This window comes from Fimicolochytrium jonesii (genome assembly GCF_025526975.1).
Source record: "Fimicolochytrium jonesii strain JEL569 chromosome Unknown EV422scaffold_30, whole genome shotgun sequence".
Lineage (NCBI taxonomy): Eukaryota > Fungi > Chytridiomycota > Chytridiomycetes > Spizellomycetales > Powellomycetaceae > Fimicolochytrium > Fimicolochytrium jonesii.
In genome coordinates this window covers 331,984-399,099 of record NW_026515697.1, presented here as the reverse complement: position 1 = coordinate 399,099, position 67,116 = coordinate 331,984, and the positions used below count along the sequence as shown (strand labels likewise).

The 67,116-nt window shown below is 51.9% G+C and overlaps 5 protein-coding genes across 5 annotated transcripts; 3 read left to right on the top strand and 2 right to left on the bottom strand.

The window, feature by feature from the left end:
• Nucleotides 1–20,818: 20,818 nt before the first annotated feature.
• EV422DRAFT_580969 (uncharacterized protein) lies at nucleotides 20,819–22,502 on the top strand (the record flags this gene model as incomplete). Its single annotated transcript, XM_053073358.1, has 7 exons — nucleotides 20,819–20,945; nucleotides 21,028–21,234; nucleotides 21,307–21,405; nucleotides 21,483–21,932; nucleotides 22,028–22,123; nucleotides 22,211–22,412; nucleotides 22,474–22,502. Exons 1-7 carry the CDS (start codon nucleotides 20,877–20,879, stop codon nucleotides 22,500–22,502), a joined length of 1,152 nt encoding a protein of 383 aa, XP_052922185.1. The 5' UTR covers nucleotides 20,819–20,876.
• Nucleotides 22,503–25,827: 3,325 nt separating this feature from the next.
• EV422DRAFT_571076 (uncharacterized protein) lies at nucleotides 25,828–26,751 on the bottom strand (the record flags this gene model as incomplete). The annotated part of the gene is made up of 2 exons (XM_053072951.1): nucleotides 25,828–26,195; nucleotides 26,259–26,751. 2 exons carry the CDS (start codon nucleotides 26,749–26,751, stop codon nucleotides 25,828–25,830), a joined length of 861 nt encoding a protein of 286 aa, XP_052922184.1.
• A 546-nt stretch (nucleotides 26,752–27,297) lies between these two features.
• EV422DRAFT_500355 (uncharacterized protein) lies at nucleotides 27,298–27,742 on the bottom strand (the record flags this gene model as incomplete). Its single annotated transcript, XM_053068132.1, has 2 exons — nucleotides 27,298–27,511; nucleotides 27,537–27,742. Coding segments are annotated over 2 exons (420 nt in total), but the record flags the coding sequence as incomplete, so codon positions are not given.
• Nucleotides 27,743–28,308: 566 nt separating this feature from the next.
• EV422DRAFT_260242 (uncharacterized protein) lies at nucleotides 28,309–29,016 on the top strand. Its single transcript, XM_053065786.1, has one exon. The coding sequence runs from the start codon at nucleotides 28,451–28,453 to the stop codon at nucleotides 28,811–28,813; it is 363 nt and encodes a 120-aa protein (XP_052922182.1). The 5' UTR covers nucleotides 28,309–28,450; the 3' UTR covers nucleotides 28,814–29,016.
• A 473-nt stretch (nucleotides 29,017–29,489) lies between these two features.
• On the top strand, nucleotides 29,490–30,587 carry EV422DRAFT_260211 (HAD-like domain-containing protein). The gene is made up of 3 exons (XM_053065785.1): nucleotides 29,490–29,695; nucleotides 29,770–29,937; nucleotides 29,997–30,587. The coding sequence occupies exons 1-3, from the start codon at nucleotides 29,653–29,655 to the stop codon at nucleotides 30,377–30,379; spliced, it is 594 nt and encodes a 197-aa protein (XP_052922181.1). The 5' UTR covers nucleotides 29,490–29,652; the 3' UTR covers nucleotides 30,380–30,587.
• Nucleotides 30,588–67,116: the final 36,529 nt, after the last annotated feature.

Here is a 67,116-nt window from a genome sequence, read left to right as displayed (position 1 = left end):
ACCCTAGACCCTAACCTAACCCTAACCCTAACCCTAACCCTAACCTAACCCTAACCCTAACCCTAACCCTAACCCTAACCCAACCCTAACCCTAACCTAACCCTAACCCTAACCCTAACCCTAACCCTAACCCTAACCCTAACCTAACCCTAACCCTAACCTAACCCTAACCCTAACCCTAACCCTAAACCCTACTACAGTCTCATCAATGGCATCATGGACGCTGCCACCAGAGTTCTATTCAGAGGAGATCGCAATAGACAGACTACTGTGACAGACTGTCAGCGCTTCCGAGATGTTCTCAACTCTTTTGGTTTCAATCCCGGATGGTTCAAAGGCATTGCACCCGTCATTGATCCTGCTCGTGCTTGGTGGGGTCATGGGGATGGGGAAGTGCCTGATGCTGCTCCCATTGGCAATATCCGTGAACTCTTCCATCAGCATCGTGATCAGCTTCAATGTCCCAACTGTGGAGGCTCAGCTTTCATAGCATTGGCGGTCAGCATCGTTTCCGTCTCCGCTGCGCCAGGTACCCTGAGTGCTGTACGACTTTTGGACAGAACCAAGTCCGTGACATGCTTGCGGAAGTCCTTTAGTACTGTTGAATGTCGTTGAGAACTTTACACCAAAACCCTTTTCTGAATGTGCGCTTTTCCAATGTACTCTAAATCAATAAATGCAATACTACTTTCCACCATTTTAAATGTTCCATGACAGAGACAGTTTGGCTGAATTTAATAAGTGATCTGGGAAATCTCTAACCCCAACCCTCTCACTCTGCGTACCCTGCAAGCAAGCCCAGGTCACGTGCTCTAACCTGCATGGACAAACTGTAGAACACTGCTTTAACCGGAAAATGTTCAACAGTTTTGGTAAATAACAGACCGCAAGGGTCCTACAAACAGTCTACGATGCACAGCGGAATTCACAAAATGTTTACTGGAGAACACGGCCAAACCCCTTTGCCTGCACATGCGTACTCGTGTCTTTTGTTAGGAGGTCTTGGGGATCACGACTTGAGAATTGAAAAGGGGCCCTGTTCTTCAGCCAAAAGCAAGGTTACACAAGATTTGCTACCACATCAGCTATGCAAACCATAGGCTACAATCAACTTTCATTAAGTGCCCTACACTGGATAGTCAGCCAGATGTTGAGATATCACCACATTTTCCAACTTTTTACCCCCCGTCGCGTGAAAATTTCGTTTTTCTAAGTTTCTGAAGCCGTTTCCGCACGGATTGCCAATCCGAGAGTACTTCAATTAGAGAATATGATATGGGGCCAACTTTTCAATTAGGACGCCAACTCCGGATCGGCACTAGAAAAATCCCAATTTGCACAAGTCCTATAACGTATATATAACATATATGTCCCCTTTATATCAACCCCCCCCCCCCGTACCCGCACCACCGCCCATATGACCCATCACTTGCCCTTGCACACCTAGTCCTCCCCGACTTGCCTAGGTGCGCAATACCCCCCGCCACTACCTCCCTCAGAGTCAAAAATTCGAACTGTAGAACACACCCAAAAGCCAGAAAACTCGAAAATTTCTAAGTCCCTAGGGTTCCAGGCAACCCAATAATAAAACCCAACCCAGGGGGTCTTGTAACCCTAACCCTAACCCTAACCCTAACCCTAACCCTAACCCTAACCCTAACCCTAACCCTAACCCTAACCCTAACCCTAACCCTCATCCCCTGCCTCATCTCGTCCCCTCAGCACCGGGATATCCATGCTCCTGATCATCAATCCTATGTCGAAGGTATTCGACCGGCCCCCTGAACTCTCGTAGACCGCATCCTTCGCTGCCATGGTCTCCCAGTAAGCCTTCATCCCGTACTGCACTATCCTAACCATTCCCCCTTCAACGCATTCCGACAAGGTCCCAATCAGGGTATCCAACGCCACATGCTGTCTGCCCTGAATCGTGCTATTAGGGCTGTCACTCCCCCGCACAATTATTCCATGGTCCCTATATAATCCCTCAATGATCCCCTCTCTAACACCCCGACTCGGCGGGATGCTCAGTATGAACGGTTGGCTCACAACCGTAATCCATTCCTTATAGAATGGGTCATCCTTGAACGGCGGACGAGCGCCCGCCATTTGGACAATGGTGGACCTATCGAACAGCTGGTTAAGATCAGTTAAACTGATCGTAACCGCCATCCAGTCCACATCGTATTGATATGGGTGCATGGTGATATTTATTTTGCCCCCGGAAAAATCCCTCTGTTGTTGTGTCGAACGCAAGGTTTGAACCATGCACCCTCGGTTGTGAATTGAGTATCTTATGCAACTGCGCTATTTGCCATCGATGAAATGCATTGAAAACGTATTCGCCAGATAGGGCGCAGGCTAACCCTAACCAGTATGCGTGCATAGTAGAGTTGTATAGAGTGCGCTATGGGTGTCCGGGGACTATGGGAATTCATCTGTAGGGGGTTCCTAGGTAAAGGACATGTGTATGGACTGGCTTTAATGCATTCCAGGTGGTGTTGGATTTTGAGAAAAGCGTCAATCCTATTTTGTTTTTTGCATTTTCTGCAGCCGTTTACAGCTTAATTGCACATCTGAGATGACTTTAACTATGAGAACATATATCTGGCTACAACTTTCGTTACGCCCACATCGTGTTTCGGGTGGCGCGGGAAAAAGAAAAAAAAAAGTATCCCCAGCAAAACCGGGGTTGGAACTTGGGGCACTAGTTCAGATAACATTAGCACTTGCCACTATGCCAATGTCTGTCGGTAGAATGTTACCTGTGTTTGGTCAGGTCAACCAGACGGCGCAAAATGCAAAATTTTCGAAAATTCTCTAAGTCCCACCCATTGGAGCTTGCGGGTGCCATAGCTCTGTCAATAGTGATTGAATCTCCCTGGTTTCCCTTCCGTACCTATACTATCTTTTGAATCCGCACCATTGCCTTGGATGGCCAAGGTGGAACGGATGATGTAGTGCATGCGAATGGACACGCACCGCCGGTTTTTCGCATGTTTTGCTTGTAGATCGGCCAAAAACACTTTTTACCTGCACTTCTCAGCTTTTTGATTGTTTCCTGACACTGTCAAGCAATGCTAGACGTATTTAAAGACATTTTGAAGGAGGAAAAAAAGAAAAGAAGGCCTGGCCCCCTCTGAGAATCAAACCTGCGCCATGAGTCACCAAAATCTTTGAAAATTCTCTAAGTCCCACCCCTGGGGACTTACGTGTGCCATAGCTCCTTCAATAGTCATTGAATCTCCCTGGTTCCACTTCCGTAACTATATTATCTTTCAAATCCGCACAACTTTCCTCAGGTGTCCAAGGTGGTGCGGATGACATAGTGCATGCAAACGGACATGCACTGCATGCTTTTTGCATGATTTGCTGGTTGACAAACACCCTGTCATATCCATGTATTGCAATGCAAAAAGGCATTTGCCATCCTCCACCATCAGGAGGAGCAGTGGAAGAAAAGAAAGTATTTGGGCCTCAAAAGGATTTGAACATGTAGCAAATTGAGAGCAAACCAAAATGAGCCATTCGCCACCAACTGGAGAACACCCCCATATTGCCTGGAAACAAAAAGTGCCAGGAGTTGATGAATACTAGAGTAGATGAAGGTTCCTAGATGTTTTTGGGGATGTTTTCTGAGACATATTCCACTTCAAGCAAATTCCATCCACTCAGAGCTTCAGAAAATGCGTTTTGGTCACATTTTCATAGTAAAAAATCTGAAAAACGGATTTTCCGGGAGCATTGAGTGGAAAACATGCCCCACAATTTTATGTACAGTACAGTAAGACGCCCCTGAACATTGCTAGCACCTATTTTTGACACTTTCCGGACCACCAAAAATAACCCATAACCCGGAACAGTCCTGTAACCCTAACCCTAACCCTAACCCTAACCCTAACCCTAACCCTAACCCTAAGGCATTTGCATTCCTCCACCATCAGGAGGAGCAGTGGAAGAAAAGAAAGTATTTGGGCCTCAAAAGGATTTGAACATGTAGCAAATTGAGAGCAAACCAAAATGAGTCATTCGCCACCAACTGGAGAACACCCCCATATTGCCTGGAAACAAAAAGTGCCAGGAGTTGATGAATACTAGAGTAGATGAAGGTTCCTAGATGTTTTTGGGGATGTTTTCTGAGACATATTCCACTTTAAGCGAAATCCATCCACTCAGAGTTTCAGAAAATGCATTTTGGCAATATTTTCATAGTCAAAAATCGGAAAAACAGATTTTCCCGGGGCATTGAGTGGAAAACATGCCCCAAAACTTGAAGCACATTACAGTAAGATGCCCCTGAACATTGCTAGCAACTTTATATGACACTTTTTGGATGGCCAAAAATAACCCATAACCGGGAACAGTCCTGTAACCCTAAACCCTAACCCTAACCCTAACCCTAACCCTAACCCTAACCCTAACCCTAACCCTAACCCTAACCCTAACCCTAACCCTAACCCTAACCCTAACCCTAACCCTAACCCTAACCCTAACCCTAACCCTAACCCTAACCCTAACCCTAACCCTAACCCTAACCCTAACCCTAACCCTAACCCTAACCCTAACTAACCCTAACCCTAACCCTAACCCTAACCCTAACCCTAACCCTAACCCTAACCCTAACCCTAACCCTAACCCTAACCCTAACCCTAACCCTAACCCTAACCCTAACCCTAACCCTAACCCTAACCCTAACCCTAACCCTAACCCTAACCCTAACCCTAACCCTAACCCTAACCCTAACCCTCATCCCCTGCCTCATCTCGTCCCCTCAGCACCGGGATATCCATGCTCCTGATCATCAATCCTATGTCGAAGGTATTCGACCGGCCCCCTGAACTCTCGTAGACCGCATCCTTCGCTGCCATGGTCTCCCAGTAAGCCTTCATCCCGTACTGCACTATCCTAACCATTCCCCCTTCAACGCATTCCGACAAGGTCCCAATCAGGGTATCCAACGCCACATGCTGTCTGCCCTGAATCGTGCTATTAGGGCTGTCACTCCCCCGCACAATTATTCCATGGTCCCTATATAATCCCTCAATGATCCCCTCTCTAACACCCCGACTCGGCGGGATGCTCAGTATGAACGGTTGGCTCACAACCGTAATCCATTCCTTATAGAATGGGTCATCCTTGAACGGCGGACGAGCGCCCGCCATTTGGACAATGGTGGACCTATCGAACAGCTGGTTAAGATCAGTTAAACTGATCGTAACCGCCATCCAGTCCACATCGTATTGATATGGGTGCATGGTGATATTTATTTTGCCCCCGGAAAAATCCCTCTGTTGTTGTGTCGAACGCAAGGTTTGAACCATGCACCCTCGGTTGTGAATTGAGTATCTTATGCAACTGCGCTATTTGCCATCGATGAAATGCATTGAAAACGTATTCGCCAGATAGGGCGCAGGCTAACCCTAACCAGTATGCGTGCATAGTAGAGTTGTATAGAGTGCGCTATGGGTGTCCGGGGACTATGGGAATTCATCTGTAGGGGGTTCCTAGGTAAAGGACATGTGTATGGACTGGCTTTAATGCATTCCAGGTGGTGTTGGATTTTGAGAAAAGCGTCAATCCTATTTTGTTTTTTGCATTTTCTGCAGCCGTTTACAGCTTAATTGCACATCTGAGATGACTTTAACTATGAGAACATATATCTGGCTACAACTTTCGTTACGCCCACATCGTGTTTCGGGTGGCGCGGGAAAAAGAAAAAAAAAAGTATCCCCAGCAAAACCGGGGTTGGAACTTGGGGCACTAGTTCAGATAACATTAGCACTTGCCACTATGCCAATGTCTGTCGGTAGAATGTTACCTGTGTTTGGTCAGGTCAACCAGACGGCGCAAAATGCAAAATTTTCGAAAATTCTCTAAGTCCCACCCATTGGAGCTTGCGGGTGCCATAGCTCTGTCAATAGTGATTGAATCTCCCTGGTTTCCCTTCCGTACCTATACTATCTTTTGAATCCGCACCATTGCCTTGGATGGCCAAGGTGGAACGGATGATGTAGTGCATGCGAATGGACACGCACCGCCGGTTTTTCGCATGTTTTGCTTGTAGATCGGCCAAAAACACTTTTTACCTGCACTTCTCAGCTTTTTGATTGTTTCCTGACACTGTCAAGCAATGCTAGACGTATTTAAAGACATTTTGAAGGAGGAAAAAAAGAAAAGAAGGCCTGGCCCCCTCTGAGAATCAAACCTGCGCCATGAGTCACCAAAATCTTTGAAAATTCTCTAAGTCCCACCCCTGGGGACTTACGTGTGCCATAGCTCCTTCAATAGTCATTGAATCTCCCTGGTTCCACTTCCGTAACTATATTATCTTTCAAATCCGCACAACTTTCCTCAGGTGTCCAAGGTGGTGCGGATGACATAGTGCATGCAAACGGACATGCACTGCATGCTTTTTGCATGATTTGCTGGTTGACAAACACCCTGTCATATCCATGTATTGCAATGCAAAAAGGCATTTGCCATCCTCCACCATCAGGAGGAGCAGTGGAAGAAAAGAAAGTATTTGGGCCTCAAAAGGATTTGAACATGTAGCAAATTGAGAGCAAACCAAAATGAGCCATTCGCCACCAACTGGAGAACACCCCCATATTGCCTGGAAACAAAAAGTGCCAGGAGTTGATGAATACTAGAGTAGATGAAGGTTCCTAGATGTTTTTGGGGATGTTTTCTGAGACATATTCCACTTCAAGCAAATTCCATCCACTCAGAGCTTCAGAAAATGCGTTTTGGTCACATTTTCATAGTAAAAAATCTGAAAAACGGATTTTCCGGGAGCATTGAGTGGAAAACATGCCCCACAATTTTATGTACAGTACAGTAAGACGCCCCTGAACATTGCTAGCACCTATTTTTGACACTTTCCGGACCACCAAAAATAACCCATAACCCGGAACAGTCCTGTAACCCTAACCCTAACCCTAACCCTAACCCTAACCCTAACCCTAACCCTAAGGCATTTGCATTCCTCCACCATCAGGAGGAGCAGTGGAAGAAAAGAAAGTATTTGGGCCTCAAAAGGATTTGAACATGTAGCAAATTGAGAGCAAACCAAAATGAGTCATTCGCCACCAACTGGAGAACACCCCCATATTGCCTGGAAACAAAAAGTGCCAGGAGTTGATGAATACTAGAGTAGATGAAGGTTCCTAGATGTTTTTGGGGATGTTTTCTGAGACATATTCCACTTTAAGCGAAATCCATCCACTCAGAGTTTCAGAAAATGCATTTTGGCAATATTTTCATAGTCAAAAATCGGAAAAACAGATTTTCCCGGGGCATTGAGTGGAAAACATGCCCCAAAACTTGAAGCACATTACAGTAAGATGCCCCTGAACATTGCTAGCAACTTTATATGACACTTTTTGGATGGCCAAAAATAACCCATAACCGGGAACAGTCCTGTAACCCTAACCCTAACCCTAACCCTAACCCTAACCCTAACCCTAACCCTAAGGCATTTGCATTCCTCCACCATCAGGAGGAGCAGTGGAAGAAAAGAAAGTATTTGGGCCTCAAAAGGATTTGAACATGTAGCAAATTGAGAGCAAACCAAAATGAGTCATTCGCCACCAACTGGAGAACACCCCCATATTGCCTGGAAACAAAAAGTGCCAGGAGTTGATGAATACTAGAGTAGATGAAGGTTCCTAGATGTTTTTGGGGATGTTTTCTGAGACATATTCCACTTTAAGCGAAATCCATCCACTCAGAGTTTCAGAAAATGCATTTTGGCAATATTTTCATAGTCAAAAATCGGAAAAACAGATTTTCCCGGGGCATTGAGTGGAAAACATGCCCCAAAACTTGAAGCACATTACAGTAAGATGCCCCTGAACATTGCTAGCAACTTTATATGACACTTTTTGGATGGCCAAAAATAACCCATAACCGGGAACAGTCCTGTAACCCTAACCCTAACCCTAACCCTAACCCTAACCCTAACCCTAACCCTAACCCTAACCCTAACCCTAACCCTAACCCTAACCCTAACCCTAACCCTAACCCTAACCCTAACCCTAACCCTAACCCTAACCCTAACCCTAACCCTAACCCTAACCCTAACCCTAACCCTAACCCTAACCCTAACCCTAACCCTAACCCTCATCCCCTGCCTCATCTCGTCCCCTCAGCACCGGGATATCCATGCTCCTGATCATCAATCCTATGTCGAAGGTATTCGACCGGCCCCCTGAACTCTCGTAGACCGCATCCTTCGCTGCCATGGTCTCCCAGTAAGCCTTCATCCCGTACTGCACTATCCTAACCATTCCCCCTTCAACGCATTCCGACAAGGTCCCAATCAGGGTATCCAACGCCACATGCTGTCTGCCCTGAATCGTGCTATTAGGGCTGTCACTCCCCCGCACAATTATTCCATGGTCCCTATATAATCCCTCAATGATCCCCTCTCTAACACCCCGACTCGGCGGGATGCTCAGTATGAACGGTTGGCTCACAACCGTAATCCATTCCTTATAGAATGGGTCATCCTTGAACGGCGGACGAGCGCCCGCCATTTGGACAATGGTGGACCTATCGAACAGCTGGTTAAGATCAGTTAAACTGATCGTAACCGCCATCCAGTCCACATCGTATTGATATGGGTGCATGGTGATATTTATTTTGCCCCCGGAAAAATCCCTCTGTTGTTGTGTCGAACGCAAGGTTTGAACCATGCACCCTCGGTTGTGAATTGAGTATCTTATGCAACTGCGCTATTTGCCATCGATGAAATGCATTGAAAACGTATTCGCCAGATAGGGCGCAGGCTAACCCTAACCAGTATGCGTGCATAGTAGAGTTGTATAGAGTGCGCTATGGGTGTCCGGGGACTATGGGAATTCATCTGTAGGGGGTTCCTAGGTAAAGGACATGTGTATGGACTGGCTTTAATGCATTCCAGGTGGTGTTGGATTTTGAGAAAAGCGTCAATCCTATTTTGTTTTTTGCATTTTCTGCAGCCGTTTACAGCTTAATTGCACATCTGAGATGACTTTAACTATGAGAACATATATCTGGCTACAACTTTCGTTACGCCCACATCGTGTTTCGGGTGGCGCGGGAAAAAGAAAAAAAAAAGTATCCCCAGCAAAACCGGGGTTGGAACTTGGGGCACTAGTTCAGATAACATTAGCACTTGCCACTATGCCAATGTCTGTCGGTAGAATGTTACCTGTGTTTGGTCAGGTCAACCAGACGGCGCAAAATGCAAAATTTTCGAAAATTCTCTAAGTCCCACCCATTGGAGCTTGCGGGTGCCATAGCTCTGTCAATAGTGATTGAATCTCCCTGGTTTCCCTTCCGTACCTATACTATCTTTTGAATCCGCACCATTGCCTTGGATGGCCAAGGTGGAACGGATGATGTAGTGCATGCGAATGGACACGCACCGCCGGTTTTTCGCATGTTTTGCTTGTAGATCGGCCAAAAACACTTTTTACCTGCACTTCTCAGCTTTTTGATTGTTTCCTGACACTGTCAAGCAATGCTAGACGTATTTAAAGACATTTTGAAGGAGGAAAAAAAGAAAAGAAGGCCTGGCCCCCTCTGAGAATCAAACCTGCGCCATGAGTCACCAAAATCTTTGAAAATTCTCTAAGTCCCACCCCTGGGGACTTACGTGTGCCATAGCTCCTTCAATAGTCATTGAATCTCCCTGGTTCCACTTCCGTAACTATATTATCTTTCAAATCCGCACAACTTTCCTCAGGTGTCCAAGGTGGTGCGGATGACATAGTGCATGCAAACGGACATGCACTGCATGCTTTTTGCATGATTTGCTGGTTGACAAACACCCTGTCATATCCATGTATTGCAATGCAAAAAGGCATTTGCCATCCTCCACCATCAGGAGGAGCAGTGGAAGAAAAGAAAGTATTTGGGCCTCAAAAGGATTTGAACATGTAGCAAATTGAGAGCAAACCAAAATGAGCCATTCGCCACCAACTGGAGAACACCCCCATATTGCCTGGAAACAAAAAGTGCCAGGAGTTGATGAATACTAGAGTAGATGAAGGTTCCTAGATGTTTTTGGGGATGTTTTCTGAGACATATTCCACTTCAAGCAAATTCCATCCACTCAGAGCTTCAGAAAATGCGTTTTGGTCACATTTTCATAGTAAAAAATCTGAAAAACGGATTTTCCGGGAGCATTGAGTGGAAAACATGCCCCACAATTTTATGTACAGTACAGTAAGACGCCCCTGAACATTGCTAGCACCTATTTTTGACACTTTCCGGACCACCAAAAATAACCCATAACCCGGAACAGTCCTGTAACCCTAACCCTAACCCTAACCCTAACCCTAACCCTAACCCTAACCCTCATCCCCTGCCTCATCTCGTCCCCTCAGCACCGGGATATCCATGCTCCTGATCATCAATCCTATGTCGAAGGTATTCGACCGGCCCCCTGAACTCTCGTAGACCGCATCCTTCGCTGCCATGGTCTCCCAGTAAGCCTTCATCCCGTACTGCACTATCCTAACCATTCCCCCTTCAACGCATTCCGACAAGGTCCCAATCAGGGTATCCAACGCCACATGCTGTCTGCCCTGAATCGTGCTATTAGGGCTGTCACTCCCCCGCACAATTATTCCATGGTCCCTATATAATCCCTCAATGATCCCCTCTCTAACACCCCGACTCGGCGGGATGCTCAGTATGAACGGTTGGCTCACAACCGTAATCCATTCCTTATAGAATGGGTCATCCTTGAACGGCGGACGAGCGCCCGCCATTTGGACAATGGTGGACCTATCGAACAGCTGGTTAAGATCAGTTAAACTGATCGTAACCGCCATCCAGTCCACATCGTATTGATATGGGTGCATGGTGATATTTATTTTGCCCCCGGAAAAATCCCTCTGTTGTTGTGTCGAACGCAAGGTTTGAACCATGCACCCTCGGTTGTGAATTGAGTATCTTATGCAACTGCGCTATTTGCCATCGATGAAATGCATTGAAAACGTATTCGCCAGATAGGGCGCAGGCTAACCCTAACCAGTATGCGTGCATAGTAGAGTTGTATAGAGTGCGCTATGGGTGTCCGGGGACTATGGGAATTCATCTGTAGGGGGTTCCTAGGTAAAGGACATGTGTATGGACTGGCTTTAATGCATTCCAGGTGGTGTTGGATTTTGAGAAAAGCGTCAATCCTATTTTGTTTTTTGCATTTTCTGCAGCCGTTTACAGCTTAATTGCACATCTGAGATGACTTTAACTATGAGAACATATATCTGGCTACAACTTTCGTTACGCCCACATCGTGTTTCGGGTGGCGCGGGAAAAAGAAAAAAAAAAGTATCCCCAGCAAAACCGGGGTTGGAACTTGGGGCACTAGTTCAGATAACATTAGCACTTGCCACTATGCCAATGTCTGTCGGTAGAATGTTACCTGTGTTTGGTCAGGTCAACCAGACGGCGCAAAATGCAAAATTTTCGAAAATTCTCTAAGTCCCACCCATTGGAGCTTGCGGGTGCCATAGCTCTGTCAATAGTGATTGAATCTCCCTGGTTTCCCTTCCGTACCTATACTATCTTTTGAATCCGCACCATTGCCTTGGATGGCCAAGGTGGAACGGATGATGTAGTGCATGCGAATGGACACGCACCGCCGGTTTTTCGCATGTTTTGCTTGTAGATCGGCCAAAAACACTTTTTACCTGCACTTCTCAGCTTTTTGATTGTTTCCTGACACTGTCAAGCAATGCTAGACGTATTTAAAGACATTTTGAAGGAGGAAAAAAAGAAAAGAAGGCCTGGCCCCCTCTGAGAATCAAACCTGCGCCATGAGTCACCAAAATCTTTGAAAATTCTCTAAGTCCCACCCCTGGGGACTTACGTGTGCCATAGCTCCTTCAATAGTCATTGAATCTCCCTGGTTCCACTTCCGTAACTATATTATCTTTCAAATCCGCACAACTTTCCTCAGGTGTCCAAGGTGGTGCGGATGACATAGTGCATGCAAACGGACATGCACTGCATGCTTTTTGCATGATTTGCTGGTTGACAAACACCCTGTCATATCCATGTATTGCAATGCAAAAAGGCATTTGCCATCCTCCACCATCAGGAGGAGCAGTGGAAGAAAAGAAAGTATTTGGGCCTCAAAAGGATTTGAACATGTAGCAAATTGAGAGCAAACCAAAATGAGCCATTCGCCACCAACTGGAGAACACCCCCATATTGCCTGGAAACAAAAAGTGCCAGGAGTTGATGAATACTAGAGTAGATGAAGGTTCCTAGATGTTTTTGGGGATGTTTTCTGAGACATATTCCACTTCAAGCAAATTCCATCCACTCAGAGCTTCAGAAAATGCGTTTTGGTCACATTTTCATAGTAAAAAATCTGAAAAACGGATTTTCCGGGAGCATTGAGTGGAAAACATGCCCCACAATTTTATGTACAGTACAGTAAGACGCCCCTGAACATTGCTAGCACCTATTTTTGACACTTTCCGGACCACCAAAAATAACCCATAACCCGGAACAGTCCTGTAACCCTAACCCTAACCCTAACCCTAACCCTAACCCTAACCCTAACCCTAAGGCATTTGCATTCCTCCACCATCAGGAGGAGCAGTGGAAGAAAAGAAAGTATTTGGGCCTCAAAAGGATTTGAACATGTAGCAAATTGAGAGCAAACCAAAATGAGTCATTCGCCACCAACTGGAGAACACCCCCATATTGCCTGGAAACAAAAAGTGCCAGGAGTTGATGAATACTAGAGTAGATGAAGGTTCCTAGATGTTTTTGGGGATGTTTTCTGAGACATATTCCACTTTAAGCGAAATCCATCCACTCAGAGTTTCAGAAAATGCATTTTGGCAATATTTTCATAGTCAAAAATCGGAAAAACAGATTTTCCCGGGGCATTGAGTGGAAAACATGCCCCAAAACTTGAAGCACATTACAGTAAGATGCCCCTGAACATTGCTAGCAACTTTATATGACACTTTTTGGATGGCCAAAAATAACCCATAACCGGGAACAGTCCTGTAACCCTAAACCCTAACCCTAACCCTAACCCTAACCCTAACCCTAACCCTAACCCTAACCCTAACCCTAACCCTAACCCTAACCCTAACCCTAACCCTAACCCTAACCCAAACCCTAACCCTAACCCTAACCCTAACCCTAACCCTAACCCTAACCCTAACCCTAACCCTGCTGGCTATGGGGAAGTAGTGGGGGGTGTGGAAAAGCCGAGGGGGGATTGGCGAAGTGAGAGGAGAGAGGAGGAGTGGCGATATTGCAAGAGGATTGGCGAAATGGGAGGAGAGAGGGGGAGTGGCATTGACATTGACATTGACACTGACATTGACACTGACATTGACATTGATATTGGCGTTTGACATTTGGCGGTTGACATTTGGCGGCTGTCAGTAGGTAAGCTTATGGTATGGGCGCGTCGTCCATAACATCACCCCTCTCTTTAGCGGCGGCGGCGGCGGCGTCGAGTTTGGTGTGGCCGCAGAGGAGGTGCTACAGGGACAGAGGAAGGCTTGTTGGGGTATGCGCTGTGGAGGTCCTGGGGAGTGCGTCGGTATGGGTGAGGTGTTCCACGGGCTCCCAGGTGTTCTCGGAGTCAGGCCAGCCCTGCCATTTGACCAAGTACTGAAGGCGACGACAATGGATGCGAGAGTCAAGGGATGGCTTCGACAACCCACTCTTCTTGACCCTCAACGGTCTCTGGGGGCGCGGGTTCGGGTTCGTGTCGTTCGGGGATGGTGAAGCGGGGTTCGAGGAGCGAGACATGGAAGACATCGTGGATTTTGTACATAGGCGGGAGCTTGAGCCGGTAGGCGACGGGATTGATTTTTTCAACGATGGGGAATGGCCCAATCTTGCGATGGTCGAGTTTCTGAGAGGGCCGGGTTGTCTGGAGGTTTTTGCGGAGGAGCCAGACGTGGTCGCCAGGCTTGAAGTCCGGTCCAGGAATTTGTTTAGCGTCGGCGTAGCGCTTCATTTGATCTTGGGCTTCCTTGAGCTCGAGGGCGAGCTGTTCATGGACTTCCCTGATTTGTTTAGCGCGGGCTTCAGCGGCAGGGGTTGACGGATTCGGAGGTAGCAGAGGCCGCGAAACTGAAGCGGGGGTGGAGACCCTTGTTGGCGTAGAAGGGGGTGGTCTGGGAGGCGGACTGGTGGGTGTTGTTGTAGGCGAACTCGGCGGACGACAGAAGCTGTTTCCAGTTGTCCTGTTGGTGGTTGCAAAAGCATCAGAGATACTGCTCCAGGATCTGGTTGGTGCGTTCCGTCTGGCCATCGCTCTGGGGGTGGAAGGCCGAGGAGAGGTTGGCTTTTGCCCCAAGGAGTTCGAGAAGTCGACGCCAGAACCGGGACTTAAACTGGGGTCCTCGGTACAGAGATGACGTCGTCGGGGAGGCCCGTGGAGACGGATGATGTTGTGGAAGACTAGGTCGGCGGTGGATTCGGCGGATTCTGACTTGCTGCAGGCGATGGAGTGGGCCATCTTGGTGAGGCGACAGTTGACGTTCAGGATGGAGTCGTACCCGTCCACGGGAGGCAGACCGGTGAATAAAGTCCAGGGACCAAGATCCCCAAGGGCGGGTAGGGATACTGTTGGGCTGGAGTAGGCCATATGGTTTGTGTCGACTGGATTTCGCTTGGCTACAGGTATCGCAGGACTTGACGTAGGCCTTGACAAAGCGCCACTGGCCGGGCCACCAGTAGTTGCGGGAGGCGAGTTCGAGCGTCTTGGACATCCCAAAGTGGCCGGCTAGGGGTGTATCGTGCATGTCGTGGCAGACTTCAGCTCGGAGCTCGTTGGTGGGGACATAGACCAGGTTATCGTGCAGCAGGATCCCATCTTCATCTGAGAACCGCTTGATACGATCTTGGGTTTCCTCGGTTCGTTGGGCGAGGGGTATCTTGAGCTTTTCGCGAATGGTCTTAGCGAGGGGATCAGAGGCCTGCGCGGCCTTAATCTTGTCAAGCAGCGTGGTATCCATGAGTGTGAGGTAGGCCACGGCGAGTTGAAGGCGTTCGGGAGTCAAAATTGTGGTTGCCTGGGAGCGGAACGCTTCTTCCCCCTCTTTTAGCTCATGTTTGGAGCGTCGGGAGAGGGCATCGGCTTGGTGCTGCTGGGAACCGGGGCGATAGGTAATGACAAAGTCAAAATCCGAGAAGAATATCGACCAGCGGGCTTGGCGGCGGTTCAGGGTGCGGGTGGTCATGAAGTACTGAAGGTTTTTATGGTCGCAGTAAAGGTGATCTTGTGACGGGCGCCAATGAGGTGGTGTTGCCACTGGGCAAAGGAGTGTTGGATGGCCAGAAGTTCCTTGTCGTAGATCTCGTAGTGGATCTCTTTGGCCGTGAATTTGCGAGAGTGGAAGGCCACGGGGTGGAGCTGATTGTCCTGGTCAGGTTGGAGGAGAACTGCGCCAAGAGCGAAGTCGGAGGCGTCAGTTTCGACGACGAAGGGCTTCTCTGGGTCAGGGTGAGCAAGGATGGGGGCGGTGGTGAATGCTTTCTTCAGGTTCTCGCAGGCGGTGTTTGCGGCGGGTGTTCAGGCGTACGGGATGTCTTTCCGGGTCAGGGCTGTGAGCGGGGTAGCGATCTTGGAATAACCTTGGGTGAATCGGCAATAGAAGTTGGCAAAGCCGAGGAACCGCTGGATGCCTTTGACAGTCTTGGGAGGTTCCCAATCCGTGATGGCAGCGATCTTCTTGGGGTCCATCTGGATGCCTTTCCCGGAGATGATGAAGCCTAGGAACTTAACGGATTCGCGGTTGAATTCGCACTTCTCTGGTTTGGCGTACAACCCATGCTGTCGGAGGCGGGACAAGACTTTGCGGACATGTTTGGGGTGATCTTCGGGGTTCTTGGAGAATATCAGGATATCGTCGAGGTAGACGAAAACAAACACATCGAGAATGTCGCAGAAGATGTTGTTCATCAGGTACTGGAAGACGCCAGGAGCATTGCTGAGTCCAAAGGGCATGACATTGTATTCGAATAGGCCGTAGCAGCAGCGGAAGGCGGTCTTCCATTCATCGCCCGGGCGCATGCGTAAGAGGTTATAAGCGCCGCGGAGGTTGATCTTGGTGAGACGGCGGGCGCCGCGCAAACGATCCATGATACCGTTGATCAGGGGCAGGGGGTAGCGATTCTTCACCGTGATGCTGCTCAGGCCTCGATAATCGACGCAGAGGCGGAGAGAACCGTCCCTTTTCTTCATGAATAAGACTGGCGCACCGGCAGGGGACTTTGAGGGTTTGATGAATCCTTTGGCGAGGTTTTCTTCGAGGTATTTGCAGAGTGCCTTTATTTCTGGTTCGCTGAGGCTGTAGATCGGGCCGAAAGGTGGCTGCTTGCCTTCTTCCAGATCGATTGGACAGTTGTAGGGCTGGTGCTTGGGGAGAGTGTCAGCATTTCTCTTTTCAAAAACGTCGGCGAAGTCTTGATACTCGGGGGGCAGGAAGTCTTTGATGTCCTTCTGGGGTGTCGGGGGGTTACTGGGGCTAGGCGAGGCCCGGAGATCGGGTTTCGCAGGGTTGGCGTAGGCGACAAGGACCTGGTCATGCCTTGCCGCGACGCGGAAGGCTGGGGCGGAGATGAACGATACTCAGAGCGGCGTGGAAGCCGGTTCTGGGGTGCTGGAGCGAGATACCTTGGGTACTGGAATCGACCATGTTTCGTTGACGGGGACTTCATCCTGGGGGATGCGGATCAAGGGCTCGGGGGTTCTGGCGGGTGCTGGGCTCGGGGGTGCTGGAGAGTTGTCCCAATTCGCGAATTCATGGTACTGACAGTCGCAACGGAAACCGACCGAAAGGTTCTTGAAGTCAAGGTTAATGTCGTGGAGGCGGAGCCAGGGGAGACCAAGGAGGATTGGAGCATGGGGTGATTTGGTGACATGGGAGAAGAGTTCTTCGAAGTGGTCGTCGACCCACATGCCTAGGGTGTGATGGGTGATTGGCCCAGCAGAGCTGGGTTGACCGTCAACGAGTTCGATCGTCAGTGGACGCTGATGCGGGACTAGGGCGATGCGGTGTTTGCGGGCAAAGTCTCTTTCGATGAAGCAGGACAGGGCACCGTTGTCCATCATGGCTGAGGTAGGTATCGGGGCGCGGCTGGATGATACCATGATGGTAACGGGGTAGTTGAAGGGTTCGACGGGACCCAGCGCAAGCACGGCGCGGGGGTTAATTTCGGAGTTTTCGACATGGGCAGCGGCTAGGAGGGTTGTGTCGGCTATAACGGAGTCGGGAACCAGGGGGGTGGCCTCTCCCGTTGCAGGAGCTGCGAGGTTAGGAGGCCCGGGGCGGTGTGTGTTGTCCAGTCGCTGGGGCTTTACTGCGGCTGGACTTTGGGAAAACCCTGTTCGGTGGAGGGTTCTTTGATGTCGACGTTGGCGGCACGGGTGGTGGTCTTGTTCTTGACGGGGCAGACTTTTGCAATGTGCCCCGCGCCGCCGCAGTAAAGGCAGAGGTTGTCGGAAATGCGGCGTTGGCGTTCCTGAGGGCTCAGAGGGCCGCGGGGACGAGCGGCGTCAATCTGCATAGGCTCGCTGTGGTCGACAGTGGTGGTAGTAGTAAACAAGGTGTGGGGAACCGGGAAGGTCTGGCGGCTTCTGTTTCGCTCCAGGCGGCGCTCAAACAGCCGGTCATCGCACTGGATAGCCTGCTCCATCACCACATCAATGGTGGCCGCAGGGGGCATTGTGAGCATCAGGTCTTTGACGTCTTCTTTGAGGCCACGGCGGAAGGTAGCAATCAGGGCCTGGTCGTTCCAGGAGACATCGCATTGTAGCTGGCGGAACTCAGCGACGTACTCGGTTGCTGCACGGGTTTGGCGAAGGTTCTGGAGCTTGTTTTCAGAGGTGCGGACCCTGTCGCTGTCTCCGAAGACCGATTGCATCTGACTGATAAAACTATTGAAGTCCTGAAGGCTGTGATCTTGGCGTTCGACTAGGGGCGCCATCCAGGCTTGCGCAGTGCTGGTGAGGTAGGTGCCAATAGTTTGGATCTTGATGATGTCGCTGGGGTAGCGGTCGGGCTGGAGAGCAAACATCAACCGGATGTTGTTCAACCACCCACGGAATTTGCTGCGGGTACCATCAAACTTCTCGGGCAAGCTGATTCTTGGCTCCAGAGCAGGGTTGGCGACTTGGGGACGGGTGTACGTATCGGCTTGAACCTGGGCGGCGATGCTCTGGGCAGCTTGAGCGTCGGCTTGGGCTTGCGCTAGGTTGGCCTGCAAGTTGGCGTTTTGGCTTTGCAAGGCGGCGATGGCTTGGCACATATCGTTCCATTGCTTGGCGGTGAAAGGTACGGATTCGGGTTGGAACATGGCGAAAAAGGTTTGTCGGATGCAGGGCTGGACAGGTTCTGAACTTCGCAGTATTGGAGCAGATCAAACTGTTATGATCTCGACGACGGGGGCGGAAGCGAAGTAGAGAAGACAGGGCAAGTGTGAAAGGCGACAAGAACATTGTATTGGCGAAACGAGAAACAAGGACTAGGACAGGAGATGAGAAGAACTGGTGTTGATCTGCTGGGGAGGAAGGGAATGGACGAAGAGAGGCCGGCTATTTATAGATAGGCAACCCAGCAGATGAGGGTACAACAACAACAAGAGGAGACTGGGGGGGCGCCAGCTATGCTCCTAGAGCGTGCGTGGCGAGCGTAGAGAGCATTGCTACAGCTGCTGGCTATGGGGAAGTAGTGGGGGGTGTGGAGAAGTTGAGGGGGGATTGGCGAAATGAGAGGAGAGAGGAGGAGTGGCGATATTGCAAGAGGATTGGCAAAATGGGAGGAGAGAGGGGGAGTGGCATTGACATTGACATTGACACTGACATTGACACTGACATTGACATTGACATTGGCGTTTGACATTTGGCGGTTGACATTTGGCGGCTGTCAGTAGGTAAGCTTATGGTATGGGCGCCTCGTCCATAACATCAAGCTTCAGCTTCCAACATTGTGTTGAGTTTTGGGCTGAGAAGGACAATGAGGTTGTTAGGCTCAATGTCATTTCTCACAAAGTGACTAATGCACTCTGGGTGAAAACCCTTTCAAACGCCGTTTGCGGCGCTGCCCGTACCGTATCTATGTGTAAGGGATTCTGTGCATGAAGGCAGAGTTGTCCGTGAGTACAGGCTAATTGTCAAAGGGGTCAAGAGCAAATGCTTAGTCTGGAGAGTGTAGGACGGGAGATAGAGATAGACGTGAAGGAGGGGGTTTGGGGAGCTGTATGTATTTATATCTTCGCTCGAGCGAAAGAAAAGAAGCTTAGTAAGCACAACCTTGAACGCAATCCCACTCACAGCACACCCAAACACGGGGTCTTTAGTAACTGGTAACATGAAAACGAGACTATTCAGCAGGAATTACACTCTAAGACCGTCTACACACTCCAGGTAGGTACTTTTCTAGATGCCTGTGCAGTGCCAACCTCATCTGGGGAACTGCCATAGGGTCAGGGTTAGGCTTAGGTTGAGATGCTGTTGAAATGCTGTCAAGAGAGTGCTGCGGGATTCGTAGCAGATATAGCCCACGTCTAAGGGAATTTTGCGAGAAATCGCTCCGAGGGACGCGTCGAGGCCTTTAGAAGTTGGCCCAAGGCTTGCCGAGGGACTCTTTGCAAGGCCAAGACAAGGGCCTGAGGAGCGATTTGAGCAATTTCCCGAGAGGACAAAGGTTATAACATATTTATCACACACACCATACAACAAATATTCTGCCTAAGATTTATAGTTGACACAGTTGATAACGGGTCATGTGGCCAACCTTTGCATTGGTTGGCCAGGAAACTACCAAAGTTACGGGCTGCATGGGCTGCATCTGATTCCGCTCCGGCACTACTGTCAGGAAGCTTAGATGCTTCATCATTATCATCCGCAATGGCTGATTTGGGTCTCGCAGGAATCCTGACCCTCAATCGCCAATCGCTTGATAGGAGACTTGGGGGGATGCGCCATGGTGCTGACTTTTGTCTCCGTAGCCGTCCAGGAATTGATGGGTTGCGTGCGAACAATGCAAGGCCTGCGGCGCCGCGGTGTCCTGAAGTTTTCTGGGTGTAATCCTGGTGGACCCCAGCTTCAAGGAGTGCCATAATTGCAGTGGCATGGCCGGAGTGCGGGACAAGATTTTTGTCCTCTGCCTCCATTAGAGTGAGGATAGGGTAGTGATCATCACCTATGTCAGACAGCATGTCAGCGGTTGGGGTGCTAATTGGAATGCTGATCTCAAGATCTCGCAATGCTGGTCCTGGAATAGCACAGGTGTGCTATTCCAGCGCATAGGTGCGACGCGAAGTTGGTGCTATTTGATTTTCGAATAGCACTGGTCTCCAATAGCACCGGTGTGGGATAAGACTTCTGCGGCGGTCCCGCGTCCCGTCCCATGCAGGACGGGACGGGATATCCCGCTGCGGGACGACCCCCTACTCTAGAACCAAATACTAGGCGGGGCAACGCGTCCGGGAGGCCGGACAGGGGGCCTGCCTTGGTTTATGAACAGCACTGTATTATGTAATATACGCGGTGTCTGCCTCGGTGTCTGCAGTGGTACCCCGCCATTCTGCTGCAGTCCCCTTTTTTCATCGCCGCCTTCGCTGCTCATCCCAACCCAACCCACCCCCCTATCATATGATATGTAGGATACGGCGTCGAAAGCGGACTACAGTGGTTTCGGTCCCTTCTTTTCCCACCACCCCCTATATATAGAACGTGGCCGAAGCCCACCCCCTTTCTCAAGCATTCCACCGTTGTTTTTCCCACCGTTGTTATTGAACTTCCCTCCCCCACCTCCGGCTGCGTACTAAGCAGTTTCTGGCTACCACCCCTCTTGGATTCTTCTTTCGGTTTGCACGCGGCGGATTCTTCTACCATGGGTTTTCCAAAGAAAACATTGGTTTCCCACCTCACCAAGCTGGGAGGGAATCAGGCTTACCTTGAGGTAATGAACTAAGTATGACCCTTTCTTCCGGGTCTTCCCCCCTAATCTCGCGCTGACCTTTGGTTTGGATTTCGTCATGCAGAGTCTCAAGGTTCCTGAGCTAGAGTCTTTGCTGGCTGAAAAACTATCCGAGCTTCCCATCGAGGGCGACGTTCCATCAACGAGTCCCCAGAAGCAGAAGGAGACAATCAGTGCGGACATGAAGGCCATGCTAGCCGTCATGAAATCCGGACAGGAGGCCATGCAATCCGGACATGCGGCGACTCTGGATCTTTTAAAGGCTACCTTGGTTCGTACACCCTTCGTCGCCTAATGGCTGCCTTACTCTCAACCTGCTTACATCTAGACCCTCCGTCTACAGCACCAGATGCGCTCGGATCAGCATGCGTTCGCGGAGCTTGCCCGCAATGTCCGCTACCTGAGCCCAACCGTTTCAACTATCCAGGACGACATTGTCAATGTATGTAACCCAGCGGTGGTCCCCCGACTTGGGTAGCATGCATACTCTTCTGTCTTCTAATGGTTTTCACTTTTTAGATCAAGTCCGAGCTCAAGCTAGTCAAGGACGACCATGAGCAAGAAAAACTCAAAATCACGTCCGAGCTTCAGTCAGTCAAGTACGAGAGTGGTCTAGAAAAGCTCAAGATCACGTCCGAGCTTCAGTCAGTCAAGGACGAAATTGGTCTAGAAAGACTCAAGATCACTGCCCACGACGATCGCTTGGCAACGTTAGAAAAGGACTCCGGCGACCATACAGCAAGCCTGAAGCGCATGCATGCAGAAATCACTACTTACGACGATCGCCTACTTACATTGGAACGTGATAACTCTCGCGGCGATGTTGTGATAAACGGCCAGAAACGCAAGCGAATATCACACCTCGAAAATATGGTCGGCACCGCGGTAGCTCAAGGGATGCAAGAACTCCAAAGCCATTCAATAGCCCTCTACGAGAACCGAGCCACCGTGGAGCAAATCGCTGGCCAGGTAGGCAAAGAATATCAAGTCCTTTACTAAAAAGTCTTCATCAAACAGCTTACAAACATTTCTTTTCTCTACTTATTGTGCCATACAATTCTCAGATTGCGGAAGCTCGGTTGTTTATGCAAGAAATGGACAGCCGCCATTATTACCTTTTGATACCTGCACAGGCGGCGGGGGTGTTGATGCATAAAAACGTATGTTCTTGATTGACAATTCTCTAAACCCTGCGCTTCGTTGCTTCGAAGCTCATCGGCGCTTACTTGCTCTTGAACATTTTGTAGTTTTTGATAGAGTGTGTCAAGAACCGCAACCTGACATTCGTTCTCCACCGGGAAAAAACAGTACAGGTCGATGGATTGTTGTTCCGTGTTCTGGCTCTCCATGGCGACCAAGCGAACGTCAACGCTGTGGCGGCTGAATTGCAAGGAAAGCTGGACAGGGACATACCGGGGCACCGTCAGGTTATCCGTGCTGGCACAGAAGGTAAACTTTCAAAATTGTTTTACTTAGCCTTCAATCATATTTTCTGAGCATCTTTTCGCAGCACACTTTCAAGCGACAATTCCCCTGTGACCTCGCTTTTGTCTGTTTCATGTTCCACCCCCCTGCTGGCGTATTTGGCAGGGGGGTGGAACATGAAACAGACAACAGCGAGGTCACAGGGGATTTGTCGCAAGCTTTTCTACCAGGAAGCAGTGGGGGCCCTCACATGGGCATCCATTACCTGGCGCTGGGATATTTCAACTGCCGTCGGCTTCGTCGCACGTCAAGTCTCAGCTCCTACCCAAGCCGATTGGAATGGGGGACTGGCAGAGGCGGGTCGGTTGCGCGCGGAGACGGCGCAGGGTGTGGACACCGGGGTAGCGTTGTGTTGACCGAATCTTTCGAGTAAACCGTCGATGTAGGTAACATTGCTGATCCGGAGCTGGTTGCCGGAAGGCAAGAGCGTGTAGTCGAAGACCAGACCCAAACAGTTCTTGATGGGTCCAAGATCCGTACAGTTGAAATGAGAACAGAGTTCATATTTCACTTGCTTGACGTATAAGGGCATACAACAGGCGACGAAGTCGTCAACGTATATAAGGAGCATCTGAAGAGTGTCCAGAGTGCGCGTCTTGGTCGCGTAGCGGAAGAAGACGCAGGGGCAGTTTTTTGGCGGTTTAAAGCCGAAAGAAGCGAGGGTTTCGCGAAGAGTGCGGTACCAGAGCAGCGGAGACTGCTTAAGACCGTAAAGAGCCTTCCGGAGAAGGTATACCCAGTCACCGCGCGGTTTGCGCGGATCTTCGTAGCCTTGAAATTGTTCAACGTAGACGGGACCGTCGATGTCACTTTGTAGGAAGGCGTTGGGAACGTCCAGTTGATGGATTTCCATACCAAGGGAGACGCCTATGGATAGGAAGAGGCGAAGAACTGACATAGGTAGGGTTGGAGCGTAGGTTTCGTTATAATCAATGCCCTTGGATTGACGAAAGCCTTGAACAACACCGCGGCCCTTGAATTTCTTGAAAGTACCGTCTGGATTGAAAATTTGATGTAGTACCCAAGTACTGCCAAGTACGCGCTGGTCGCGCGGACGAGGTACGAGTTCCCAGGTGCCGTTATCGACTAGAGCTTGGAACTCTTTATCGGCAGCGAGTTTGAATTCGGCTGCCTGAGGGGATGCCATCGCTTGGCGCCAGGTCATAGTGACGGATTGAGGAGTGTCTGCGGTACGCGTGTTGAAGGCGGTCGAGTAGGCCTCAAAGGTTCGGGCGTGGAAAGCGGCTGGACGTGTTTCCCAGATGTCCAACGCTTCAGTCTGAAGGAGATCAGAGCGTGGTTGCCAGGTAGGGGTAGTAAAACCAACCCACTTGACCAGGTATTCCTTTTGGACGTTCTTGCCGCGGCATTGACGTTCAGAAAGGATGTGTTCGATAGGGAACTCCTCTGGCGAGGTGGGGGCATCGTCTAGAAGATCTAGAATAGACCCTCTACAGGGATGCCCGCAGACAGGAATGGAGATTTATCTGGATACGTTGGACATCGTGCAGGCGATGCTCAAAGAGGGCAAGGAGTTAGACTGACAGTATTAGCTAAATGTTCTATGGCTGCAAAGCAGACAGAGCCCTACGGTGAAATGTTTGGCGTCCCGTACGGGGGAAGAAAAGGTTCTTATCTCCCCCATCAGCCCCTGCGCCCTGCGGCGTGACGTGAATCTAGCTCCACGTGGGGGTTAGGGTTAACCCATTCGGGTTAACCCTAACCCCCTCCTGACATTCCTCTAAGGCAGAGACTGCCCACTGGCTAGTAAGGATAACTGGCATTGCAGGGGCTTTGCAGCCATAGCGGCATCCCGCCTACGGCGGCTCCCAATCTTGTCAGAGTGCGTGGACGCCGAGGGACGCCTAAGGGATAGAGAAGCAGCGTCACGATTTCGACACGATCAACGGGAACGCGATATCACGTCAAAGCGGCATACTCAATGGAGGTGACTCAGGTACAGTACATATGTTTTGTGATGTTCGCTTGATGATCGAGTCGGTGAGACGTTGAGGGGCTACAACGCAAGTACCATTCATGCGCGCTGAGGGCTACAACGTGCAAGTGCAACTCACCGTGGGGCCCTGCCTCGTCGACCCTATGGGGAAGAAGATTGTGGAGGATCTGGCTGTGACACCAGTAAAGCGGGAGGTGAGTAGTCAGCGGTCAACGCGAAGTCGTCCAGGACGTGGATTCATGTGGGCTATCTCTGACCCGATTCACGTCATGGTGGGCCGCGACGAGCGTCGTGGTCGGCACGGCTGTGGCGCACGGAATGCAAAACTCCCAAGTCATCAAAGACCCTCTACGAGCACCGGCTTAAAGCAGGAGAAAGGGCAAAACCTGAAGGATGGAGAGCCGGTGGTAAGCTCCCGTGCTGTGCCACGCACAAAAGAGGAAGGAATTCGGTGAAGCTTACCCCTTTTCCATCCCTGGAATCAGTCGTTGAACTAGAAAGCGATGCCGATGTGCCGATGAAGCGGAGGAGGAAGGGCTTTCAAGAAGGCTAGGACCCGCCCCTACTGGAGCCCTCATTGAGGCCTAACCCCCTTCGGAGAGTCTGTGGGTGCCGTCGGGTTCCTTACCATGGTCCGGCTACTCTAGGCTTCTTTAGAGGCGGCAGACAAGGTCGATGCGCAGTTGACTGGTCTGGCCAAGGCACTGTGGACAGGGAGGTGGAAGTCGCAGGCTGTGGGCGTGTTGTTGCTTTCGTGGGGAGCGGCTCGGGTTGCCCGCGACGTTCACTATCTGAACCCCACCGTTTCCAGTATTCAGGAAGACATTGTCAACGTATGTTTTAGTTCATGTATATAGCATGTGGCCGTACGAAACAATTTCTTTGAACACTGTTTATGCCCTTTGCAAACCTGTATTGGTCGGGACCGCCGCTCGTTATCGTATGCTACACAAAATCGCACTTATTGACGGATCAGGACTGTTCATGTTGGGACTGATGGACAACGGCAGATAGCTGACATTGCTTTGCTGGCTGACCACAAAGAGGAAGGAAAAACTTACAGGCGGGGGAAGGTTTCGCTTTTCAGCCAAAAGCAACACCCCAAGCTGATTTACCGAAGCCGACAGTGGCCAGCTTAGAATTTGGGTTTTTGCCTGCTCGAAGCGCTGGACGTGCTCAGGTTCGAGCTCATTTGAGGTGTGTGCGGAGGCCGTCCACTCGTCGGCACGTCTTGAAGATGCCGAGGGCGTCTGGCAGAGCTATCCTTCTGAGCGAAGCGGTCTCCATAAAAGCAGAATGTGACGACCCACTTACGACAGCGGCCTTCTTTCACGTCACCTATCCAAAGCTACACACAGCCTAATAGGTCTATTGATTAAATAACACTGTCCAGATAGAAAAAAACGTCCCTTGTCCCTAACTTTATGTCAACTTCCACCACTGTTTTAACTTCGTCTGCGACATGTTCCTTTGCCCCGGTTGTGTATCCCCACAGATCTTCCAAAGCTCGTTCAGCACTGCCTTCATGATCAAGCAATCCGCCAACGCCGTATGCCATCGCATTGAAACAGGTATTTTGCGCGTAGGATCCACCAAAGAAATGTAAAGCGAATGAAGCGCTGCAGAGCCTCTGTTCTCTCCTTTCTTCTCTATACTTCGCTGCACATTTGGAAGTATACTTTTATCGTAATGCCATCTCGAGACGGGTTCGTCCGTGACGCTCTGATACCAATTGTCTAGGCTGATTTGATCAAAGTGTGTGGCGGCCCAATAACATATCGTATTGTGACCTTGTGAATTGAGATACGCTGTTAGCCGATTGGTGCGTGGACCCATTTTCCGCCGCCACGTACCGTTTTCAATAGGGATGTTCATCCACAGTTCCAACTCATCGATCGCGTCCGTAGGAGACCTGCCTTTTTCTGCCAAACGACTATCCAGCTCCTTCAAAGCCGCTTCAAATGCTTCAACGTCCGACTTGCTCGGGAACTCCCGAAGTTTGACATCGAGAACATTGCAAAGCGTCTTTAGGTTCATCTCGACGTGATTCCAGCCCATTTCTTGGCGTGGAGGCCGGACCATGGCGCGCAGTAGGTTCAATCGCTCGACCTGCCCCAACCCGTTCCCGTGGTCGATGATGACTTCTAACCTTTCTGCTTTGTATAGCAGTGCGAACTGAATCAATGTTTGCGGCGATTTGTCTGTTAGCGGTCCAGGGTGATGCAAAGTCTCACAATCCAGTAAGATCATATCATCGCGGTTCTTCAGCCGATCACGCAAACTTGATAGATCCGACTTGAATGCTGGCGGGGTGACTTCGCGATGTTTGTAGCAGAGGGCGCACATTCCGGCGGCGACAATGATCTGCTCTTCTTCTACACCGCACCTGCCGCCACAAACGGCTCGTTTTCGACCGGAATCGCGGATGATACGATTGCAACCCATGCAAAGATCTTTCGCTATGATTTTCTTGTTTTCGCCGCATTCGATGCACTCGCGTTTAGGTTGCAGGTCCGATTTGTCGTAACATAGGACACATATTCTAGGGCTTCGTAGCTTTATAACACATTCGAGACCGCATATCGTGCAGGGCTCTCTCGGCAGGCATTGTTGCTTCTTGCAGCGACACCAGTCAGCATCAAAAATTTCATAGATTCTTCCTTTCTCGGCCGGTTCGTGGCATTCAATGCAGGTTCGCGGCGGGGAGTGCTGGTTGCATGTTGTCTTCCCTTGGGGAATCATACGCTTTCTATGGCATACTTCGCATCGGCGTTTCAGGACCCGAGCAGTATTCGTTCCGACAGCGCAATCCCTGGAGTGGCGGTCCACATTTCCCTGAGTCGTCCCCTTGAACCCGCATCCTGCGTTCGGACACGGTATCTGGCGTGGCCCATGGATAGGAAGGTGGTCTGCTAAGGATTTTTCGGTGCGGAAACTATGCTTACAGCCGGGTTCGGTGCACGGGTAGGGCGAAGGTTCATGACTCTTCTTGTGAGATTTAAGGTCACTTTGTGTTAAAAAGGAATTCCCGCACTGATCGCACATATGGTTCTTCTCTCCTGTGTGGGTCAGCTTGTGCCGCCATAGTGTGCTGAGGGACCGGAAGCTGGCGGAGCACTCCGAGCTCATACCGGTCGCCATTGTGTCTCGCCTCGTGTTCCTTCAGGACATCTTTCCGGGAGAAGGCACTGGAACAGCCTTCGACGGGGCATTTGAAGGAGGGTGGACCACTGCTGTGTGTTTTCATATGTCGTTTGAGAGCGTCTTCCCTGCTGTACGGTTTCTTATTGCACTCAGGATAGGTGCAGCGGAAAATTGTGGCCTTTCCTTTGGGCATTTCCGACAGTCAGTTGTTGGAGGTTGGGTCCGGTCGTTTGAAAGCTGCTTTTCCCTGGGTCCGTGTGCACAGCCAACATTCCAAATTCAGAGAGGGAAGCCCTGTCGGCAGTACCTTATATCAGTTCGTAGCTCTCCTCTAGAAGACAAGGCGAGTCTCCGATTGAGCGGATGGCGAGCGAAGGTTCGAGAAGGAAAAGCGGTCGATTATCGTGGTTGTTGCCAAAAGAAGAGGATACATTGCAGATGCCTACAGTATGAAGCCACCTTCTCGGGGTGGTCTCAAACGCCCGGAAACAAAAGCAACCGAAAGCTCGGAAGGGATGCATCCGACGCGCTGCTTAGTACTTACAAGTTACTCGTCTTCGCCATCCGCTTTGATACCGACGTTGATCCTGAACTCGGGAAGCGGGTGCTTGCATATTGTTTGGTTGTTGCCATTTGGTGAGGCGGACCACATCTTTGGACGGGGATAGAAACCGGGTTGGCGAGGCCGACAAAAGACGAGAACGTTGTCCGCAGAGACTGGTCTGTCTGCTGCAGCGGAACATACTTACGGAGTGGAGCGCCTGAACGTCAAATACGCTCTCGGGCCGCGGGAGGATCTCCAAGTTGGGGACACAGTGGTGGAGAAATACAGTACAATGGCATTCACCGATGTCTTGATGACTTCCTCAACAGCGAGGTCAAAGTTGGCGAGAACAATACAATGCTCAGCAGTATGTTCTACGATCATTCCTGTGGTATCGGAAGCTTCAGGTGCGCTCTAGAGGGTCCAGCTTGGACGTGTGTCGGTGGCAGCGACGGCTGTCCCAGGAAGCTGAGATTCCACAAGAGCAAACTGCCATGTGCGACGTTGAGCCCTCCCCGCGTCGGCGTCGGCAGGGGCGTCGAGCTGCTGATCGCCGGGTTCCCGTGCCAGGACCTATCACACACCGGGTCCAAGACTGGTCTAGCGGGCATGGAGTCCAGCATCATTGGGAGGCTCTTCAATATGTTGAGAAGAATTGGGGCTAGCTGCTGTGTGTGCCCATGGGACTGGCCGATGCACTTCCCGTCAGCATTCTGCTAAAACCCAAACAGGCAACCAGCTATTACACATTCCTAGGAAGTAAGCTAAGACTAATATCAACCTTAACCTCAACCCCGAGTTTTAGCAGAATGTAATTCCTCTACATGACCTGCCGGACACAGCAACAGCACGCGATTCGGCAGCAAAAATTGTTCGTGCATTGTGTGTCCCACCGCACGGCTCGAAGCAGAAGTGATTCTCCTCCTGCCTTTCACACCAGCTGTTCTCGTCAATGCTGGCACAGTGTTCTCTGTATGGCTGGGAGTAGGATTGTCCGGACACACTGTGGGAGGACGCTCGCCTGCTATCGAGGCGTTGTTGTATGCCATTGCTGTTCTTATTGTTTCATGCCCATGTGCGGTGGGGCTAGGTACGCTAAGCTACTCTTCATTGGCCCCCAGGGCGTAGATGCTAAAAGATGCAACCCTTTCAACTGTTCCGACGGTCATCGTGATAGCGGCGGGGGTGTCCGCACTACGTGGGATTCTTTTGAAGAATGGCACAAGTCTTGAGACGGCTGCTTCTATCAATATGGTCGTTTTCGATAAGACGGGGACTCTCACCACTGGACAGTTCACCATCGTGGAGGAGTTCTACGGACAAAGTCTCGGGCGGGAAGAAGTGGCATCTACTGTACTGTACATGCCATCGCGTCTTTGAGCGAGCATGTGCTTGCGCGTGCAGTTGCCAACCAACTGGAGAATGTAAGGCGTGGAAAACCTCCCACCGTCTCGGGGGTATCAAGCATACCTGGATTGGGCATTGAGGGTCTCGTGAACGGCTCCGTGGTTCAGCTCGGCCGACGTTCATGGGTGACTCAGGGCGCGGCTTGTCCCCGCATGCAATCGGCTCTATTGCATGCCCAGCAAAGTGGATGCTCAGGTGAGTGAGGACTGTTGTAGGTCGCTTTCGTTTGGACGCTGTAGGACATCATCAGAGTAACATACTGATCGTAGTGGTAGCGGTGTCTGTTGACGGGACCCTCGTTGCCATGTATGGCCTCAAAGATCTACTCCGCCCTGACGCAAAGCAGGCGGTTCACTTCTTGTTGTCTGTGGGGATTGAAGTCCGCATTCTCAGTGGGGATCACATTGAGAGCGTCGAACAAATAGCTACAGCGATAGGTATAGCCATACATGTACTTCTTGCACAACGCTGCTCTCCTATTAACCGGTATCTTCAGGACTTGATGCTTCGACCTGCGTTGACGGTTGCCCCCCAGCAGACAAACTGACGCGCCTGAAAGCCTTTCAACAGAGAGGACACCGTGTGGCATTTGTGGGAGATGGATCCAATGATGCTCCTGCTTTAGCGCAAGCGAATGTTGGTATTGCCTTTGGCTCAGGAACAGACTTAGCGTTGAGCACCGCGGATGTGATCCTCCTCCAACCAAGAACGCTAGCAGTTCCTGACACGCTAATCATTCCCAAACGCGCCCGGCGTACCATCATAGCGAACTTCTCTTGGGCCTTTGTCTACAACGTGGTCGCAGTTCTGCTAGCCGCAGGTGCCTTCACTCCATTGGGCGGAGAGCGCATACCATACCAGCGGCACTCGCTGGCCTAGGGGAGTCGGTCTGCATCCTACCGGTTTTCGCGTTTTCCATGTGTTTGAGAAGAGGGCGCTGGGCTACGAAATAGTAACCCTTGCGATGCGAGCTGGACGGTAGAAGCTGCACAGCTGCTGTGATTGATCGATATGAGTACGAATCCTATGCATTTGCAGTGAACCACTCTACTGGCAGATGATGCGCGCTTTCTTGCTGTCGTTGGATCCTTTCGTTCGACTGGATCACAGCATGAGACCACTATAACCCCCTTGATTATGTCGAGCCCTACGCAAAGAAACCATACGGATGCGATAGCTCACTTATGTATGACATTGATTGGGCGGACTTGTTATGTTTGAAAAATAGTGACGGGAAAGGTGCCCTTTCTCAGAATCGTGCACCCATTGATCCATTTCAAACGAGCTGAGAGCCATGTCTGTCCCACCGTCAGATACTGTGTCAACAGCTAACTTGCCAGGATACGCCGTGCCATCGGGCCAACGCTACTGCTATGTTCCCGCAGGCCACATCGTGCTGCTGGTTCCGAACGAGATCCTTGCAGCAGGGAAAGCATGGGTAGTCAATGCAGCTACCCCTGCCACCGCGCTCTCAGTATCCCCAAACGCTGTGCGGTTGGGCCATCCCCTTTCATACACTGACTCACCATTGAAAACAGAAGGGCAGATATCGAACCCGAGCTGTATCAGTTAGTTGCATGTCTGGATTGCAGTCCGGAGGTGATTGTAGCTAAGTGCGTTTGCGGGTCACATTTTTTTTTTTCGTTGTAATGCATCAAGATAGAAACATACTTTGGTACCTTCAGTGTCTCACGTGAAACAAACAAGAACAACATGAACAGCTTCAGCGGCGACTCTCAAGGGGGACACCAGTCCTGCAACCTCCTGAGTGCAGCTTTGACCATAGCAGGACAACATGGGGACCCGGAAGTGTTCACCTTCATGGTCGAATGCTACGTTCGACTATTGGCGATCCTAGCGACAGGGAGGGCGCACCTTGATATAACTGTCAACCTTTACTACATGGAGAATAGATCCGAGCTTCACATACCCGGTCCAAACGCCGCTGCTGTGGCTGATACTCTGGTATCGTGCGTTTCCAACAGCTTTCCTGCAGCAAGATTGCATATCGCAAGGCATCCCACCCATGTAGTCCTCGGCGTTGGTGGTGCCATATGAAGAGACTCCAGGGTATGGGGAAGGCTGTACAGCTGTCTCTTGTTTACTCTCGCTATAGCCATTTCTATCACATCACTACTGGAAACGGACACCTCCGTCCGTTTTCTCTAAAGACGAAGATTATCCTCGTATTGTTCCTGGGCAGTGACCAAGGTACTCAAATTCTTGGGTAGAGCTTGAAGGAAATCGGCACAGAGCATGTATTCCAGGAGCCCAAGGAGTTGTCCAGCCAAAAGGTTGAACTGGGCGACGAATTTGGTTAAACCTTGATGGTTAACAGACCTGGGCTTCAATGCGCGCAGTCTGTTAAGAACTTGCGGCAAATGAGTGCGGGGAATGAAGCGCCTTAACATCGCGGAGCATAGTCTGAGTCGAGGAGGCAGTCCATAGACATCTTGAATATCGTGCCATGAAATAATGGAGGAGCGGTCGGCTTCGCGAAGGCTTTTCTACCACTGGATAGCAGATCCAGTGAGTGCGTTGATGACAAAGTCTACGCATTCGGAAGGCAAAATCATCTGGTACTTCATAATCACGTCGATGTGATCAAGGAACCCTTGAAGCTTGGTAACATTGGGGTCGCCGTTGTAGGTGCCGAGTTTACTAAGGGTAGTGTTGATGAAGACTTTGGAAGCTGATTTGCCGGCCGTACGGGGTGTTACGGGAGTAACAGGTCTCACAGATGCACTTTCGTGTGGAATTTCAGCGAAAGGAGGGCTTTGAGAACGGGTTTGAAAGTACAGTCAGTGGACAAAGAGCTGTGTGCACCCCATATGGATTTCGATGACCGTTTCACAAAGCGCACCGCGCGTTTTGGAGCCGCAAGCTTGAGTATTGAAGCCAGCGACGAAGCGGTGATGGCGAAATGCACGCCAACATCTTCACCACCTCAGCTATGGTCGGCGGCGACCGATCCGAGGGGATCCTCCGGGGTGGTATCCGGAGGGGTGGCCGTTGCCTTTCGGTTCGTCAGGAACGCACTTTTCTTCGCCTCGACCGTGCGAACGAAGTTAGCCTTGGCTTCGGCGACGTCCGCGAGGGCGTCGTCTGTGGCCAGGTCCACCTCCGTGTCCGTTCGTGAGACCCATGCGGTACAGACCTCGGTGGTTTTATCCCTCTTGATCGCTCGCTTGAATTGTTTGGCCGTGAGGAAGCCCCCCTCATTTAAGGCCGCGCGCTTTGGGTAGAAACGGCGGGGGCAAGGGCCCGTATGAGGTTCGAGTAACCGGGCCGCGCAAGCGCTGGGTTGTTGCCATCGGCGGGTGGTGGGTTTAGCTCGGAAAGTTAGTACGGTTGCGTTATCCTCAAATTGAAGCACCAGGAACCTGTTGTCGCGCCATAAGCGTATGAGGTTTAGGTCCAAGATGTAGGGTAGCCCTAGGATAACATCCGCGCGGATTGAGGCCACAACGAACGGGACCCGAGGGGTCTTATGAGGTATTTGTTCCTCCGTGAAGACGGACAGGTCGGCACAAATCATCCGCGTGGCGCCGTATGATCCGGCTTTGTCACCCCAGCGACCTCGAGGGGCGTGGGACAGTCGTACGTGTTAAGATCATGGCGTTGGGCAAATGAGTCACTGATGAGCATGGTATTGCAACCAGTGTCTATGAGGATGCGACATAATATGCCGCCGACACGTCCATGGACCATGAACGTGTGCTTGTCAATGACGGGCCCGGGGCGGTATTCCGGAATGATGTCCTGCAGTCGGGGTCCGGTAGGTCCCTCGGGTTGTCTGGACGCTGAGGCGCTCGGGCGGTCAGGCCCTGGGGAGACAATCCTGACTGTCAACGGAGTATGCGGGGCTCGGGGGCTCCTCCGCGGCCGAATGGAACTCGTCGTTGTCATCGTCAAAGGCCTCGGCGGGCGCCGCCGAGATCTTGAGTCGGTCCGGGTTCTTAGGGCATGCTCGGGCGTAGTGGTCCTTGCTGCTGCAAGTTTGACATTCGCCTCGCTGAGTTTTCCTCTCCTTCCCAAGGGGTACTCGGTTGGAGTTGAAGGTGCGGGGCGTATTGCGCTTGTGGCGAGCCTGGGCCAAAGTGGCCGTTGCGGGTTGGATCTGTTTGCCGTCTTCCGAAATGCGGGCGATCCGTCGGCATAACCCCTGATGCTGAAGGCCCTCTGGGCGGCTTGCTGGAGGGTCTTGATGGAAATGTCTTCGTCCTCATTGCCCTGTTGTAGGATGAACTGGTAACACTGCTCACGGATGCAACGTCCGACCTGGTGGAAGGTCAGCCTGTTCAGGAAGTAGTCACGTTCCTGTTGTGCCGTGAGATGTTCCTTTTTGGGGAGGATAGCGATCTGTGTGGTCAGTGCGTTGAAGGCCGAAACGTAGTCTGACATGCTGTCTTTGAACTTCAGGGCGGCCAGTTTCGCCTTGATCAAGCTACGGAGGTTGGTGGGGTAGAACCTGCGCCTGAGTGCCTTCAGGAACCGTTCCCGGGTGGCGGGAGGCTCTCCGGAGCGAGCCTCGAGCTTCCACCGCTCAGCGGCGTCTCCCGACAAGTGGGCTACGAAGTGTTTCACGTCCCCGTCCTCCGTTCTGAATTCGGTGGCTTCCAGATAGCGTAGGTGGGCGTCAACGAACTCGTCCAGTTTGGCGACCATGTCTTTACCATTAGCCTTACCATTGAACTTGGTCAGCATCTTAGCCAAGGTGGTTCGGAACTCCTTCTCGGCGGCCGCCTTGCGCTTACGCTCTTCGCTAGCCGCCAAATGGTCCTCGCGGCTAACACGTACTCCAGCGAAGGGGCTGTCATCTGGGCGGTCCCTCTCCAGGCGCTCGAATCGCTGCTGGAGTTGGGCGTTGGTGTTGGCCAGCTGGGCTAGGATTTGGAGGATTGTTGCCTGTCCGTTCTCCTGTTGGGCTGGGGTACGGCTCCTGCGCCGCATGGGGGAGCGGCTTCGGGTCCTTGCCGGGGAGCGGCTGCGGTAGCGGCTTGCTGAGCGGCTCCTTCGACGGGGGGGGAGATGCTCCTGCGACCTCATCGTCCGCGCCTGTATCGCTCTGGCATCCGATTCCGGCGTCGGGGTTCCGGGCTTCGACGTCGACGAGATGAGCGTGAGCGGGAGTGCCTCCTTCCAGGTGGCGACCACGGGGGTGACCCCCTGCGCCTGTGCAAGGGGCGGTTACGCTCTGCGGGGCCGTTGCCTTGGCGTTGGTCGCCGTCGAGCCGTTGCGCCCTTCGATGCGGGTGTTCAAATGGGTCAAGCTCTAAGCGGTCATTGTTAACTACCGCATAGCTGACGGCGGTATTAGCACTCGCCTAAGAGTTGCTCATCGTAGGTTGCCGGAGAGATCTTGAAGGGTGGTGCTACCATGTAATAATGCTTGGTCCGTTGCCAGAGGCTAGCTCTGTCTCCGCTCGATGTATTGAAAGAATTCTAGAGTTTCTACCTCCCGGGGCGCCGCCCGAAGGCTTTTCTTCCCTTCGGGAGTCACCCCAGAGCGTAGAACTCCAATATAATCTACGCTACACGTGATCTCATGCCCTACGCGCTTCCCCGCACTAAGGTGCCACCTGCAGCACCTCATTACACGAGAGCGCATGGATTGCAGCGTGCGCCGGAGTCCGGCGTAGCCGCCACTGAAGGCCAATCCTCTACTATCTTAGGCATAACCGGGAGAATGTGGTTTCCAGGTTGTCCAAGACGTTGATGCAGAAGTTGGGGGGTTCTTGAGAAGGAGTAAGTCTATCGTTGTACTGAGCCTGAGCAGTGATCAGGGTACTAAGATCCTCAGGAAGGGCTTGAAGGAAGTCGGCACAGAGCACATATTCCGGGAGCCCGGGGAGTTGTCCAGCCAAAAGGTTGAACTGGGCAACAAATTTGGTTAAACCTTGATGGTTAATTGACTTGGGCTTCAGAGCGCGCAGTCTGTGAAGAACTTGCGGCGGATGAGTCCGGTGAATGAAGCGCCTCAACATCGCGGAGCGTAATCCGAGTTGCGGGGGCTGTCCATAGGCGTCTTGAATATCGTGGCATGAAATTATGGAGAAGCGCCGTTTTCAGGCAGGCTTTTCCACCACTGGAGAGCTGGTCCAGTGAGCGCGTTGACGACAAAGTCTACGCATTCGGAAGGTGAAATCATCTGATACTTCATAATCACGTCGACGTGATCAATGAACACTTGTAGCTTGGCAACAATGGCTTCACCATTGTAGGTGCCAAGTTTTCTGAGGGTACTATTAACGAAGACCTTGGAAGGTGATTTGCCGGCCGTAGGGGACGTTACAGGAGTAACTGGTCTCAAAGGTTCACTTTCTTGAGGAATTTCAGCGAAAGCAGGGACTTGAGAACGAGGTTGAAAGTAAGGATGCTGTTCCGGGGCTTTATAAGCGTATGGGACGGAGTAGGCCATAGCGCGCTGAGGAGGCGCATGGGGTGCCGGCGACACAGAGGTCATATATGGCACGTTTGCCTGGATAGGGCTAGTCGAATACTGAGAGCGAGTGCTGTTCACAAGCGACTGAGCAAGCGGGTTCACGGAGGGACGGTAGGTCCACCTTGTTGTGGCGCTCGGCCCGAATTCAAGAACAAGGTAACCAATCCAGTCAGAGTGGCTATTTGATCCTTCATTTGAAGCATCTCCTCTTCCTGCTTGACAGGCATAGGTTCTTCCTGAATGGAATCCATCAGGAAGGGGTCGGTTCCGGCATGTCTGCGTGATTCAGGCGCATCCACATATGGCGTGGTTACGTCTTTCCATTCTGCAATGGTAGCAGAAAGTTCCTCTTTCCTCTTCTTCTCATCCACAAATTCACCAGGCATTTTGTAAGGCGGGGTAGGTGTAGGTTCACTGCGTAAGTCGGCATGACGGGCTACGCCTTGATTAAGCGGAGTACGTGAGTCAATGCCAGAGCGCTGATTAATAGATTCAGAACTCTCAACAGGGGGTTGTTCAACTTTCTTTCCTCCTCCTCTAGTAGCCGCAGGTAGTGGGCCCAGGAGAGCTCCTCCTTGGGACCGGGTAGGCTGAGCAGAGGGCTTGCTGGCTGTCACTGCAGCTGCGTAGCCCTTCTGAGGTTGGGTTGTTGAATCTTTAGGTGGCCTGGTGCTTTACTAAGAGAGCGGTGACTGGAGACCGTGAGTTCTTTATCCTGGAACGTCCGCTAGTTGCGGGCGAAGCCAGGGCTCATAACCACTTAGCAGTAGTCGGCAGAGGAAGCAGATGACTGAGCGATCTCTATGTAGTGTGCAATGCTGTACTGTGAAGTATGTAGTGTCTTGTGCAGAAAAGTCTAAAGTGTAAAGAGGACGCGAGGTCCGAAGGGGAAGAAAAGAGTGGAGTCCCTACGTGGAAGCGTGGCGTAAGCGGGAGGGGACTCACGTGAGGAAATAAACTACGGGAACCCTAACCGGGGACTCGGGAGGATGATACCTCCAACAAACAAAGCTCTGTCGTTCAGAGTCAACGCCTATGTGTACCTCCGGGCATTTACACCACCAAGTCTCCAGGAGTGATCAGTTCCTGCTTACTCATTATGGGCGGCGGCCGTAAACGCATTTACCCAATGCGGATGTCGTTTACCATCAAGGGGTCGTGTTAACACTCGTTTTGTGTAGCATGTTGCAATCCCTTTCACAGCTTTTGACTTATGTCCAACGATATCGTGAACAAGAGCTTCTCTGCTTGATTGCAGTGATATCCGATGTTTTATTGGACAGAAGGTCCCATCCGGCTACAGATCATTCATGGCCTCCAGCCAACCGTGCACTCATGCGTCGCAGAGCCTCAGGTCGCTTAGAGCGCTTCCGCTTTCGCTTATCTGAATTCTACTTCACCATGGACCAAGATGAAGTCATCTAACGCAGCGCAGTCTTTCACTCGCTCATGCGTTTCCCATGTCGTCTGCTCAGAAGGGTAACCAACTCACTGAACAAGATACTCAGGTTTTCCATGGACCAACCTACGTCCGATAATCTATCGACATAGTATTCTTCCTCGCCTTTGACCTGGAAGGGCCCTGGGTTAGAGTCCTCTACATTGTCGATGCGCAGCGGATCTGAAGTCAGCTTGTGCCAAGGCTTCAAGATATCCGTATGGAAGACCGGGTATAAAGCGCCCATCAAAGCTGGCAGCTCTGACTCGTACGTTTCCGGGTGTGGTCCTTCCTTCTTCACAATGAAGGGTCCTGTTCTGCGTACGGTTGTAGGCAAACTCCAACATTGGCAGTTTGTCAATCCAATCGTCTCCTGTTACATTAAGGTACGGTTTAATCATCTTCTTCAAGATAGAGATACACCGTTCGACCTTTCCGTCCGTCTGTTGATGTTGTGCCGTGCTCAAGCTCTGCTTAGAGCCCAACAACGATTGAAACGCCTTCCAGAAGTCTGCCAGGAAGCGTGGATCTCGATCTCCGACGATCACAGCTGCAGTACCTGTATGGCGCCATACCTCACGGAAGTAAAGATGGGCCAACAAGATGAGCGAACTCTATGTTGTGTGAGATGGAGTACTGTGAAGTATGTATTGAAGTCTTTTGTAGAAAGAGGACGCGAGGTCCGAAAGGGAAGAAAAGGGTGAAGTCCCATACGCGGAAGCGTGGCGTAAGCGGGAGGGAAGTCACGTGGGGAAATAAACTATGGGAACCCTAACTGGGGACTCGGGAGGATGATCCCTCCAACAGGAACTGATCACTCCTGGAGACTCGGTGGTGTGTATGCCTGGAGGTACACATAGGCGTTGACTCTGAACAACAGAGCTTTGTTGGGTCAATGGTTGCGTACATCCGTTGCCTGACAACTTGTATTAGGGAACTTGTGATACAAAGCACAACTGTTGCATTCACAGCTGGGATGCCCGCTGCTGGTAGCAGGTAGCGTGGATGGCAATTACCATTGAACCAGAATGGTTTGCAAACGTTGCTACCCACAACGGTCATCTGGGAAGCTTTCCGCTGCAGAACCATGGTTTTTTGGACCAACGAGGAGGACCATTTAAGGATGGCGCTGGGTGCGATCCCGGACACCTTCATATTCCACTTTGTATGAGCTTGCTGGAGTAGGTTCGCATCGTAGAATCTGGGGGGGGGTGTAATGTGGGTTGTCCGGTCTAGTTGGAGAACCACACATCTGCGAGACAGGCCTCGCAGAATAGACCTGTATATTCTGTGGATACACAGGTGTATCTGGCCTACGCGTCTCAAGAGTGTTCTCCAGTGGACTCCAGCCTCACGGGTACTTTAACAGTGCTTGTTACGCGTTCCTTTTCACAAGAAGTAACTATTTTCCTGCATGACAAATAGCAAACACCCAGTCCGTCTACAATACCTTACAGCAAAGTAGCTATTGTATACGAGCATCAGTTATAGAACCCGTGTGGATGGTGGTCCATATCACAGGTCAGTTCTGGCCATCGGAACGGGCTTCATTACCATCAGAACACACAGGGAGCAAGCTGACACCCTTCAAAACGTTTGGTTCGTTCCCTAACTCAGAAAGAACCTCATCTTAGTAGCTCAGCGGGCTCAGAATGGAGCACAAGTCGAGTTCTTGAGTGCAGAGTGCACAATCAAGACCAAAGATGGGGCTCTCACTTTCAGACCTTTCAAAGAGAATGGTCTCTACACCATGAAGGCTCAAGCTATCACTGCGCACGCCCACTCATCAGGAGCACTTTGCAGCACTCCTTTTCGTATCTAGCATCAGAGACTTGGTCATCTGAATGCCCAAGATGTTCAGAAGCTCACCAACTGCTACCAACGCAACATCAGAGTCACCGGGCACCCTGATGGCCACATCTGCGAAGTCTGCGCGCTCTCCAAGCAATCCAGAGCTCCCTTTCCGAAGAAACAAGCTGCCCGAGCCACAGAAGTACTGGCACTCGTCCACGCTGACCTCTGCGAGCCTATGAGGACGTCTACCTTTGGGGGCTGCACCTATTTTGCATCATTCACCAATGACAAGTCCAGAAGTCCACAACCCCAGATGACAAGTCAAGCTCCTCAACAAGAAAAGCGACACCTTTGATGCATGGGAAGAGTACAAGGCCCTTATAGAGAAGCAGACCGGGAAGTCAATCAAAGTCCTCAGATCTGACAAAGGACCTGAATATGGATCTACCAAACTCGGCCTTGCCCTCAGAAAGGCTGGAATCCAACACCAGCGCGCTGCTGCCTATTAAAACAGCATCAAGATGCGGCACTTAGAAGGCTCTGCAAGACTTAGGACGCGTCTTGGGAGGCTCTGAAGATGTCTGGACCGTTTCCCAGACATCCAGGCGTCAGCACTGCGCTTTCATGATGTTCTTAGAGCTCATAGCGGTCAGCAGTGCCCGTATGGAGCTGTGATCACGGTGTAGTAGCTAGATTGGGCTCGACTGAGCTTGTGGTAGCGTGTAGCACCTTCCGCCAACTTGGCAGACGCCCATGGGGCATCAATTAAGTGGTATCTGATGTCGATGTGCTTGGTTTGTGCATGGTGAACTAGGTTTGTGGCGAGTGCCATAGCTCCTTGGTTGTCTTTCAAGATGAGTTTGGACGAGTTCTGTCTTGTCTTGGTGCGTGCTCAGTTCTCTGAGTAGAGGGCTGAGCCACATGGCTTCTTTACAGGCGTCAGTGAGTGCCATGTTTTCGCCTTCGCTGGAGGAGAGTGCTGTAGTGCGTTGTTTGCGTGATTTCCAGCTTACTGGACCGCCGAAGGTGAAGAGGTATCTGGTGGTCGATCTTCGAGTGTCTGGGCAGCCTCCTCAGTCTGAGTCTGACCATTCCACGAGTTTGGGGGTTCCTTGGCCCGCTCCCAGTCGAAGTTGGTGGTGTTTGGTCATCTTGATATAGCCCGGTGTCCTTTGCCTGGATTGATGAAGAACTAGCTCACAGCTCCAACTGGTTGCGCTATGTCTGGTCTTGTGCCGATCATTGCGTAGATCAGACTGTCTACAATGGCTCGATAGGGCTTGATCTGCATCTCTGCAGTCTGTTCAGGCGTTTGAGGTGCCATTTCCCTTGTGACTTTGTGAGAGGGCTTCCCACGACGCTGGGAGTTGATACAGGCTTGCAATCGGTCATCCCATATGTTTCAAGGCATTTCCAATGTACCCAGTCTAGTTGAGCGCCAGGAGTCGTTTGGCTCGGTCTCGAGTGACTAGGAGACCCAGGAAGTAGTGCAGGGCACCTAGATCACGCATTTCGTACGCCTTCTGAAGTTCCTTGGCCTTGAAGCTGTCAAGATCGAGTCTCTTGTTGCTCAAAAGTATGAGATCGTCCACATAAAGGATCAGGATGAGTAGCCAGTCCTCAAAGAACCTGATATAGACGCAATGGTCTGAATCAAGACGAGTGAAGCCTTTCTCAACGAGAGTGCCATGGATTTCGATGTTCCATTCCCTGGGGGCTTGTTTAAGACCATAGAGTGTCTTCTTGAGTTTAAGCACGAGATGCTCTTCTCCTGGCTTGATGCAGCCCGGTGGCTGCTTCATATAGATCTCCTCACTGAGTGTCGGGTTCAGGAATGCGGTGGACATGTCCATTTGGTCCATTTCGAGGTCCTGAGCTGCTCCCCACAACAGGAGTAGCCAAATGGTGTCGAACTTGGCCACTGGTGCGAATGTCTCGTTGTAGTCAAGTCCCTCTTCTTGTGAGAAGCCTTGGGCGACTAGTCTGGCCTTGTAGCGTTCGATACTGCCATCAGCATTCGTCTTGATCCTGTGAATCCACTTGCATCCGACAAGGTTGCGATCTTTGGGTGCTGGACAGAGCTCCCAGGTGCCGTTCTTGACAAGACATGCGTATCCAGCATCCACGGCTTCCTTCCACTTGGCTGAGTCATTGGAGTTTAGGGCTTGCTTGAGGGTTTTGGGCTCTGTGTGCAGTACTTCGGTAGCCAGGGCATAGGCAAGGTTGCTTTGGCGTATTTGAGTGCTCTGGGAGCGTGTGATGCGTCCGTAGTGCACCTAGTCGTCATCTTCCTGGTCTTCCTGGTCGTCTAGGTCCTCTGGGGCCTCTGCCCATTGATCGGTGTCAGGTTGTGGGTTGCGAGATGCGTCACGGAGCTCAGAATCCTCCCCTGCAGCGTGCGGGCGTAATTCGGGGGTGTCTGTGGGCTTGGGTGCGTGTGAAACGATGTTGTCAGGCTCAGGATCGAATTCAAAGCTAGCTAAGCTGTCATAGGAGCGGTCTGACGTGTCTTCATGTGTATCTTCGTTGTCCAGGCTGTTGTAGAACTTGTTTTCATTGAACTGGACGTCTCTTGATTCGATAATGGCGCCCTGATCATCGGGTTCGAGTGACTGGAGCCTCCAGGCTTTGCTGGAAGAGCTATAGCCTAGAAAGAGGCACTTCTTGGCTTTGTTGTCCAGTTTTCCTCGGTTTTTCTTGAGTACCATAGCATAGGCTATGCATCCAAATACTCTGAGATGAAGGAGGATGGGTTTGCGACCAAAGAAGGCTTCGTATGGCGTCTTGGAGTTGTCTAGGGCAACCGTAGGGCAGCGATTTCTAATGTGGACAGCTGCAAGCAGCGGTTCTCCCCAGTACTCGTGTCCATGACCAGCCTGGGTGAGTAGGCAGCGTGCCATTTCAACTAAAGTCCGATTCATACGTTCCGCTACTCCGTTCTGCTGTCGGGTGTCGGTAGCAGCGCGCTGATGTTGGATTCCAGCCTTTCTGAGTGCGAGGGCGAACTGGAGGGATTCGTATTCGCCTCCTTTGTCTGATCTGAGGACTTTGATGGATTTCCCAGTCTGTTTCTCCATAAGTGCCTTGTAATCCTCCCATGCATTAAAGGTATCGCTTTTCTTGCGTAGGAGCTTGACCCAGATGATTCTGGACTTGTCATCAATCCATGATGCGAAGTAAGTACATCCCCCAAAGTTAGACGTCCTCATGGGGCCACAGAGGTCAGTGTGGACGAGTGCCAGTACTTCTGTGGCTCTGGCAGCTTGTTTCTTTGGAAAGGGAGCTCTGAATTGCTTGGAGAGCGCGCAGACTTCGCAGATGTGGCCATCAGGGTGCCCGGTGACTCTGATGTTGCGTTGGTAGCCGTTGGTGAGCTTCTGGACGTCTTGGGCATTCAGATGCCCGAGTCTCTGATGCCAGATATGAAAGGGTGTGCTACGAGGTGCTCCTGCTGAGTAGGCGTGTTCAGGGGTAGCCTGGGCTGTCATGGTGTACAGGCCGTTGTCCTTGAGAGCTCTGAAGGCGAGAGCGCCGTCCCTGGTCTTGATTGTGCATTCTGCACTCGAAAACTCAACTTGTGCTCCGTTCTCAGTCAGCTGGGCTACTGAGATGAGGTTCTTTTCCAGATTGGGAACAAACCAGACGTTTCAAAGGGTGCCAGCGTGCTTTCCTTGTGTTCTAATCGAGATGGAGCCTGTTCCGATGGCTAGGACTGACCGGTTATCAGCTAGCTGGACTTGAATCTCAGTTTCCAGCGTCTTGTAGTCCTGGAGCCATTCCCTGACGTGTGTCATGTGTGAGGAGGCTCCTGAGTCGATAATCCAGCACCCTGGGCTGACTTCCGTGCGTTTCATAGCTGCCATGAAGAGGAACCCGGTTCCCTGGCTGGCCTGGTGTGGTTTGGCTCGATTTGCATTGTTGGCTTGTGCTAGCTCTCGTTTGAGCTTCTTGCACTCATTCTTCCAGTGCCCATCAATACCACAGCGATGGCACTTTCCCTTCTTCCTGGCGAACCTGGCTGAACCCCCAGCCTCCTGCTGGTGTCCCCCGTCCCCAACGAAGGCGTTTCCAGTCGATCTGACTGGTTTCGAGTTCTCCTTGCGCCTAGCTCTTCATTCAGAAGTCTGGCCGTCAAGAACTCCACGTCTAAGTCATCTGCCCTGCTTTCGAGGCTCGTGATGACTTGTTTGTAGCTGTTTGGTAAGCTGTATATCAAGGTCGTCATGATATCGTCTTCGGGTACTGGTGCGCCGATAGCCTCCAGCTGTTGTGCAAGCTGTCTGACATTGTTGATGTGGTTTGTGATCGAGTCAGACTCGTCCATAGTGATGGTAAGGAACTTTCGACAAAGGAAGAGCTTGCTGGCGAGCCCCGTTCGTTTGTGCACCACAGCTAGCTTAGACCAGGCTTCCCAAGCCGTCTGAGCTGTATGCACATGCATAAGCTGCGTGTTGTTCAGACTGAGGCAGATGTATGTTAAAGCCCTCTTGTCCTTCCTCTCCATCAACTCCTCCTCTTCCCCTTCTGCCCCCTTTCCCTGCGACGAGCTTGCTGTAGCCGTAGCTCCTTCCTTCTCCTTTGTCCCAGCTTCCACTGCCACCCAAAGTCCCTTCCCCTTCAACATCATCATCATCCTAAACTTCCATAGATGATAGTTCTCCCCTGTGAACTTATCCACCATAAGTTTCGAAGTCTCTGAGTCTCCAGCCATTGAGTGTTCGAGCTAAAGTCGTCTGTTTCGGGTGTGTGGACGCGTTTTTTGGATGATGCTGTATTGTTGGACGCGTTTTGGGTGTCAAGCAGTGCGTATCTTGTCGAGTTGAGCACTTTGGCGCGTTTTTCGGTCGGAAATTCGTGGTTTTGGAGGGATTTGTCGAGAGTAGGGCGTAGGGAGCGTCCGTCGGGGGTTGGAAACGTCTTGAATGGGATTGGCGAACACCGTTTTAGTGATGATAAAGCTCAGGGCTCATAACGTACTGAACCTTAGCTGATATAGGTGTATCTCGGAGGTCACTAAGACTGGTTCGCCGATGACTGAGGGACATAGCTGCCCAAAGGGCAGTGTTGTGATGTGGAACATAGTGTATTGAAGAGGATAAATCGAAGACAGGGGATGGGCAACAGGTCTGCCTTTTATACGGATCTAGGGCTTCTTTCTTGGGGATTTAGCTATGTGCTGGTGCGTCCAAAGCACCCTCTGAGACCCCTTCAGAACGCCCAAGGCGTCTCTGAGTGCCCCAGTTAAGGTTGGTCAGGTTTTGCCAAGTCTGTGTAGCCTGCTGATGCCCCCATGGACGTCTGCCAAGTCCGCGGAGCCCGCGGAAGGTGCTACAGGCTTCCACAAGCTCAATAAAACCCAATCTAGCTACTACAACCCGATCACAGCTCCATACGGGCACTACTGACCGCCATGAGCTCTAAGAACATCATGAAAGCGCAGTGCTGATGCCTGGATGTCTGGGAAACGGTCCAGACATCTTCAGAGCCTCCCCAGACGCGTCCCAAGTCTTGCAGAGCCTTCTAAGTGCCGCATCTTGATGCTATCTCAATATCATACGGCGTCTTGAAGTTGTCTAGGGCAGCCGTAGGGCAATGATTTCAAATGTGGACAGCTGCAAGCAGAGCTTCTCCCCAGTATTCCTGTCCGAGACCAGCCTGGGTGAGCAGGCAGCGTGCCAATTCGACCAGAGTTCGATTCATATGTTCCGCTACTCCGCTTCGCTGTGGGGTGTCGGTAGCAGCGCGCTGGGGTTGGATTCTAGTCTTTCTGAGTGCAAGGGCGAATTGGATGGATTTGTATTCGCCTCCTTTGTCCGATCTGAGGACTTTGATTGATCTCCCGGTCTGTTTCTCCATAAGAGCCTTGTATTCCTCCCAGGCATCAAAGGTATCGCTTTTCTTGCGCAGGAGGTTGACCCAGACGATTCTGGACTTGGCATCAATCCTTGATGCGAAGTAGGTACATCCCCAAAAGGTAGACATCCCCTTGGGGCCACAGAGATCAGTGTGGACGAGTGCCAGGACGTCTGTGGCTCGGGAAGCTTTTTTCTTCGGGAAAAGAGCTCTGGACTGCTTGGAGAGCGAGCAGACTTCGCAGATGTGGCCATCAGGATGTCCGGTGACTCTGATGTGACGTTGGTAGCCGTTGGTGAGCTTCTGGATGTCTTGGGTATTCAGATGACCGAGTCTCTGATGCCAGATATGAAAGGGTGTGCTACAAAGTGCTCCTGCTGAGTACGCATGTTCAGGGAAAACCTCGGCTGTCATGGTGTACAGACCGTTCTCCTTGAGAGCTCTGAAGGTGAGATCACCGTCATTGGTCTTGGTTGTGCACTCTGCACTCGAGAACTCGACCTGTGCTCCGTTCTCAGTCAGCTGGGCTACTGAGATGAGGTTCTCTTCGAGTTTGGGAACGAACCAGACGTTTTGAAGGGTGCCAGCGTGCTCCCCGGGCGTTCTGATCGAGATGGAGCCTGTTCCGATGGCTAGGACTGACCGGCTGTCAGCAAGCTGGACCTGGATCTCGGTTTCCAGCGTCTTGTAGTCCTGGAGCCATTCTATTACTGGCCTACCGTACGCTCCGACGTTATTAAATACGTGGGAACTTGCAAATCCTGTCAACAATTCAAACCTGGTCATCGTCGATACGGATTTGTTCGACCCCTTCCTATACCTTTTGGAAGATGGCACACGGTCGGATTCAACATTTTCGAAGTAGATGAAACAAACTCTCGTCTCGTCTGCATTGATTACCTTTCCAGACATGTGATTCTGACACCGATCAAGAAGACAATCACTGGACGCGAACTAGCCCAGTCCAGCACCCAAAGATCGCAACCTTGTCGGCTGCAAGTGAATTTACAAGATCAGGACGAATGCTGATGGCAGTATCGAACGCTACAAGGCCAGACTAGTCACCCAAGGCTTCTCACAAGAAGAGGAAGGTGCCTACAATGAGACTTTTGCCCCAGTAGCCAAGTTCGACACCATTTGGCTACTCCTGTCGTGGGGAGCAGCTCAGGACCTCGAAATGGATGAAATGGACGTATCGACCATATTCCAGAACCCGACACTCAGTGAGCAGATCTATATGAAGCAGCCACCAGGCTAAATCAAGCCAGGAGAAGAGCATCTTGTGCTTAAACTCAAGAAGACACTCTATGGTCTTAAACAAGCCCCCAGGGAATGGAACATCGAAATCCATGGCACTCTCGTTGAGAAAGGCTTCACTCGTCTTGATTCAGACCATTGCGTCTATATCAGGTTCTTTGACGACTGGCTACTCATCCTGATCCTTTATGTGGACGATCTCATACTTTTGAGCAACAAGAGACTCGATCTTGACAGCTTCAAGGCCAAGGAACTTCAGAAGGCGTACGAAATGCGTGATCTAGGTGCCCTGCACTACTTCCTGGGTCTCCTAGTCACTCGAGACCGAGCCAAACGACTCCTGGCGCTCAACTAGACTGGGTACATTGGAAATGCCTTGAAACATATGGGATGACCGATTGCAAGCCTGTATCAACTCCCAGCGTCGTGGGAAGCCCTCTGACAAAGGAAATGGCACCTCAAACGCCTGAAGAGACTGCAGAGATGCAGAACAAGCCCTATCGAGCCATTGTAGACAGTCTGATCTACGCAATGATCGGCACAAGACCAGCCATAGCCCAAGCAGTTGGAGCTGTGAGCCAGTTCTTAGCCAATCCAGGCAAAGGACATTGGAAACCTGCTAAACGCATTCTGGCGTATCTCAAGACAACCAAACACTACCAACTTCGACTGGAAGCCGTCCAAGGAACCCCCAAACTCGTGGGATGGTCAGACTCAGACTGGGGAGGCTGCCCAGAAACTCGAAGATCAGCCACAAGGTACCTCTTCACCTTCGACGGTCCTGTAAGCTGGAAATCACGCAAACAACGCACTACAGCACTCTCCTCCACTGAAGGCGAGTACATGGCACTTACAGACGCCTGTAAAGAAGCCATGTGGCTCAGATGTCTACTCAGAGAACTGAGCATGCATCAGGACAAGACAGGACTCGTCCAAGACCCCACAGTCATCTGGGAAGACAACCAAGGAGCTATGGCACTCGCCACAAACCCAGTTCACCATGCACAAACCAAGCACATCGACATCTGATACCACTTCATTCGTGAACAAGGCGCACACAAGACAGTTATCCTCCAATACTGCCCAACAAAAGAGATGATAGCTGATGCGCCCACCAAGCCCCTCCCCATGCCAGACTTCACACGTCTGAGAGCTGCGATGCACTTAGAGGCTGCAGAGCCTTCAAGTGAGAGGGAGTATTGAGATAGCATCAAGGTGCGGCACTTAGAAGGCTCTGCAGACTTAGGACGCGTCTTGGAAGGCTCTGAAGATGTCTGGACCGTTTCCCAGACATCCAGGCATCAGCACTGCGCTTTCATGATGTTCTTAGAGCTCATGGCGGTCAGTAGTGCCCGTATGGAGCTGTGATCGGGTTGTGGTAGCTAGATTGGGTGCTATTGAGCTTGTGGAAGCCTGTAGCACCTTCCGCAGGCTCCGCGGACTTGGCAGACGTCCATGGGGGCATCAGCAGGCTACACAGACTTGGCAAAACCTTACCCACCTTAACTGCGGCACTCAGAGACGCCTTGGGCGTTCTGAGGGGGTCTCAGAGGGTGCTTTGGACGCCCCAGCACATAGCTAAATCCGGAAGAAAGAAGCCCCAGATTCGTATACAAGGCGGACCTGTTGCCCATCCCCTCTCTTCACTTTATCCTCTTCAATACACTACTTTCTATCGCACTAATTTAGCTACACTACTGCTTCTACATCACAACACTGCCCTTTGGGCAGCTACGTCCCGCAGTCATCGGCGAACCTGTCTTAGTGACCTCTCAGATACACCTATATCAGCTAAGGTTTCAATACACGTCGGCAACTTAAGCATCTCGAAATTGCGGACGTAGCAATCATCACAGAATAAACCTCTGTAACTCACAGTTTGCCATCCATACCTTACTCTTTCGGTATATCAACATCTTGAGAATATTCGTTCATCGGTCGACACGTAGTCGACATAAACGCGTGTTTACTAGTAGCCAATTAGTAACCCGTTCGCGGATCAGAAATCTACCCCAGTCATCCGATGCACTTCAAACCTCGGAAACCCCGTAGAGCACACTGAGCTTGAAGACTTGGGAAAGTTTCAAAGTGATTCGACCTACAGATACGGAGATATCGAAAAACACGCTAAATCGTTGCCACTATAACCTCCGTATAGCAAATGTTTTGGGATTTTTTAATCACTGCAAAACAAGTTATCCGTCATCACCTTTGTCGTTAATTTGGTACTTAAGCGAAAACAGACGGATAGCAAAAGTCTCTCAGTTTTGGGACGAAGCTAAGCCGTTAGGGTTTCTTCTTGATTCTCTCAAAGGCCTCTTTAAACAGATCCAGTCTAGGATCAACGTAACCGAAACCCGCTGACATCGGACACGGTGGATTTTGGGGATTTTTCGGGGAAAATCTATGCCCGAATTTTGGTTATTGCATATGGCATATACCTAATTCGAAACCTAGTTGTTTGTGTGTATTTGCTTGAGGTACTGAGCTAAACAGCATCAACGGAGTACTTCTGTCCGCATTGGGGACGTATTCGTCGTTGTTTGAGGTTATTTGACCTGAAAACGAGATTACACTGGCCAGAAGGTCGTCATGAGTACATCACCGGGTAGTACAGTTACCAGGAGTGAGGAAACTACTCCTGGGGGTACAGCTGGTATTGATGAGATCGTTGAGGAGCCGGAAATGTCGGTTGATGAACCTCTTGTTGAAGTTTGCCTTCCTCTTCCTCCTCGAACGACAGGACCTTTTCCAATGGAGGGTATCCAGGTTGGTGGACTTCCTCCACCTCCTGCTGGTAACCCGCCTGCTACGGCTATGTCCACGATCTCCATCAAGAAGCTTAATGCCCGAATGAGGGCTGCTGCGGCTGCCGCTCGAGCAGAAGTTTGCGATCAACATCCCGAGGATCATCAGGCTCCACAGGATCGTCTGCAAGCTACGTTGGAGCGTGACTCCGCAATGCGACGTGATGTGCTGCAGGATGGGGTGGTGGACCTGTTCTATATCAAGCAGCATAGACACCATGGTACATGGATCTCGCAGCATCCGTTTAATGGCAAACAGCACGAGGCCGCTTTTGTCGACACGTTTTTGCACAAGCATACGGACTTCATGGTTACTTTTTGTCTTCCGGTTGACGACTTTAAGTACATGCAGAAGGTATCTAGCTCGCTCGAAGGCGACGCATGTACCTGGTTTGACACCGCATGCAGGCTTGACATGCGGAAAGAGGATTTTGAAACGGCTTTCAAGTTAGCCTTCTATCCTACGAACGCGAAAACAAATGCGCTCAACGCTCTGCACCGAATGACTTTTCATAAGTCGATGGATTTGTAAGTGATGGAGTTCAAACGTACCGTTGCCGAGGCACAGCGCAACCTGGGGGTTATCACCCCTGACGATTTGAATGACGTGTTTCTTCGCGGTCTTACTCACGATAAGACCAACACCTTCGGCTACGAGATCGGCCAGTCGTTGTTGCATACGATGGTTGATTATAGGGAGCAACACCCTCTGCTTGCATTTCCATTGATTTGCTCGATGGATCGTGCGCTCAGTTTGTTTGCTGTACGTCGTCTCACCGAGAAGGGCACCGACGCAAACGATTAAGGGGTTACTTCTGGTAGTAGTGCGCCTAAAAATGCTAATGTCTCTTCTGCCGCGGGTACTGCAGGCAAGAAGGGGGGGAAAGCTAAGAAGGCGGAAGCTACTAAACCTTACGCACTCCCAGACCTCTTGCACATGAAGTGTTTCGATTGTAGCGAGATGGGTCATCGTGCGCAAGATTGTCCTACAATGAAGAAGGATAAGAAGTCAGACGAGACTAAAGATAAGCCACATTGGGACGCTGGTCAGAAAAAGAGTTTTCGGTAGAGACGTTTAATAAAGACACCGTTTATTCGTCTCATTGTGCAATGGTGTCCATTGACGAGGAACTTGAGGCGATACACCCTGAGTCCGCTGATGGTATACTTGTTGACTGTAGCAATACGTCTGCTGCGGGGGCGCGCTTGTGCCGGCCAGACGACACTGAAACCGTTCTGAAGACTAGGCCTGGAGCACTGCAACTGCAACCCAATGCGGTAATCGCACGATGGGCATTTGTGGTTCATGGCAAGTTGAATGGCAAGTTTTGTCGCATTCTGATTGATACGGGATGCACAACGCTGATGGTACATCAGGGATGGGTGTCGGAACATGGTTTCCAAACCTCTAACCCTAAAATGCCCATTGATGTCGCCTGGGGCAACAACGGCCATACATCCAACGCCAAGAAGTTATTTTGTGGCGATCTACATTTGTGGGGAGATGGACGACATTATTCGAGAGGACAGCTTCCATTTGTGGTTGCTCCTCTGCGGGTAGATGTTATTCTCGGATTGTCATGGATCTATATGCTTGACGATGTTCGTTTCGAGCACATAGAAGACGAGATTCCTGTTCTACGCTTCCGTGCAGAGGAAGTTGAACACACCCTGGCTGCCAGACCAGTAACTAGGAAATGGGAATCCCAGTCGTCCTGTAATGCGGCCCATCTGCGGTCCTTGACACCCAAAAGAAGTCTAAACGATTCAAGGCGGCGATGCCTGAACGGGAAGACTCTGTTGGAGGTATCATCCTCCCAAGTCCCCGGTTAGGGTGCCCGTAGTTTATTTCCTCACTTGACTCCCCTCCCGCTTACGCCACGCTTCCACGTAGGGACTCCACTCTTTTCTTCCCCTTCGGACCTCGCGTCCTCTTTACACTTCAGACTTTTCTGCACAAGACACTACATACTTCACAGTACAGCATTGCACACTACATAGAGATCGCTCAGTCATCTGCTTCCTCTGCCGACTACTGCTAAGTGGTTATGAGCCCTGGCTTCGCCCGCAACTAGCGGACGTTCCAGGATAAAGAACTCACGGTCTCCAGTCACCGCTCTCTTAGTAAAGCACCAGGCCACCTAAAGATTCAACAACCCAACCTCAGAAGGGCTACGCAGCTGCAGTGACAGCCGGCAAGCCCTCTGCTCAGCCTACGCGGTCCCAAGGAGGAGCTCTCCTGGGCCCACTACCTGCGGCTACTAGAGGAGGAGGAAAGAAAGTTGAACAACCCCCTGTTAAGAGTCCTGAATCTATTAATCAGCGCTCTGGCATTGACTCACGTACTCCGCTTAATCAAGGCGTAGCCCGTCATGCCGACTTACGCAGTGAACCAACACCTACCCCGCCTTACAAAATGCCTGGTGGATTTGTGGACCAGAAGAAGAGGAAGGAGGGACTTTCTGCTACTATCGCAGAATGGAAAGACGCAACCACGCCGTATGTGGATGCGCCTGAATCACGCGGACCGACCCCTTCCTGATGGATTCCATTCAGAAAGAACCTATGTCTGTCAAGCAGGAAGAGGAGATGCTTCAAATGAAGGATCAAATAGCCACCCTGACTGGATTGGTTACCTCATTCTTGAATTCGGGTCGAGTGCCACAACAAGGCGGACCTACCGTCCCCTCCGTGAACCCGCTCGCTCAGTTGCCTGTGAACAGCACTCGATCTCAATATTCGACTAGCCCTGTCCAGGGAAATGTGCCATATATGACCTCTGTGTCGCCGGCACCCCATGCGCCTCCTCAGCGCGCTATGGCCTACTCCGTCCCATATGCTTATAAAGCCCCGGAACGGCATCCTTACTTTCAAACCCGTTCTCAAAGCCCTCCTTTCGCTGAAATTCCACACGAAAGTGCATCTGTGAGACCTGTTACTCCTGTAACACCCCGTACGGCCGGCAAATCAGCTTCCAAAGTCTTCATCAACACTACCCTTAGTAAACTCAGCACCTACAACGGCGACCCCAATGTTACCAAGCTTCAAGGGTTCCTTGATCACATCGACGTGATTATGAAGTACCAGATGATTTTGCCTTCCGAATGCGTAGACTTTGTCGTCAACGCGCTCACTGGACCAGCTCTCCAGTGGTGGAAAAGCCTGCCTGAAAACGGCGCTTCTCCATAATTTCATGCCACGATATTCAAGACGCCTATGGACAGCCCCCGCAACTCGGATTACGCTCCGCGATGTTGAGGCGCTTCATTCACCGGACTCATCCGCCGCAAGTTCTTCACAGACTGCGCGCTCTGAAGCCCAAGTCAATTAACCATCAAGGTTTAACCAAATTTGTTGCCCAGTTCAACCTTTTGGCTGGACAACTCCCCGGGCTCCCGGAATATGTGCTCTGTGCCGACTTCCTTCAAGCCCTTCCTGAGGATCTTAGTACCCTGATCACTGCTCAGGCTCAGTACGACGATAGACTTACTCCTTCTCAAGAACCCCCCAACTTCTGCATCAACGTCTTGGACAACCTGGAAACCACATTCTCCCGGTTATGCCTAAGATAGTAGAGGATTGGCCTTCAGTGGGGGCTACGCCGGACTCCGGCGCACGCTGCAATCCATGCGCCCTCGTGTAATGAGGTGCTGCAGGTGGCACCTTAGTGCGGGGAAGCGCGTAGGGCATGAGATCACGTGTAGCGTAGATTATATTGGAGTTCTACGCTCTGGGGTGACTCCCGAAGGGAAGAAAAGCCTTCGGGCGGCGCCCCGGGAGGTAGAAACTCTAGAATTCTTTCAATACATCGAGCGGAGACAGAGCTAGCCTCTGGCAACGGACCAAGCATTATTACATGGTAGCACCACCCTTCAAGATCTCTCCGGCAACCTACGATGAGCAACTCTTAGGCGAGTGCTAATACCGCCGTCAGCTATGCGGTAGTTAACAATGACCGCTTAGAGCTTGACCCATTTGAACACCCGCATCGAAGGGCGCAACGGCTCGACGGCGACCAACGCCAAGGCAACGGCCCCGCAGAGCGTAACCGCCCCTTGCACAGGCGCAGGGGGTCACCCCCGTGGTCGCCACCTGGAAGGAGGCACTCCCGCTCACGCTCATCTCGTCGACGTCGAAGCCCGGAACCCCGACGCCGGAATCGGATGCCAGAGCGATACAGGCGCGGACGATGAGGTCGCAGGAGCATCTCCCCCCCCGTCGAAGGAGCCGCTCAGCAAGCCGCTACCGCAGCCGCTCCCCGGCAAGGACCCGAAGCCGCTCCCCCATGCGGCGCAGGAGCCGTACCCCAGCCCAACAGGAGAACGGACAGGCAACAATCCTCCAAATCCTAGCCCAGCTGGCCAACACCAACGCCCAACTCCAGCAGCGATTCGAGCGCCTGGAGAGGGACCGCCCAGATGACAGCCCCTTCGCTGGAGTACGAGTTAGCCGCGAGGCCCATTTGGCGGCTAGCGAAGAGCGTAAGCGCAAGGCGGCCGCCGAGAAGGAGTTCCGAACCACCTTGGCTAAGATGCTGACCAAGTTCAATGGTAAGGCTAATGGTAAAGACATGGTCGCCAAACTGGACGAGTTCGTTGACGCCCACCTACGCTATCTGGAAGCCACCGAATTCAGAACGGAGGACGGGGACGTGAAACACTTCGTAGCCCACTTGTCGGGAGACGCCGCTGAGCGGTGGAAGCTCGAGGCTCGCTCCGGAGAGCCTCCCGCCACCCGGGAACGGTTCCTGAAGGCACTCAGGCGCAGGTTCTACCCCACCAACCTCCGTAGCTTGGTCGAGGCGAAACTGGCCGCCCTGAAGTTCAAAGACAGCATGTCAGACTACGTTTCGGCCTTCAACGCACTGACCACACAGATCGCTATCCTCCCCAAAAAGGAACATCTCACGGCACAACAGGAACGTGACTACTTCCTGAACAGGCTGACCTTCCACCAGGTCGGACGTTGCATCCGTGAGCAGTGTTACCAGTTCATCCTACAACAGGGCAATGAGGACGAAGACATTTCCATCAAGACCCTCCAGCAAGCCGCCCAGAGGGCCTTCAGCATCAGGGGTTATGCCGACGGATCGCCCGCATTTCGGAAGACGGCAAACAGATCCAACCCGCAACGGCCACTTTGGCCCAGGCTCGCCACAAGCGCAATACGCCCCGCACCTTCAACTCCAACCGAGTACCCCTTGGGAAGGAGAGGAAAACTCAGCGAGGCGAATGTCAAACTTGCAGCAGCAAGGACCACTACGCCCGAGCATGCCCTAAGAACCCGGACCGACTCAAGATCTCGGCGGCGCCCGCCGAGGCCTTTGACGATGACAACGACGAGTTCCATTCGGCCGCGGAGGAGCCCCCGAGCCCCGCATACTCCGTTGACAGTCAGGATTGTCTCCCCAGGGCCTGACCGCCCGAGCGCCTCAGCGTCCAGACAACCCGAGGGACCTACCGGACCCCGACTGCAGGACATCATTCCGGAATACCGCCCCGGGCCCGTCATTGACAAGCACACGTTCATGGTCCATGGACGTGTCGGCGGCATATTATGTCGCATCCTCATAGACACTGGTTGCAATACCATGCTCATCAGTGACTCATTTGCCCAACGCCATGATCTTAACACGTACGACTGTCCCACGCCCCTCGAGGTCGCTGGGGTGACAAAGCCGGATCATACGGCGCCACGCGGATGATTTGTGCCGACCTGTCCGTCTTCACGGAGGAACAAATACCTCATAAGACCCCTCGGGTCCCGTTCGTTGTGGCCTCAATCCGCGCGGATGTTATCCTAGGGCTACCCTACATCTTGGACCTTGACCTCATACGCTTATGGCGCGACAACGGGTTCCTGGTGCTTCAATTTGAGGATAACGCAACCGTACTAACTTTCCGAGCTAAACCCACCACCCGCCGATGGCAACAACCCAGCGCTTGCGCGGCCCGGTTACTCGAACCTCATACGGGCCCTTGCCCCCGCCGTTTCTACCCAAAGCGCGCGGCCTTAAATGAGGGGGGCTTCCTCACGGCCAAACAATTCAAGCGAGCGATCAAGAGGGATAAAACCACCGAGGTCTGTACCGCATGGGTCTCACGAACGGACACGGAGGTGGACCTGGCCACAGACGACGCCCTCGCGGACGTCGCCGAAGCCAAGGCTAACTTCGTTCGCACGGTCGAGGCGAAGAAAAGTGCGTTCCTGACGAACCGAAAGGCAACGGCCACCCCTCCGGATACCACCCCGGAGGATCCCCTCAGATCGGTCGCCGCCGACCACCCTCTTCGCCCGATGTTGGAACAGTTTACAGATACCCTCTTCACCAAACAGACCGGCCTCCCGCTGGACCGCGGCAACGACAACTTCAGCATCAATCTGAAGCTCGGCTCCAAGCCTGTCATGCTCCCACTCCACCACTTGGCCCCCGATGAACTCGACGAGCTACGGCAGCAACTTGAGCGCCTATCATCCCGCGGGTGCATCTCCCACTCTAAGAGCCCCTGGGGGGCACCTGTGCTGTTTGCCCCGAAGAAGGACGGTGGCCTCCGCTGCTGCATCAACTACCGGGCCTTCAACAAGATGACCCATAAGGACGCCACGCCCCTCCCGAACCTCAACAAGCTTTGGGACTGCCTCGTCGGCATGAAGGTCTTCACCGCTATCGACATCCGCGATGCCTACCACTGCATTCTCATCCGGGAGGAAGACCGTGAGAAGACTGCCTTCCGGACGCGCTTCGGCCACTTCCAGTACAACGTATTACCCTTTGGGCTGACGAACGCGCCCGCGACATTCCAACGCCTCACGAACAAACTCCTGGGTGACAAGTACGATTCATACCTCATCTCTTACCTTGACGACATCCTTATTTTCAGCCCTGACATGGACTCACACACCGGGCATGTCACCGAAGTGCTCAAGACCCTCTCGGCTCACCGCCTCCACGTGAAACCGTCCAAATGTCAGTGGGCAGTGGACCAGGTCGAGTTCTGCGGGTAAATGGTCGGTAAGGATGGCCTTTCCATCGCCCCTTCCAAGGTCGAGGCTATCCGCGCTCGACCCAAACCCACCAGCGCCCTCGAGCTCCTCTCCTTCATGGGGCTAGTCAACTATGTCAAGGAATACATTCCGCATTATGCTGACACAGCCCTCCCACTGACCAACCTTCAATCCGGCACCCGCCCGTGGCAGTGGGGCGCCGAGGAACAAGCAGCATTCAACACCATCAAGGCGCGCGCAGCCGATCCCCGTTGCCTGGCGTTCTTCGACCCCGATAAGTTCCCCTACGACTTCTCTGACGCGTCGGGCTTCGCCGTAGGGGCCTGGATTGGTCAGGGCACGGACGGCAACTTTCCCATGCCGAATCCACTGCCCACCACGAAAAAGGGCCTCAATAACCTTCCGCGCCTCCGCGTCATCTCCTAGTACTCACGCAAGATGGCTCCGGCCGAAACCCGATACCCCGTGCACGAACAGGAGCTCCTCGCATTTGTCAAAGTGATCCGCGCTAACCGCCACTACCTCATCGGTCGCCAATTCCGTGCATTTGTCGACCACAAATCCCTCATATACCTCCAGAATCAGCCTCATCTCTCCCGGCCCCAGGCCGGCTGGGTGGAGTTTCTTCAGGACTACGACTTCACTATCGAATACCTCCCCGGCGAGTTCAATCACATCGCCGACATACTCAGCCGCACCCCGCTGTTCGCCCTGAAGAGCGCAAGCTGTCAGAGGAAGGTCGAAGTGTTCTCCATTGTCACCGGGACACCTCTACCGGACATCACCGGCCGCCTCCCTACCGACGCCGAGTGGCTCACTGCGCTCGACGATGACAAGTTCTGCAAGGACACCCTCGCCCACCTGCAGACCACCGCGACAAACCCCGACGACCCCTCTACCCTTTTGGGTTTTGCCCGCCGCCTCACGCGCGACGACCGCGGCTTGATTTTGTACCATGGCCGCCGCTATGTCCCCGAGGGCCTTCGGGGCCCCGTCCTCAGGTTCTATCACGACTCCCTGGCCAACGGCGGCCACTCGGGTGTCCAGCGCACCGTCGCCAAACTCCTTGCGCTCTACTACTGGCCCCACCTCGAGCGTGAGGTCCATCAGTACGTCCGGACTTTCCCCGACTGCCAACGCAGCAAGCAGGCTTCCAACTTCGGGCTCCTACGCAGCATTCCGGTCCCCGACGAGCGCTGGCGTTGCGTCGGCTTGGACATCTACTTCCCCACGACGAACTCTAAGGGGGGGGGGGGGGGGGGGGGGAAGCGGGAGACAAGTCCGTCATGGACAAGGGAGCTGTCCTCATCCTGGTGGACTCTTATTCAGCCGCGTAATCCTCTCCGAGACCCATGCCAAGGCGACGGCAAAGGAACTCGCCCAGCTATTATTCGACCAGGCCTTCTGCATCACGGGCATGCCCCACACGATCATCAGCGATCGGGACACCAAATGGACCGGCGCCTTTTGGAAGCACCTCCTGGAGTGCGCCGGCGTAGAGCAGGAACTCTCGTCGGCACACCACCATCAGACCGACGGCAAGACAAAGAACGTGATCAAGACAATCAAGAAGATGATGGTCCCCTACCTGAACTACACCGGCTCGAACTGGCGCGAGATGCTTTGCCTCCTCGAGTACGACTACAACAGGACGCCCCAGACCTTCACGGGCATGTCCCCGTGCGAGATCGACATCGGGTACATCCCAAAGGTACCAGACCAATGGGGTACCAGCGACCCAACACCGCAACTGAAACAGGGCAATCGAAAGTGCATTGAGGAGCGCATGCAGCAACTGACTGAGGTGAGCCGCATCGTTCAGCACAGACTCCGAGAGGCCCAGGACAGGCAGGCAAGATACTACGACAGGAACAAGAATATGGACGCGTTTGTAGTAGGCGATCAGGTCCTGCTGAACCGCGAAGGCATCCAGATCAAGAGTATCTTGGCCCGAAACAAGAAGCTGTCCGCGCTATGGATCGGGCCCTTCCCCGTCAGCGGAAAAGGGCCCCACCCGGACACCTACGAGCTGGAGCTCTCCCATGAGTTCAGTAGACTACAGCCGGTGTTCCACGTCAACATCCTACGCAGGTACAACCCTCCGGAGAACAGCTCATACCGAAAAGTGGACGCACCACCCCCCCCGGAGGAAGTCAACGGCAAACTCGAACACCAAGTTGAAGACATCCTCGACTCCAAGTGGGTAGGCAACACCGAGATGTTCCTGGTCAAATGGGCCGGCTATGACGTGTCCCAGAACACCTGTGTTATGGACGACGCGCCCATACCATAAGCTTACCTACTGACAGCCGCCAATGTCAACCGCCAATGTCATACACCAATGTCAATGTCAATGTCAGTGTCAATGTCAGTGTCAATGTCAGTGTCAATGTCAATGTCAATGTCACTTCCCCTCTCTCCTCTCATTTCGCCAATCCTCCCGCAATATCGCCGCTCCTCCTCTCTCCTATCATTTTGCTAATCCCCCCTCGGCTTCTCCACATCCCCCACCACTTCTTCATAGCCGGCAGCTGTTAGCAATGCTCTCTACGCTCGCCACGCCCGCTCTAGGAGCATAGCTGGCGCCCCCCCAGTCCCCTCTTGTTGTTGTTGTCCTTTGATCTCCTGGGTTGTCTACCTATAAATCGCCGGCCTCTCTTCGTCCATTCCCTTCCTCCCCAGCAGATCAACACCAGTTCTTCTCATCTCCTGTTCTAGTCCTTGTTTCTTGTTTCGCCATTGGAATCCCTTGTCGCCTATCACTCTCGCCTTGTCTTCTCTACTTTGCTTCCGCCTCAGTCGTGGAGATCATAACAACCTGGGGGCCACTCCGACACGTCCGTGACACCTCGGCCCACAAGTGATATGTCCGAAAGCAAGCCGCCAAGCGCCAGGAGACTTGGGAGACCAAGGCAAAGGAGAGAGCGGCAGTCTCTCGTCGCCGTAAACGTATCTGAACCTTGTACATACATCAAAACAGAGTTTCTACTGTCCGAAATGATCATTACCATCACAGACTCATGCGGGCGGGTACGTAGTACCAGGGCCTATGATGCGGGCGGGTACGAGGTACCAGGGCCTGTGCGAGCGGGCAAGCGAGGTGTCAGGGCTCATTCGGGCGGGTATGCAATACCAAGGCCTAGGATGCGGGCGGGTACAGGGTACCAGGGCCTATGCGAGCGGGCAAGCAAGGTGTCAGGGCTCATGCGGGCGGGTATGTACTAAGGCCTAGGATGCAAGCGGGGGCGAGGCACCAGGGCTCAGGACGATCGATGAAGTACCAAAGGGAAACGCTCCGAAGAGATCAAATTCAACAAAATATATACAAGAAAGAAGAACGACAACGCCAGGCTAAATACCAGCCTGTTTGGCGAAAGACCATTGGCAACGTGAGCCGTGGCAGGCGGTCCCCATGCCACAACGCAGCGGGACGAACTGCTGGACGTTCATCTGGCTAGAGGGAGCGCGTCACGTCAGTGGCGGGACCTGTCAAAAATTCACGACTGTTGTACTTACGCGCGGACATGCCCCATACACTGGATGTGGTGGCAGGGGAAGACCCGCACGTCCTCGGCCAGACAATCGCAGTCGGGCCACACACAGGTGCAGGGTAGCGCCTCGCAGAAGAGCGGCGCTTCACACTCCTCCCCGAAACTGTCCACGTAGCCACACGTGAACTCCCCAACGGGCGTGTCGGTCTGTCGGGAAGAGACGTGAGCTGTCAGTCACCCCACGGGAACCACCCACGACATGCGGTTCCTTACGGTGTCATCACAGAGCGGGAGTATGCAAGGCCAGCATATAATGTGCTGGCACGCCAAGAGGAACATCTTGCGGGGGCGGTACGTGTTGCAGTTCCAACACGTAAGACGGGCCGGTGGAGCCGGGGGCCCCGGGGTACTGTCCGAGTGCACCTTGGGGGTGTCCTGGGATAGAATTGGTCAAACCACGTAAGTTCGGTCAATTGGGCAACCTCCGTGGACTCCCCACTTGCTGTCGCTGAGAGCCTTCTTCAGACTGTCCCCTTTAGTGGGGCCATCGCCTACTTTCTTCTTGCCCGATGACGGGCCGGCAGCAGTGGGCTTGGCAGGAGGAGCTACGCTGGCCATAGTGATGAGGAGAACGGCGACGGTGAGAGGTTACAAGATTGGGAGCAAGAATTGTAAGTCCGGGGACTGGCGGAAAGGTGCCGAGGGGACTACTGCCTTCCTTTTATATGCCGCAGGGACAAGGACTATAGCGCCCCACGACCAGCTGCGGCCAAATCATCTCTACCTCATTTCGGCGTGGATCTGATTGCCACCGTGGTGACCACCGGTGACGCCAGCCGCTCCAGCAGAGCCATGCGCACTCCTCATGGCCGACACCTGTGTCAGCTCCACATCAAGTGACAGCGGGGAGCGACTGACAGGTGGGGTCGGTGTCGGAGTGACACTTGGCTCTAAGGGGGGTGTAATGAGGTGCTGCAGGTGTCACCTTAGTGCGGGGAAGCGCGTAGGGCATGAGATCACGTGTAGCGTAGATTATATTGGAGTTCTACGCTCTGGGGTGACTCCCGAAGGGAAGAAAAGCCTTCGGGCGGCGCCCCGGAAGGTAGAAACTCTAGAATTCTTTCAATACATCGAGCGGAGACAGAGCTAGCCACTGGCAACGGACCTAGCATTATTACATCTCCGCAAAGCTACCCGCCTTACCTTCCCTAAATCGACATCCCCGCCACACAAACCCGGCGAGCTGATTCACAGCGATTTACAAGGTCCATTTTGGATCCATGACATGGACGGAGAGCGCTACAGTCGCGCGTTCCTCGACGACGGCTCCAATTTCGCCCATACCTACTCCATCAAGGACAAGGAGGCATCCACTATTACCGCAAGGTTTATGATCTTTCATAAGTGGCTCAAGAATCAAACTGGCGTCTCCCTCAAGATCCTACGTACGGATAGGGGAGGGGAATACACTGCGCGCTCACGTCGTATTCACACAACAATGGGATTACCCATGAGTCTACTGTCGCGTATTCTAGTCAACAAAACGGAAAAGCAGAGCGCCTCAATCGGACGTTGCTGGACCGCGTACGCGCCATCTTCGCGGACACTCACCTTCCCCGCAGGCTCTGGCCGTACATCCTGAAGGCTTTGTCTTACCTACACAACCTCTACCCGCATTCAGTTGCATCCTTGGACGCCAAATCGCGCTCCAAATTCCTTACCGGTCGCTGCCCGAGCATCGCGCATCTGCGCAAGCTCGGATGCCTCACGTATACTGTTGTTCCACCCAAGGGCCGGGACAGGATGGCAAATCGTGCTACCAAGACGTACCTAGTAGGCCAACAAGGCACCAAAGGTTACTATGTCTGGGATCCAGTACGCGTCACTGTCGCCGTCTCACGTGACGTTTGTTTCGAAGAATCTACTGGACTCCCTGAGCACCTTTGTCAAGATCCTGCTCTCCTAGATCTTCTAGAAGATGCTCCCACCTCGCAAGAGAAGATCCCTATCGAACACATCCTTTCCGAAAGTCAACGCCGCGGCAAGAACGTCCAAAAGGAATACCTTGTCAAGTGGGTTGGTTTTACTACCCCTACCTGGCAACCACGCTCTGAACTCATTGAGACTGAAGCGTTGGATATCTGGGAGTCTCGTCCAGACGCTTTCAACGCCCGAACCATTGAAGCCCTCTCGAACGCCTTCAACGCGCGCACCGAAGACACGCCTCAGAATTCCGCAGGCGCCAATGCATTGGCAAGTTGACGCAAAGGTGTTGCAACGTATGGGCGATACGTCGATCCCATTCTTGCATAAGTCACGACGTGAGCTCAGCAAACAGATGGAGAAGCGTGCTGAGGCATACCGATCCATTGAACTCATAGTGCAGCAGAAACTGCGGGAAGCCCAGGACAAACAAGCAAAGTATCACGATCGTGGACGTTGTGTACAGAGCTTTCGTCCAGGAGATAAAGTCCTGTTGAACAGCGACGGGATAACGATCCCTGCTTTCAATAAGAAGCCGCTCAAGTTTAGACAGAGCTGGCCGGGACCCTTCATTGTGAAGAAGGAAGGACCACACCCGGAAACGTACGAGTTAGAGCTGCCAGCTTTGATGGGCGCTCTCTATCCGGTCTTCCATACGGATATCTTGAAGCCATGGCACGAGCCGACCTCAGATCCGCTGCGCATCGACGATGTAGAGGACTTTAACCCAGGGCGCGTCCAGGTCGAAGGCAAGGAAGAATACTATGTCGATAAGATTATCGGACGTAGGTTGGTCCATGGAAAACCTGAGTATCTCGTTCAGTGAGTTGGTTACCCATCTGAGCAGACGACATGGGAAACGCATGAGCGAGTGAAAGACTGCGCTGCGTTAGATGACTTCATCTTGGTCCATGGTGAAGTAGAATTCAGATAAGCGAAAGCGGAAGCGCTCTAAGGGACCTGAGGCTCTGCGACGCATGAGTGCACGGTTCGCTGGAGGCCATGAATGATCTGTAGCCGGAGGGGACCTTCTGTCCAATAAAACATCGGATATCGTTGTAATCGAGTAGAGAAGTTCTCGTTCACGATATCTTTGGACATAAGTCAAAGCTGTGAAAGGGATTGCAACGTGCTACACAAAACGAGTGTTAACACGACCCCTTGATGGTAAACGGCATCCGCATAGGGTAAATGCGTTTACGGCTGCCGTCCATAATGAGTAAGCAGGAACTGATCACTCCTGAAGACTCAATGGTGTGTATGCCCGGAGATACACATAGGCGTTGACTCTGAACGACAGAGCTTCGTTGGCTCGATGGTTGTGTACATCCATTGCCCGACAACTTCTATTAGGCAACGTGCGATACAAAGCACACCTGTTGCATTCACCGCTGGGATATCCGCTGCCGGTAGCACGTAGCGTGGATGGCAAATACCATTAATTTAGAATGGTTTGCAAGCGTCGCTACCCAGGACGGTCTTCTAGAAAGCTTTCCTGAACGCCACACTACTCCAGTTGCAGAACCATGGTTACTTTGCTGCATAACCATGGGTATTCGCTGCACAACTTTGGTTATTTGGACTGACGACGACAAGGACCAGGAAGGATTGCGCTGGGTGCGATCCCGCACACCTTCATATTCTACTCTGCTTGAGCTTGCTGGGCAGGTTCGTGTCGTAGAATCTGGGGGGGGGGGGGGGAGGGGGGGGGTGTAATGTGGAGTGTCCGGTGGAGAATGACATGTCAGCGGAACATGTATCGCTGTCTAAGTGAAACATGTTCCCGAGATCAGCGAAAGACCTTTCGCTGTCCAAGGAAAGGTCTTTGCAGACAGTGTTCTCCAGTGGACTCCGACCTCATGGGTACTTTAACAGTGCTTGTCGCACGTTCCTATGCACAACAAGTAGTTCTTTTACTACATATCGCATAGCAGAGCCGACGAACACCCAGTCCGTCTACAATACCTTACAGCAAAGTAGTTATTGTATACGGACATCTGTTATACAACCCGTGTGGAAGGTAGTCCACATCACAAACCTTCTGGCGATGAAACAATCCCTACGAATCTGTCTACTCTCGTCAGACAATGGAAGAAGTTACCTCGGCTCCGGCCTGTGGTCTTCTTTTCCAAAAAGATGAAGGACGCAGAAACTTGATATCCTACGCACAAATAGGAGCTTTTAGCTCTTGTCAAGATGTTGGTCGCCAATCGACCATATCTCATCGGTCGTTACTTCCGATGTTTTAGCAATCACAAGGGACTCGACTTCATCCAAACGCAACCCCATTTGAGCAGAAGACAAGCCAATTGGGTGGAGAAGTTACAAGAGTATGATTTCGACATCCAGTACTTACCTGGACGATGGAATCATATCGCCGACATGCTCTCCCGCAATCCAATCTATGCCCCTCGGTGTGTAGATTGTCAACAACGCCTTGACATGCATACGCAGATCAGCCACATGCTTGTCAATGAACCTTCCTCCAATGCTACGACAGACGATCCACAAAACTCACCTACCTGCGCAGAAGAAGAATGGAACAATGCGCTACGCCAAGATCCATATATGGATTATCTCGATGAAATTTCTCGAAAGCCACAACACAAGAAAACTTCGAAAGAACTCCGTTATACGTTCGAAAATGGATTAGTACGACACGAAGGACATTTATACGTTCCTGAGAACATTCGCCCGAAGATTTCAGGGATATTTCATGACAAACTAGCCACCGGAGGACATCTCGGTGTTAAGAAGACTCTCGCGAGATTTCTTACGGACTATTACTGGCCTACTGTACGCTCCAACGTCATCAAATATGTTGGAACTTGCAAATCCTGTCGACAATTCAAACCTGGCTATCGTCGATGCGGATTTCTTTGACCTCCTCCTATACCTTTTGGAAAATGGCACACGATCGGATTCGACATTTTCAAAGTAGATGAAACAAACTCTTGTCTCTCCTGCATTGATTACTTTTCCAGACATGTGATTCTGACACCAATCAAGAAGACAGTTACTGGACGCGAACTAGCCCAAGTCTTTCTAGATCATGTTTGGAAACATGTCAGTACACCAAAAGTCTTCGTTACGGATCGCGAACCTCGCGCACTTTCCGACTTCTTCCTTGCATTCGACATTCTCCTCGGTGTAAAACACGAATTCGCTACGGCTCGTCATCAGCAAACTGACGGCAAAGTAGAGCGAGCCATCCAAACCCTGAAAAGGATTTGGAAGCAATACCTCAACTACGACAAGAGCAATCAGAAGAACTTATTGCCTTTAATCAAATTCGCATACAATACCGCTCCGAGGGAGGAATATGAAGGTTTATCGCCATTCAAAGTAGATCTCGGACGCTCTCCAATCCTCCCAGGTTGGAATCCAACACTCGAAGGACAAGAACTCAAACTTTGAGCTGTAGATCGAAACGAAATTGAACTCTTCAAGAAAGGGCAGGAAGACATCGCGCGTATCGTACGCGAAAACCTTAAGGGATTGCAAGATCAATTTGCACATCAACACGACAAAGGTCAAACGCCAATCGCATACAAGGTCGGCGACCTCGTCGATCTAAATCGACAAGGAATCAACCTAGAAGTAGACGCACGAAGAGGACAAGGAAGAAATCATCGCACTGGGAGCACATCCTGATACCTACAAACTCGATTTATCACCATTGAAGATCAGCGGCATCTGGCCCGTCTTTCACGTCGATATTTTACGACCACATTGCAAAGAGCAATATCCGCAACGTGCAGTTCCACAACCTCCTCCACCAATCGAAGAACGCGGACAACCTTAATGGGATGTAGAAGATATCACCGACGAGCGACGCGCCATACGAAATCTTCTAGTCAAAAGGCTTGGTTATCCTGATCCTACGTGGGAACCCGCATCCGCACTTCGCTATACGCCTGCCTGCAAACAATGGCGAAAAGCTCATTCACAATGATTGTGGATACGGAGACGAACAGCATAGAGCATCTCATATCACATCACACGCGCGACGCCGCAAGAACCGCTCACTATCCATCACACCGCTGACAATAGTGACATAAATTACCTCATATCACGTGCGGTGACGCAAGAACCGACCTTACACATACACATCATACACGACGTCGGCTTAGGGATGCCTTTGCCTCAAACACACACATCACAGAGTGCGTCAACACTATAAAATGAACAAGTGCGTCAACACTTTAAAATGAACATGAGCTCTCCCTTTCTTCACATATCCCTTGTAGTTCACCTCTGTTTATTCGGCGCCCTCCTCAGGATCTGAGGGAGGTGTCGGGGATATCTCATCTTCACTTGTATTTCATATTATATCTCTTTACTTCTACTTGATCCGAGACCCGGGCTGGCCACCCGAGCTCTCGGTGATACATTACATGAGGCGTCAAGCCTCACTGAAGCCACGCAAGCCCCACTGGCAGCCCATATATAAAGCTGTCAGTCGAGCGGCCGCTGCGAAGAGCCTCTGACTTTTTTCTTCACTACAATACACTACTCTCAGCCCTCTCGGAAGGGCCCGATATCGTCTACGTTTCCTCTGACGTTACACGGAACGCTTCTTTCCCCTGTTTTAGCTCATGTTCGGAGCGTCGGAGAGGGCACCCTCTGGTGCTGCTGGGAACCAGGGCAATAGGTAATGACAAAGTCAAAATCCGAGAAAAATATCGACCAGCGGGTTTGGCGGCGGTTCATTGTTATGATCTCGACGACTGAGGCGGAAGCGAAGTACAGAAGACAAGGCGAGAGCGATGGGCGACAAGAGATTGTATTGGCGAAACAAGAGACAAGGACTAGAACAAGAGATGAGAAGAACTGGTGTTGATCTGCTGGGGAGGAAGGGAATGGACGAAGAGAGGCCGGCTATTTATAGATAGGCAACCCAGCAGGCCAGAGAACAACAACAACAACAGGGGACTGGGGGGGCGCCAGCTATGCTCCTAGAGCTTGCGAGGCGAGCGTAGAGAGCATTGCTACAGCTGCTGGCTATGGAGAAGTGGTGGGGGATGTGGAGAAGCCGAGGGGGGATTGGCAAAATGAGAGGAGAGAGGAGGAGCGGCGATATTGCGGGAGGATTGGCGAAATGAGAGGAGAGAGGGGGAGTGACATTGACATTGGCATTGACACTGACATTGACACTGACATTGACATTGGCGTTTGACATTGGCGGCTGTCTGTGTGGCTGTCTGTGTGCTGTCATGAGGTAAGCTTATGGTATGGGCGCGTCGTCCATAACATCATCCTTTTGTGAGCATCAAAGTGATTCGTTTCTTGAGTTCGGCTAGTTCTTCTTTGTTCATGTGACGAAGAGGTTGCCAAACGGGTTCAGCACCTTCAGTGAGTTCGATCTTGAAGTTATCCTCTCCAGGATCAGGGGGTAGACCTTCCGGTTCCTTGAAGAGCGTATTGACGTATTTTTCTAGGATATTTTTAAGATGTCCAGGGTTTCCTTCAAGTTCTTGAGGAGCGTCCGGTATTTTGTTAAGAGCTAGGCAACAGACCGTGTCTTTTTCAAACTTGTTCCG

Excerpts from the sequence above, each read along its gene's own strand:
- EV422DRAFT_260211 (XM_053065785.1), top strand. The coding sequence starts at position 29,653 with ATGCAATCGGCTCTATTGCATGCCCAGCAAAGTGGATGCTCAG. Across the intron at positions 29,696-29,769 it reads CCAGCAAAGTGGATGCTCAG|TGGTAGCGGTGTCTGTTGAC; the intron begins GTGAGTGAGGAC and ends TACTGATCGTAG. Across the intron at positions 29,938-29,996 it reads ACAAATAGCTACAGCGATAG|GACTTGATGCTTCGACCTGC; the intron begins GTATAGCCATAC and ends CGGTATCTTCAG.
- EV422DRAFT_260242 (XM_053065786.1), top strand. The coding sequence starts at position 28,451 with ATGCTCAGCAGTATGTTCTACGATCATTCCTGTGGTATCGGAAGCTTC.